General features: G+C 39.1%; 1 protein-coding gene across 1 annotated transcript; it reads left to right on the top strand.

The window, feature by feature from the left end:
• Window positions 1-20,651: 20,651 nt before the first annotated feature.
• On the top strand, window positions 20,652-29,043 carry TBX22 (T-box transcription factor 22). The gene is made up of 8 exons (XM_049871967.1): window positions 20,652-20,823; window positions 21,431-21,656; window positions 22,533-22,634; window positions 24,027-24,201; window positions 25,116-25,280; window positions 25,624-25,688; window positions 26,035-26,120; window positions 28,433-29,043. Exons 1-8 carry the CDS (start codon window positions 20,652-20,654, stop codon window positions 29,041-29,043), a joined length of 1,602 nt encoding a protein of 533 aa, XP_049727924.1.
• Window positions 29,044-72,089: the final 43,046 nt, after the last annotated feature.

The following is a 72,089-nucleotide window of genomic DNA, read 5'->3' as shown; positions in this document are numbered from 1 at the left end:
CAGCATACAAAACATTACTAACAATAAAAAAACTTTTTTTTTTTTATTGTTAGTAATGTTTTGTATGCTGTACAGAAGAAAAACTAGATAACTGGGATCTCCTAAAAATAAAACACCTATGCTCATCTAAAGACTTCACCAAAAGAGTAAAAACATTACCTACAGACTGGTAAAAACTTTTTAGCTATGACATTTCTGATCAGCGTCTGATCTCTAAAATTTACGTGACACTGCAAAAGCTCAACAACAAAAGGCAAATAACCCAATTAAAAAATGGGCAAAGTATATGAACAAACACTTCACTAAATAGGACATTCAGGTAGCTAACAGATACATGAGGAAATGCTCCCGATCATTAGCCATTAGAGAAATGCAAATCAAAGCTACGATGAGATTTCATCTTACTCCAACAAGGCTGGCATTAATCCAAAAATACACAAAATAATAAATGTTGGAGAGGCTGTGGAGAGATTGGAACACTTATACAGTGCTGGTGGGAATGTCAAATGGTACAACCACTTTGGAAATCGATATGGCACTTCCTTAAAAAGCTAGAAATAGATTACCATATGATCCAGCAATCCCACTCCTTGGAATATATCCTAGAGGAATAAGAGCCTTTACAAGAACAGATACACACATACCCATGTTCATTGCAGCACTGTTTACAATAGCAAAAAGATGGAAGCAACCAAGGTGCCCATTAACGAATGCATGGATAAATAAATTATGGCATATTCACACAATGGGATACTACGCATCGATAAAGGACAGTGAGGAATTTGTGAAACATTTCATAACATGGAGGAATCTGGAAGGCATTTTGTTGAGTGAAATTAGTCAGTTGCAAAAGGACAAATATTGTATAAGACCACTATTACAAGGACTCAAGAAATAGTTTAAAGAGAGAAGAAAATATTCTTTGATGGTTATGGGGGGGGACAGAGGGAGGGTGGGAGAGAGGTATTCACCAATTAAATAGTAAAAAAAAATAGTAGATAAGACCTATTCTAGGTGACAGGAAAGACAATACACAATACAGGCGAGGTCAGCACAACGAGACTAAACCAAAATCAAAGAAGTTTCCTGAATAAACTGAACGATTCCAAGGCTAGTGTAGCAGTGGCAGGAGTTTGGGGACCGTGGTTTCAGGGGACGTCTAAGACAATTGGCATAATAAAATCTATTAAGAAAACATTCTGCATCCCACTTTGGGGAGTGGAGTCTGGGGTCTTAAACAGTAGTAAGCTGCCATCTAAGATGCATCAATTGGTCTCAACACACCTGGTTTAAAGGAGAATGAAGAACACCAAGGACACAGGGTAATTACAAGCCCAAGAAACTGAAAGGTCCACACAAACCAGAGACTACATCAGTCTGAGACCAGAAGAACTAGATGGTGCCCGGCTACAACCGACGACTGCCCTGACAGGGAACAAAACAGAGAACCCTCAAGGGAGCAGGAGAGCAGTGGGATGCAGACCCCCAATTCTCATAAAAAGACCAGACTTAATGGTCTGACTGAGAGGAGAAGGACCCCGGTGGTCATGGCCCCCAGATCTTCTTTTGGCCCAGGACAGGAACCATTCCCAACATCAACTCTTCATACAGGGGTTGGACTGGACAGTGTGTTTGAGAGGGACGCTGGTGAGGAGTGAGCTTCTTGGATCAGGTGGACACTTGAGATTATGTTGAGATCTCCTGCCTGGACGGGAAAAGAGAGGGTGGAGGGGGTTAGAAGCTGGCAAAATGGGCAGGGAAAGAGAAAGTGGAGGGAGGGAGTGGGTTGTCTTATTAGGGGAAGAGCAAATGGGAGTATGTAGCAAGGTGTATATAAGTTTTTGTGTGAAAGACTGACTTGATTTGTAAACTTTAACTTAAAGCACAATAAAAATTATAAAAATAATACAAAACATTACCAAAAATGACGAAGAGAAACCAGATAACTGGGAGCTCCTAAAAATCAAACACCTATGCTCATCTAAAGACTTCACCAAAAGAGTAAAAAGACCACCTACAGACTGGGAAAGAATTTTCAGCTATGACATCTCAGACCAGTGCCTGATCTCTAAAATCTATATGATTCTGTCAAAATTCAACCACAAAAAGACAAACAACCCAATCAAGAAGTGGGCAAAGGATATGAACACACACTTCACTAAAGAAGACATTCAGGCAGCTAACAGATACATGAGAAAATGCTCTCGATCATTAGCCATTAGAGAAATGCAAATTAAAACTACGATGAGATTCCATCTCACTCCAACAAGGCTGGCATTAATCCAAAAAACACAAAATAATAAACGTTGGAGAGGCTGCGGAGAGATTGGAACTCTTATACACTGCTGGTGGGAATGTAAAATGGTACAACCACTTTGGAAATCTATCTGGCATTATCTTAAACAGTTAGAAATAGAACTACCATACAAACCAGAAATCCCACTCCTCGGAATATATCCTAGAGAAATAAGAGCCTTCACATGAACAGATATATGCACACCCATGTTTATTGCAGCTCTGTTTACAATAGCAAAAGGCTGGAAGCAACCAAGGTGTCCATCAACGGATGAATGGGTAAATAAATTGTGGTATATTCACACAATGGAATACTACGCATCGATAAAGAACAGTGACGAATCTGTGAAACATTTCATAACATGGAGGAACCTGGAAGGCATTATGCTGAGCAAAATTAGTCAGAGGCAAAAGGACAAATATTGTATAAGACCACTATTATAAAATCTTGAGAAATAGTATAAACTGAGAAGAACACATACTTTTGTGGTTACGAGGTGGGGAGGGAGGGAGGGTGGGAGAGGGTTTTTTACTGATTACTTAGTAGATAAGAACTACTTTAGGTGAAGGGAAGGACAATACTCAATACACAGAAGGTCAGATCAAATGGACTGGACCAAAAGCAAAGAAGTTTCCGGGATAAACTGAATGCTTCAAAGGTCACCGAAGCAAGGGCGGGGGTTTGGGGACTATGGCTTAAGGGGACTTCTAAGTCAATTGGCAAAATAATACTATTATGAAAACATTCTGCATCCTACTTTGAAATGTGGCATCTGGGGTCTTAAATGCTAACAAGCGGCCATCTAAGATGCATCAATTGGTCTCAACCCACCTGGATCAAAGGAGAATGAAGAATACCAAGGTCACATGATAACTATGAGCCCAAGAGACAGAAAGGGCCACATGAACCAGAGACTTACATCATCCTGAGACCAGAAGAACTAGATGGTGTCCAGCCTCAACTGATGACTGCCCTGACAGGGAGCACAACAGAGAACCCCTGAGGGAGCAGGAGATCAGTGGGATGCAGACCTCAAATTCTCATAAAAAGACCAGACTTAATGGTCTGACTGAGACTAGAGGAATCCCGATGGTCATGGTCCCCAAACCTTCTGTTGGTCCAGGACAGGAACCATTCCCGAAGACAACTCATTAGACATGGAAGGGACGGGACAATGGGTAGGAGAGAGATGTTGATGAAGAGTGAGCTACTTGTATCAGGTGGACACTTGAGACTGTGTTGGCATCTCCTGTCTGGAGGGAAGATAGGAGGGTAGAGAGGGTTAGAAACTGGCAAAATTGTTACGAAAGGAGAGACCGGAAGGGCTGACTCATTAGGGGGAGAGTAAGTGGGAGTATGGAGTAAGGTGTATATAAGCTTATATGTGACAGAATGACTTGATTTGTAAACGTTCACTTAAAGCTCAATAAAAATTATTAAAATAAATAAATAAATAAATTTGGACACCAACCACTAATGTCAAAATGAAGAAATTGAAGATTTTTAGGAACTGCTACAGTCTGAAGTTGATCAAACATGCAATCAAGACGCATTAATTGACCTAAAAGCGAGACACTTTTTTTGTTACTGTAAGAATGAAACAGTTAATAGAACTACAGAAATATCCAATCTCCTGCCTGCTGAGTTTAGGTGTGCTGTGGAGCCTCATTTGCAGCTAATCTTCTGAAAAAGTTATACATAATTAAAATATTATTTAAATTCGTAAGTAGGAAAATGAAATGTTTCCTTTAAAAATATAAATAACAGTTTCAAATAAAGTTTGGACAGTACTGTATATTTCTTCTGCTTTTGGACCAGAGCATAAGATTAATTTCTTATAACTCAGTAAGATTAAAAATACAATAATGATCTGAACCAACCTATAATGGATTAACTTTCCCCCAATTCAACAGAAAATGTAGTCCAACATATTATACAAAACTACATTCATTTAAGAAGTATTATTGATTATATGATCCCAGTTGTCTTTTTTTGTTGTGTTTATTTTTCATTGTAGGAAATTAAAATAATTTGGTTGGTCTCTCTCCAAGTTTCTAAAATGCATTGTTATAAAGAAATAAATGATTATTTGACATACTTTAAAATAATATATCATCTTAGAGAGAAGGATGTTTCAGCTGGGTTCTATCAGTATGCATAAGAAGGGAAAAAATTAATTCATAAACAAAATAGGTTGTTGTTGTTGTTAGGTGTCATCGAGTCAGTTCCAACTCATAGCAACCATATATACAGCAGAACAAAACACTGCCCGGTCCTGCACCATCCTCACAATCATTGTTATGCTTGAGCTCATTGTTGCAAAAACTGTGTCAACCCAACTCATTGAGGATTTTTCTCTTTTTTGCTGACCCTCTACTTTGCCAAGCATGATGTCCTTCTCCAGGGACTGGGCCCTCCTGATAATATGTCCAAACTATGTGAGACAAAATCTCACCATCCTTGCTTCTAAGGAGTATTCTGGCTGTACTTCTTTCAAGAAAGATTTGTCTGTTCTTCTGGAAGTCCACGGTATACTCATCATTCTTTGCCAAAAGCACAACTCAAAGGCATCAATTCTTCAGCCTTCCTTATTCATTGTCCAGCATTTCCACACTTATGAGGAGATTGAAAATGCCATGGCTTGGATCAGGATAATGTTAGTCCTCAAACTGACAGCTTTGCTTTTTAGCACTTCACAGTGGTCTTTTGTAGCAGAATTACCCAATGCAATATGTCGTTTGATTTCATGACTGCTGCTTCCATGGGAGTTGATTGTGGACCCAAGTAAAATGAAATCCTTGACAACTTCAAAGTTTTCTCTGTTTATCATGATGTTGAGGTGTAATCCATAACAAAGGCTGTGGTCTTTGATCTTCTTCAGTAAGTACTTCAAGTCCTCTTCACTTTCAGCAAGCAAGGTTGTATCATCTGCATAACATGGGTCTCCAATCCCAAGGCCCCGTTCTTCACATAGTCCAACTTGTAGGATCTTTTGCTCAGTATACAGATTAAATTAGTACAGTGAAAGGATACAACCATGACACACACCTTGACTGATTTTAAACCATGCAGTATCTCCTTGTTCTGTTTAAAGGACTGCCCCTTGATCTACCTACAGGTTCAGCATGAGCACAATTAAGTATTCTGGAATTCCCATTCTTCATAACGATATCCATAATTTGTTATGATCCACACAGTTGAATGCCTTTACATAGTCAATAAAACACAGGTAAACATCTTTCTGGTGTTCTCTGCTTTTCTTCTTAATATTAAATTTGGAATTATGTGCCACTATAATGACAGCCACATTTGCTATAATGACAGCCACATTTGCTATGTGTGTTTTAATTACACCTTTGGTGAGTTGGGGAATAATTAATTTAGTAACTGTAACTAAAGAACGACATTACGATTATGTAATAAAAAACATTCTTCACTAGCTTTATTTTCAGGCTGAACACAATTACAAAAAAAAGTAAATAATGACAAAGAGTTAAAGAAACTCATCAAATAACACCTCAACATAAAGAAAAAAAAATCTTCACAACTGGACCAATGAGCAACATCATGATAAACGGAGAAAATATTGAAGTTATCAAGGATTTCATTTTACTTGGGTCCAGAATCAACACCCATCGAAGAAGCAGTCAAGAAGTCAAACACCCATTGCATTTGGCAAATGTGCTGCAAAAAACCTCTGTAAAGTGCTGAAAATCAGATGTCACTTAGAGGACTTAGGTGCACCTAACCCAAGTGGTGGTATTTTCTATCACTTCATGTGCATGCTGAAGAAAAATTAAAGCCTCGAGTTGCAATACTGAAGGATTCTACAGGGAAAATATTAAGCAATGCAGGAAGCATCAAAAAAGATGGAAGGAATACACAGTCACCATACCAAAAAGAATTGGTCGACCATCAACCACCTCAGGAAGTAACATATGATCTGTAACTGATCGTACTGAAGGAAGAAGTCCAAGCTGCAATGAAGGCATTGGCAAAAAACAAGGTTCCAGAATTTGATGGAATACCAATTGAGATGTTTCAATAAATAGATGCAGCACTGGAAGTGCTCACATGTCTATGCCAAGAAATTTGGAAGACAGATACCTGGCCAGCCAACTGGAAGAGAGCCATATTTATGCCTATTCCCAAGAAAGGTGATCCAAGGGAATGCGGATATCATTAATATCACACACAAGCAAAATTTTGCTGAAGATCATTCAAAAGTGGCTGCAGCAGTACATCAACAGGGAACTCCCAGAAATTCAAGCCAGATTTAGAAGATGATGTGGAACGAGGTATATCACTGCTGATGTCAGATGTATCTTGGCTGAAAGCAGAAAATACCAGAAAGATGTTTACCTGTGTTTTAATGACTCAGTGGACCGTAATAAATTATGAACTATATTGTGGAGAATGGGAATTCCAGAACACTTAATTGTCCTCGTGAGGAATCTGTACATGGATCAAGAGGCAGTCTTTTGAACAGAACAAGGGGATAATACCTGGTTTAAAGTCAGGAAGGGTGTGCATCAGGTTTGTATCCTTTCACCATACCTATTCAATCTGTATGCTGAGCAAATAATCGGAGAAGCTGGACTATGTGAAGAAGAATGAGGCATCAGGATTGGAGGAAAACTCAATAACAACCTGGGCTATTCAGATGACACAACCTTGCTTGCTGAAAGTGAAGAGGGCTTGAAGCACTTAACTGATGAAGATCAAAGACCACAGCCTTTAGTATGGATTACACCTCAACATAAAGAAGACAAAAATCCTCACAACTGGACCAATAAGCATCATCGTGATGAACAGAGAAAATACTGAGGTTCTCAAGGATTTCATTTTACTTGGATCCACAGTCAACACCCATGGAAGCAGCAGTTCAAAAATCAAAAGATGCATTGCACTGGGCAAATTTGCTGCAAACGAACTCTTTAAAGTGTTAAAAAGCAAAGATGTCACCTTGAGGACTAAGGTGCACTGGACCCAAGCCATGGTGTTTTCAATTGCTTCATATGCATGTGAAAGCATTACAATGAATGAGAAAGACTGAAGAAGAATTGATGCCTTTGAATTGTGATGTTGGTGAAGAATACTGCATGTACCACGGACTTCCAAAAGAGCAAACAAATTTGTCTTGGAAGAAGTACAACCAGAATACTCCTTAGACGCAAGGGTGGCGAGACTACATCTCACATACTTTGGACGTGTAATCAGGAGGGATCAGTCACTCTGAAGGACATCATGCTTGGTAAAGTAGAGGGTTGGTGAAAGAGAGAAAGACCCTCAACTAGAAGGACACAGTGGCTTCAACAATGGGCACAAGCATAGCAACAATTGTGAGGATGGCGCAGAACAGCGCAGTGTTTCGTTCTGCTGTGCATAGGGTCGCTATGAGTCTGAATTGACTCAATGGCACCTAATAACAACGTATGCATGTGAAAGCTGGACAATGAATAAAGAAGATCGAATAAGAATTGATGCCTTTGATTATGGTGTTGGCAAAAAAATACTGAATATACCATGGACCGTCAGAAGAACGAACAGGTCTGTCTTGGAAGAAATGCAGCCAGTGTGCTCCTTGGAAGCAAGGGTGGCCAGACTTTGTCTCTTGCACTTTGGACATGTTATCAGGGGAGACCAGTCCCTGGAGAAGGACATCATGCTTGTTAAAGTAGAGACAGGGTCATTGAAAAAGAGGAAGACCCTCAAAGAGGTGGATTGACATAGTGGCTGCAATAATGGGCTCAAGCATAACAATGATTGTGAGGATGGCACAGGACCAGGCAGTATTACTTCTGTTGTACACAGGGTTGCTATGAATCAGAATCGACTAGATGGCACCTAACAACAACAACAACAAGTATTAGGGGGAAATCAGAAACAAAGGAAGTGTAAGGCAATATTATTTAGTAACATTATACTTAACATTATCATCAAGTACCTTCTAGTTTGACACTTTGACACAATGGCTGCAACAATGGGCTCGAGCATAGCAGTGAGTGTGAGGATGGTGCAGGACCTGGCAATGTTTCGCTCTGTTATATGTAAAGTCACTGTGACAAGGAATCGACTCCAAGGCACCTAACAACAGAAACAACACCTTCTGCTGTCTAAGAAAGTCCTTTATACTTCAACGAGTGATTGCTATATACACTATAATAAGTACTTTGAAGTGTGACTTGCTTTTGTAGACTTCAGTATATTTTCCATTTTAAAGTTTTTTTTTTCCATTTTAAAATTCCCATAACGCCTCCATTGGTGGCAACAAATGTTACTTCACTGCAGTAACAGAGTCAACTTTTGTTTGTTTGTTTCTTTTGGTAAGGTCATTCTGTGACAAGGAATCCTTTTGGCACAGTGGTTAAGTGCTTGGCTGCTAACCCAAAGGTTGGCAATTTGAACCCACCAGCTTCTCTATGGTAAAAAGATGTGGCAGTCTGATGGGGTAAAGATTACAGCTTTGGAAATCCTGTGGGGCAGTTCTACTCTGTCCTAAAGGGTCGCTATGAGTTGGAATCGCCTGAAGACAACAGGGTGGTTTCTCCTTGTGACCAAGCTCTTCTCAATCAATTGAATCTGTTGTTCAATATGCTTCTGTTGTTAGGATGACCATAAGGAGATTAGATCTATGTCTTTCATCAAGTAGACATGACTTTTAAACATAAAAATAAGTCCACTGATGTGAAATATACACTTATGTGATTGTGTTAACACTTCTCATTGGATATTTGAATCCAGGGCATGTGTTTTAAGATTTTTCAGAGGATAAAGCCTAATTTTTTTAAAGCATAAACATTGTATTCTACACAATAAGTGTCGAGAAATAAGTATGTTGAAAAAATTAGAATGTAAATTTTGAAAACTTTATTTCAAACAAGTTATATACTTCATGTACCATAAAATCTCAGAGATTAGAATGCTATATTTTCAACATCATATCATCTCAGTTAAACAGTTGGCCTTATTCAGGATCCTGAGTGGAAAAGTATATTGTGTTTCCTCAACGTGGTAGCTGATTAAGGTTTACTACAGTGAAAAAAAGTACTTGCTTTGTCACATTTGCTTCCAATTTCAAAGGAATTTTTAGCAAATGCCCAAAGATCTCTTTAATGATGCTTAAAAGGGAACAAATGTAATAAGATCATTTATTTAACCTAATTTTCAAAGAGAATTTGTGTTGTAAAAGGTTAATGCAATTAGCTGACCAAAAAGTTGAAGGTTTGAGTGCATCCTGAGATGCCTCAGAAGGGCCTGGTAATCTACTCTGACTCACTTTGGCCACTGGTTGGTTATTTTTGAAAATAGAGGCAAGTGGCAATCTGGGCACAATTGAGTAGTTGTGCTAGTGAGAGAGAATGCTGTCTGAAATTCTAGCCCATAATATTCCGTTCTTTTTCAGTTAATGTAAGAAATGAACTGAGAATGTCCAAAATAAACCGACTAAAGTCTCCCAATTTAAAAACATGACTGGCATTTTGTTACATACATTCTAGCAGGATGAACAAGGTCTGAAACATTCTTGGTTTCTCACAAAGTTAAATTCTTAATAAATCAATGGCACCATGGTTGATGATCATCCAAAGGTCTTGCTGTGCCAGGAAGATGGTTGAAAGCTGAACCATAAGTTATATGATGAGATTTGACTGGGTAATAGGGACTCAGAGGAGCAAACCAGAAAGTGCCTTTTCTGCTTTGATTTTCTAAAATGTTGTTTGTTTGTAAAGAGGCCTGTTTTTCCCAGAGAAGGCTTTTCCATTACAGGAAGGGGCTTTGGAAGGCCTTGATTAATGGCAGCAGCTTCTTCTCAAACTTTGGAGACCATCTTGGCTCACTGGACTACTACTTACAACCTGATTTACTGGGTCAAGATTCATGCTCTACTCCACTGGCTGCATACAGTGCCAGGCTGTGTGGATTTGCAGGGTCAGGGTGGGGTGAGCTTGGAGGTGGGGGAAGGGGACACAGGGAGGGCAGCACCAGGGAGGCTGAAGCCAAAGGATCATGAGCAACAAGATGGTACCTGTGGCCAAAAAATGCTGCAGCTGGTACTTGCCACCTCACCCCCAACAGCCCCTATGTCGGTGAATCATCTCCAGGAACTAGGGCAGGGGAGGGCTATGTAACGGTGGCAGAAGTTTTAGCAATTCATTACTTTGAGATTCCTTAGCAGTGGCCTTAGAGGGTCACATAGTGCTAGAGTTTGCCAAGTAGCTCTACTGTTCATGTACTCTCTTTGAGCTTTGATTACCTCATCTGGATAATAAAACCAAAACCCATTGCCCTCAAGTCAACTCCAACTCATAGTGACCCTATAGGACAGCGTAGAACTGCCCCATAGGGTTTCCAAGGAGTGGCTGATGGATTTGAACTGCTGGCCTCTTGGTTAGCAACCGAACTCTTAACTACTTCCCCACCAGGGCTCCAATCATCTGGATAATGGGGGAATGAAATTGTTTACTGCAAATTATAGGATTGCTTTGAGGGTTAAATAAAGTAAAGCAAAAAAAGCATTAACAAATAATAAGCTTAAAAAAATAAACAAAAGCAGTGGTTATTGTTAGAAGCTCTGCACCTTTGTCTGGCTTTTCTCCAGAAAGCTGCCAAGAGTGCCTGAACCGTGGGAAGCCAAGCCATAGTTCTTGTGTATCAGGCCACTTCCCCAGGTCAGTTTTGATAGGAACCAGGGAGTTGAGTGCACATGCTGAGGTCATGGGGTAAAAATGGGGACCTCTTTGGAATGTCAAAGGAGCTCTGGTGGAGCAGTGGCTAAAGTGATCAACTACTAACCAAAATGTTGGCGTTTTGAAACCACCAGCGGCTCCAAGGGAGAAAGCTGTGGCAGTCTGCTGCTGTAGAGATTTACAGCCTTGGAAACCCTATGGAGTTCTTATGAGTCGGAACCCACTGGCAGCCAGTGAGTTTGGAATGTCAAAATTGTGCCCCTTCCTGACAGCCTCTAGGGTGCCTAGAAAGGCAAGGATTCCTCCACCGGTGCACTGAAGCCACTTTCTGGGAGACACCTGTACCTTGGTTATCTGCCTGACTCTGTAGGTCTTTCTGAAGCCCTTACCCCAGGGGTAGAAGTGAAGGATCAGCTGGCTGTCCCTGGCCTGAAACTAAGCATAATTGAGTTCACCGTGGACCGTGGAGGAAGGGAGGAGGACAAAGTTTCCTGGTTTGCCCAGGGTGGGATTGTTGGTGGTATAGCCGCAAGCCTCTACTGCTCCAGGGGGCTCTTCAGGGTCTTGACCACACTTGCACTCCCCCAGCACACATACAAACACACACAGAGACACACAAGGGGACACCCAGCCTTAGTTCTTAGGAGAAGATGGGTTTGCCCTGGGAGCACTGGCCTGCCATGAGCTCCCCACTGAGCACTTCTGGTTGCCAAGTGTCCACACAGAAAATCTTTTTTCATTCATAAATAATTGCTCTGCTCATTACTGTGGAAGAAAAATAGTTACAAATTCCTTTGTTTTGGTTGGGAAGTGATCATATTTGGTTGGTAATTGCCTGCCTGATCAAGAGCTATTTCCTTCATGGTTAACCAAACATCCACTCAACTCAGTCAGGCCCCGTTTTAAATGTCACCAAAAGTGAATAGCCCAATTTCAACAGGAAACACATTTCCCGACATGAAATGAGGACCAGAAACAGATTTGTCAGTGTTTCAAAATTCAAGTGGTTCTCCAATGCTGGAGGAAACACACCTCACCACCTCCCGCCCAAAACACACACACACACACATTTTTTTTTTAGGTTGTAAAGAATGGACTGCTGAAAATCCCGTTTCTGAGTTCTCTTCAAAAATGGCCAGATTTTATCATTAAATTGACACTTTAGGATTAAAAATTGAAATAAAATGAAAAGGAAAGTCATAAACAAAAAATCAAACCTCTCTTTTACTCTCCTTGAGAGAAGAGAAAATATTCTCCAGAAAATGATTTTTAGAAAGAGTGTAGTCTTCTTTAAACAAGGATAACTTTCAGAGGAAATGATCAAGAAAAATGTAAGATTTATGCCTGCTTGACTATGAGTTGGAAACCTCAGGAATTCAGAAATGCTTTTATAGACTGTTGGCCCATTGCACCCTCACAATTTAGTGTCTAATTTTGATAAACAATGTGTGGCCCTCCTTGACCACTTGTTTCCCACACAGGATTTGTATGCATGTTAATTACCTGACTCAGGGGTTTCATTTGGAGGCCTCTGCTTCTTCTCTCTGCATGGCAGCAAAATGCCTAATGCCTAGAGTTTCCTGCATTCTTTGGAAGGTATGGTGCTCCCTGCAACAGCTGCTAGGGGCTTGGGGGAGTCCTTGAGCTTTCTTCCAATTAAAGCACACTGTTAAGGACTCTCTTCTCTGGGTCCCTCCACTAGAGGCTAAAATAAGCATTGATTGCCAAGTTCCTGTGGGTCAATTGGGGCTAGTAAAGTCTCATGGCTTGGCAGATTAGCCCTTTTCAATTCGTTCTGAGTTTGCCTGGGAACAAGTGAAAATAAAATGTGTTCTATTCTGCATCAGGAAAATCAGGCAACCAAGGCATCCCTGAGGTTCCCCATGAAAACCAAAAATTAATTCTTTCTTTTGGCAAGTGTAGAGTTTTAATGGGTTGTGCATGGTGAGCCCAGGAGGCATCATGGCTCCCCAGAGTCTCCTCACTGCCCAGAGCTTTGATCAGGCAGGACCATCTGAGTGGGCTCCCTGAAGCTGAATGGGCCACTTAAAACAGGCAACCAGGAGCAGAGCTGACCAAGCTGAATCCAGCCGGTGGAGCTGCTGCATTGCTGGTGAATGAGGACTGAAAAGGGATTTCCAACTGCAAGTGCTGTGGAGAGAGCTGGGCCAATTCAACTTGTAAGACCAACTCACCTGTTTCAGAGGCATTTTTCCTTGAGGAGTGTTCACCAACAAGTCAGAATAGGGCATGGATGGGCAAGGCTCCTGAGGGAGGCTGAGGAAGGACATGGGGCTCCTACGGCCTTGTAGCCCTGAGGGCCACAATCACAGACTATCATTGTGCCTTCACCACTGACCTTGATTCAAGGCAGGTCTTCTGCGTGGGAGAAGGTGCAGGCCAGGGTGATCCCAAGGAGTAGCAAGTGCTGCGTCAGCTGGGAGAGGCCAGAATGCTGTGTTCTTTTGTGACCTGGCTCCAGGCCACTCTTCACTGAGTTCTGGAGGGGAGCTGGTGAGAGCAGTTCAGGATCGACTTTAGGGTCACTGGGCTGGCCCGGCCTTTTGCCACAGCGACTCCACCACCTCTTGCCTTCCAGGTAAAGCTTCTATCCTACTGACCAGGCTATGGGTTTTCTTTGGGGCCTTGGCAGCAGAGGTTCTCCTAAGCATCCACCTTCTCTGTTTTCTATTACTAGGCAAGTCACTAAAGTTAGGGAGGTCCAGCCGCAGTCATCATTGTTGGTTTTATTTTCCTTCAGCTGGGGGCTTTGTGACAGGGATCTCGAAATCACCCTTCCTCTGGGGACCTTCAGTAGAATGTGAATACTGTTTACTGTGAATAAAGGCTAGACTTGGCCTGTTTGTTGCGGATATGCAGTGATACCCAAAGGTATCCCTGCTATGGCTCCTCTCCTGGGTAGAGATGCTGCTGGAAGTCTTCCAGGAGGAAGGCACTGTTGGCAGTGCCTCTAGTGCTCCTTTAGAAAGCCAGGGAGCAGCAAGGGAAAGAGTCATTTCTGCATCAGGGGAAGGTGAGTGTGTCCAGTGTGAGCGGACTGGGGGGAAGGGTACTGAGCTGGGTGGCAGGTCCCCAGCGTTTGCAGTGGCTCTGGCCAAGGGCTATGCCCCATGGTTTCTTTCTTCCCAGGCTGTTCCCCAAGGAGCCCCAGATCACTGAGCAAGAAAGCTTCTGAGTCCTTCTTGTGATCCCTTGGCTTCAGTCTCTCACCCTCAAAAGGAGAACTGAGGCCGAACAACACAACACCTCCCCCTTCCCCAGGAGAGGAATGAGGGAGCAGCAGGGTGTCCCAAACAACACCTTCTTATTTTACTTCTTCCTGCTTTTTCTCACCAGACCTCAGGTTCAGACACTGCAATTGTATTTTTTTTCTTCCCACACACACAAACATATACATTACACACACCTGTCTTCAAACTAGAGAAGGAGACTACACAAGGCACTGGACAGTTAAAGGTATGCCAAGGAGGTTGTTGTGGGGTGCTTTGGCTGCTTCTGTACAACTCCTTCCAACGCAAGAGGCCTTGGGGTGGGGGTTAATGGCAGCAGCAGCTGAAAAGTGGCCATGCAATGCCTATTTTGCCAATTACCCAGGTCACTATAGGGTAGGCCCACATCTGAGCACATTCGTTTTATTATTCCTTTTTCATTTGTTCATCTACTGTGCCCAAAATTATCCTCATAATTATTGTGAGCAAAACTCCTATATGTAAAATATTTTAAAAGCTTACCAGCTATAAGTTGTAAGTTGAGTATAAAATTAGGAAAAATAGTTGCATGCCTTTGATATACTTCAGTGAGAAATGAGAAATATAAAGAACCCAAGCCTAATGTTGTAATTATTATCATAGGAAGGCTTTCACCATTTGATAGCAGTGTGAACACATGATTAAATCCAAAAGAATGAATTTTCCTTCAGTTAATGTTTTGGCAATGGTAACCATTTAGCTTTTCAAGCCTCCTCATGAGAAGAACACAATGAGCATAGATAAGAATTTGTCTCCCTACTGGCTCTTCCCCCATCGAACACAGGAACAAGGATGACAAAGTTTGGCATGCATAACTGAATTGCTAGATTCAAAAAGGCACAGACTTCTCGAAAGATTGTATTGAATTACACTAACCAGAAGCTGAGGTATTCAGTGTGAAAATTACTTTTAATATTAATTAGGCCAGTTCCCTCAATTTCCTGGAGTGAGAAGAGTTCTATGTGCTAGGGGCCTGTCTTCGGTAAATTTTACGTGCTTATTGTAGAGGAAGAATATACACTTACATTGCATTGGTTAGGTATCAAAATTATCTTTCCAAAGATCATCTTGATAAAATCAGAGTATGTATTCTATCAGACATGTTTCCCATGGACTTCTTTTTTTTTTAATTGTTCTAAAAATACAAATAACATGACACTTGCCAATTGAATATTTTTTCACACGTATAATTCAGTAAAACCAATAGCATCAATCATGTTGTGCAACCATCACCCATGTCTACTTCCAAATTTTCTATCCTCATAAACAAAATTTTCATGCTACTTTTGAAACTTAGATGAAATCTTTTGGTTCAGTTCTCTAATTATATTTATAAAATAGCTCTCACATTGGTTTAAGAAAAGTGATATCCCAGAAGTCTTCTTACCTTTTGAATCTGCTTTAGAATTTAACCAAAAGTTGAGGGTGCCAATGTTGGCAAACATTTTTTCCCTTATAGTGTCTGTTCACAAAGGATTTACAGCTGTATATTCAAAACAAAGATTAGCACATTCTTCAAAACAACCACCATCATCTCTTTAATGATAAAAATGGCTGTGAGTGCTTACTATGTTCCAGGTATTGTGCTAAGCGGTCTGTATAAACTATTTTACAAACCCATCAGATGCACACACACACACACACACACTCACAGAAACATGCACTATGATGAAGATATTAAATTTTTTTTTTTTAGTAGATGTAAAATCTTAGAAGCTGAAAATAAACTGAATATCAGAAAGACTTGTGTAAATTCCGCTAGATAGAAAGTAGCAGAGTCAGAGTTTGAATCAGGTCAATTTGAATCCAAAGCCTGCCTTCCTACATGCTGTACTGCTTGAACCATATTCCTTTTATTATCATAGTCTTAAGAATTCATGTAGAAAGTCAAATTTGCTTTTAGAGTTTATGATTCTGGGATAGTCTATAGCGTATAATCTTCCTATTCACAGACTCAGTAGTACTGAAGAAGACCGAGGAGCAGAAGGATAGGAAGAACTAGAATAAGATGAACTCGAAGATGGTGATCTTCCAAATTTTTATCAAGATGAGTGTGTTCGTCAAGATTCTACTGGTTCAAGTAACAGAAACTTAGCCGAAACTCACTTAAGCAAAAAAAAAAAAAAAAAACCAAAAAAAGATAACTCATGGTTCATATAACTTAGTTCTGGCAAAACTGAATTGAATTCAGGTATTCAAATGAAGTATGCTTTTCCTGACTACTTTCCTCTGTGTGGGCTTCTTTCTAGGAAGACCTTTCCCAAGTGATGACAAAACTGGTCACCAGCAGCAGATTTTAGACTTGGAACTAGGCCAAAATATCTTAACCATGGGGTGGGGGTGGTGAGGAATGAGGATCAAAGGAGAGAAAGAAAAATGACAATTGAAGGGAAAAATGTCTCTATCATGAAGTTGCTTGTGCTTCTCTGACAAAAACAGGCACTATGCATTCAACAAGTCTCAAGACATTTTATTTTATTTTGTATATTTTGCCTCTACCTATATATACGTATACACATATATATATATACACATATATATATGTGTAGGGAAACCCTGGTGGTGTAGTGGTTAAGTGCTACGGCTGCTAAACAAAGGGTCGGCAGTTTGAATCCGCCCGGCACTCCTTGGAAACGCTATGGGGCAGTTCTACTCTGCCCTATAAGGTCGCTATGAGTTGGAATCGACTCAACGGCACTGGGTTTGTTTTTTTTTTAATATATGTGTATTTCATATATATGTATATTTACATACATATATACATATATATTTGAAATGCTTACTGATTTATTTAATTTCGTTTGTTTCATTCTTTTCCACACAAATTAAAAGTAGGAACTGGAATCAGTTTGAAATTATCCCCTTATTTAGTAAGTACTGCAGAATACAAAGGATTTTTTTCCTCCAGTCAGACTTACTCATTTTAATTAAACATAAAACTTTCTTCAAATAACCTATACTGCCTATATAGAAAGCTAGGAAGACCCTGAGTCTTTACTCCTTACATAAATCATACATTTCTGATAAAAGTAACATTTCCAAACATGTTAACTTAATTCTGAACATCTATTTCCATGCTCACACACATCACCAGAAGCAGCATTTTCAGGGCCTACTTTGTTTAGTGCATGTATTAGTATACATGCCTATTTCTAGCCATTAACAAAATATTGGGATTTTTATTAGAGATACAAATTGCTTTCTCTGTCCTTAAAGTAGGTTCAGGTTTCGATTCCACGAGAGCTCTAATAAACAATATATCACTTAAGGTGCTTCCATCTCTTCTGTATCCTCATAGATACTGAATAGGTTTGATTTGCGTTAATCACAAAATTATTTTTCCTTTCAGTTGTGAATCCTCACTGTGTCCCAGTTGTAACTTTTTTCGGGGAAGTTCAAAGCCAACACCTGATTCTAAGGATTTTCCAACTGTCAAACTTAAAAAAAAAATCCTTCTAATTTGGGTAACTGTGGGTCCCAGAAGCTCTCTCTGCACGTTCCACTGTCCCTCCATGCATTGAAGAGTCTCTTATAAGGGTTTCTAGGTGTCCTTGGCTGAAACAAACAGACAAAAATGTTGAAAAGACACATCTAACTGTAGAGAATTAATTGCTAGTATTTTTATGAGTGTATGTCCCTCAGGCCCCCAGTACCCGATAGCCCAGTGCTTCAGCAGTTGAACAAATTGCAAAGTTGGTCCTGAGGCATGTGATAAATTTTCTCTCAAATACAAGTTAACAGGAATTAACTACACCTCAGTCTAGCATAAGGGAGGGCTGAGCTACATTTCTCCCAATGATGACATCAGATAGATATTGAAACAGAAATGGAAGTTTAGATTACAAAAAAAAAAAAAAATCCTGGATGTCTAAATTACGTGCGTGTAATGAATATTGAGTATTGAGGAAGAAGTTTCTTCTAAGAAAAGAACTTTCATCCCAAGAACTACTATATCCTTGATTTAAAAAAAAAAATCATATAGAACATAGTTGGAAATACTAGAACAAATATTGCACCAACCATATTTTGTCTTATTTTTGCAGAAATCTGGCAAAAACTAAATCAAATAAAAAACCTACCAAGCAAAGCCCCCCCCTTGTTATCAAAGGTACCTGTCTTTTAGCAGTAAAGTGAGCCAGGGTTTAAATACAAGAAAATGCCTATATTAAGAGACACTAATGAAAGTGCTACATGGTGACTAACGTTCTAAAATTAACTTGTAAAATCTTGACTTCTCTGTTTCTGGGCTGTACCTTTAAGCTAAGAACATGCAATGGATATATGTATATATATATATATATATAGAACATATATATGTAGATTTTTTATATGTAGATTATATATTCTATATATATTCTGAGTAAGAGGAGATGGACAAATGCATTAATATTTTCATTTTTTTAATGGCTTCAGAAGGAAACAAATGCCCATGAAGATGTGGCCAAGATTATATCCAGATCTAGTTGTTATCCAGCCCACATGCCTTGTACACTGGAGTTGGCCTTGCCCTGTGAGCTTTGCTCTGCCCCTCTAGGGTAGGGATGGTGCCTTTCCCAGCTCTGCATGGTGAGCAGTGGATAATTGGTTATTGAATCAAACCCTTCAACAACGTTCAGGTCATAACTAACACTTCCCCATGATATGTGAGATCATCAAAGTTCTGGGGTTCTTAAAGCCATGCCCAGTTGCCTGAAGAGCTCCTTGCAAGGCACCAGCTGAATGTTGACCTCCTCCCTCACCACTACCACCTTCATCACACAGAAAATACAGGCAGGGCACCCTTGTACCTAAGTAACTGAAATTAAAAGGCCACACAAATCTCAAACTCCAATATAGAGATAAAACCAAACCCAGTGCAGTCGAGTCGATTCCGACTCATAGCGACCCTATAGGACAGAGTAGAACTGCCCCATAGAGTTTCCAAGGAGCGCCGGGCAGATTTGAACTGCCGACCCTTTGGTTAGCAGCCATAGCACTTAACCACTACGCCACTGCCAATTAATTCAAGTCCCATCCTATTTCACACGAAGTTGAATTGGCTTTAAATGCCCTCAATGTGCCAGATAAGAACAGGAGAATCTTTCTGGAAAAGTGCACAGGTCATTACTGAAAATGCAGTCTACAAAACGCCCTGAGGCATCTGATTTCTTATTTCTGACGAAAAGGGGTGAGCAAATCCCATGCACACAGGCAAATATCTCATGTCTGAACTCACGGAAATGCTTTTGGAAGTGGTAGACAAGTCTCTATCTGATAGGAAGAACTTGCCTTCATCTAATTTAAGGAAAAGTAAGACCCAGCCCAAAAAGATATTCCAGGAGACACTGGAATCAATCATTTGAGCCCAACATTTTGAAGTTGTCAGAGGCCCTGTTGGTGCCTTGCTAGTGGCCCTGGAGTCCTTATATTGTATTTGCTGATTAGTCATGTAAGTATGAGAAGTCTGTGTATATGAATATTGGGGTCCAGCAGGAACAGACCTGGAAGGCCCAGGTACTCTCTGATCTTTGACAGTGACCACCTGGGGGGGGGGTCCCGTCTGCCCTCCCTGAGCCTCTGCATCCAAAGAGGACAAACTGGCACTACCTCACATCCAGCTTGAAACCCCTATTGCAGAGCAAACCTGCCCAGAAAACTGCTCTACCTTTCCCTGGTGACTTTACTGGAGAGCAAAAGGCCCAGATACACTTCTCTGGTTCTGCTTAAATAATGTTTGCACTTTTGTTAGAAAAGTGGCCCCTAGGGGGCAATTATGTCTCATGTCTTTGAGTTTTACAATTTAATGTAAAACAGTAACCTTGTATTATAGTCAGTGCTGTCTCCCTCTCCTCCTTTCTCCTCCCTTTCCACAGCCCCGCTCCTCAGTCAGACTCTGAAGTGTCACTCAGGGTGTTTTTTATGCTTCCAATAGTTTCCAAAACAAACAATGGAGGCTGCAACCAGCCTGTATTCACTCAGTTGGGTGCAACATTATCTCCCAATCCCAGTGGCCTGGGCCGCTATTGGCGGCAGGTCTGCTCCCTAAAAGGCCCTAGATTGCTGATCACTGTGAGCTCTGCCAGGTCCTGGAAGCAGCGATTTGAGGACTGATGGTCCACATATGTCCACTGGGAGGGAAGAGACCGCAAAAGGAAAGGAGACTCTGGAGAAGTTAGGTTCCAGTTTGATCTTTCTCTCCTTTCATTCTGTATATTCAAAGAAAGAAAGAAAAAAAATATGTATATATATATGTACATCTCCATACCCAGAATCATTTTTTGTTTTGTTTTGTTTTTTTAATTTGGGGATTTTTCAGTTTTCCTTTCCTCGCCTATCTCCCGCACCCTCCCTTTCTCCCTCTTCCTCCCTCCCTCAGAGGTTCAAACTTCGCTGTGCACTTTCCCTTTGCTTTCTATAGGAATGGCTTTGAGCTCCCGGGCGCATGCCTTCTCAGTGGAAGCCTTGGTAGGGAGACCAAGCAAAAGAAAACTGCAAGACCCAAGAGAAGAATTTCAGCCTAATTTTCAGGAAAAAGAGGGTGGAAAGGAGGAGAGGAGGTGCTGCGCGGCAGGCAAGAGGAGTGAACAGTCTGGTAAGTACCCCACACAGCCCCACTGCCTTTAGTTCACCGGCTGCGCGTGCTGGATTCAGGGCACTCTCCGCCGGACCCACAGCGCTGCGGGTGGACAGCTTGCTCTGCACCAGGATGTCCTGGCCTAGCAGGGCTTCCACATTAGGGGCCAGGGGACACCTAGACCACCTGGCTCCAGAGGAGATTTCTATGCCTCTAAAGTCTGGAGTTCTGAGGTTCATTTGCGGTGAGGTAGAGGGTTCCGACATGCTTACGGAGAAGTGAGGCTCCCTGACTTCCAAGAAGCCCAGACAGCTAGAGGGGTGGCTGCCCCTTGGGGTAGGAATGAATGCAAGTCCTCAGATCCCTGGAGGATCCAGTCTCCGAGACAGAAATTCTCCAGGAGAATGAGGATGGGCAAATCTGAAGAAGAGCTGCGTCTTTCTCAGGGTGCGATGTTACCCCTTTCTCTCCATTACCGGGGCTCCAGTGGATGCTGGAGGAAGGTTGGGTATCTATGGCTAGGATTTCTGAGGGAGGGACAAGCCAGACTGCCTCCATACAGGCGCCAGCAAGGAGGTGTGCAAACTGCAAAGCTCTCTCAAACCCTTGGCGTCTCTGTGTCCAGCACAAAAGCGACCCAAGGCAGAACCCTCAGCAACTGCATTCTCTGGCTGTGGTGGTGGCGGCGGCGGCGGCAGCAGCAGCAGCGGCAACGGTAGCGGCAACAGCAGCGGCAACAGCAGCGAAAGTGTGGAAGAGAGAGATGCTATCCAAGTGGAGCTTCAAGGATCCGAGCTGTGGAAGAGGTTCCATGACATTGGGACTGAGATGATCATTACCAAGGCTGGCAGGTTCGGCTCTACCGAGGCTGTTCAAGGGCTGTGGGGCAAGCCATGCACACAGTAGGTGCTTAATGTACCACCTCCCCACCTACCCCGTGATAAGCAGTGCCTCCAGTTTTACACTTTAGTACCCTACATCACCACTCCCCACCGCCTGGGCAGGCATTAGAAACCCACTGCCCCTCAAGCAGTCAGACTAGGGCTTGCCTGGCTTAAGTAAGCGGCTCAGCCTTCCTTTCCAAGCACTGGGTATCTCTTATTCTGTCTGTGCAGTATATGACTAAAATTAGATCTGTACAGGCACTTGACAGATGCCAACCCCACATCTTAGGCAGTGGTCAGGCCTCTCTTTAAAGCCTTACAGTTACCAGTGGATAATATCCTATCTCACAGGCCCCTAGGCCTCCATCTGGGGTTGGAGGTGGGCCTTTCTCCCAGCCACCCTTTCATGTGGCAGCTGGGTGATTTGTGTGTATGTGTGTGTGTGTGTGTCTTCCTAATTTCAGCCTTTTCCAAATCTGCCTCACAGAAAGTACTTCAGAACAGTGGGGGAGGGGAGAAGGAGATGCAGCACACTGTTTCCTCTCCTAGTTTCTCTTCTTTAACTTTTTACTATAGTAGGATGAGGGGTGGCTGGACAAAGCCTTTACCTGGGTTTCTTTTTATAGTAAGGATATTCTACTACACTCAGAAATCTTGCACTTGTTCAATGAAACATACAAACCAACAATTTTTCCTCTTATAGCGATTGCAATTCCCTAAACGTGCCCTGGGATAGGAAGATATCCCTTCACTTTTCATTGGAGTCAGCATTTCTCTCTGATCCCGCCCCCCTCCAAAAGTCTCTAAAAGCATCCTGGTCAGTCCCTCTGTTCTCTTCCACAGGCGGATGTTTCCCTCTGTTCGGGTCAAGGTAAAAGGGTTGGACCCAGGGAAGCAATATTATGTGGCCATCGACGTGGTGCCGGTGGATTCCAAACGCTATAGGTAACCGGGCCATAGGAAGGTACCCAAGACCAGGCAGGGGAGGGGGATTGGGGCTCACAATCAGAGAGAGCTATTTTGAAAATCCTAGCAAGGGGGGAGGGAGCTGCTTTCCCATGAGCTTTGGGAGTTGAATAATCTTGCTCAAATCTGGGTTTTGGACTGAGGGAAGAGTAGGCTTGTTCCTCTTTCTCCCCCATTCCTGTAACACCGGCCACCGAATTGGAGCTTCAGTGTACCCCAGGTCTCTAGCCTGCTGACTACTTCCCTTTGCAGTCCCAACTGCGGGGGTGGGGGGATGGGCTCAGGCGGCCTTGAGGAAAGCGGTTTGGAGGAGTTTGGGAAGAAATGCCCCAAGCTCCTTGTGGGCCCGGGCTTCTGAGGCACCCTGGCCCCAGCGGGTGCCAGGAGCAATGCCCTAATTTGCCATTCAAGGCTAGAGCAGTCCAGCAGTTATCGCACATGGGCGGGTCATTTCTTTCTTCCCCAGCCTCTCCACCTGAATTGGCCGCCGGGCCCCAGAGGGTGGGAGTACTCTTTCCTCTAGATTTAAGCGCTTGGTTTAGAGCAAACGAAAAGTGGTTGAATTGCCCTGAATCCAAGAGGCCCGTTTGGGCAGGCAGCGCAAAGGCACTGGTCTGTGGGACTCCTTTGACTCTGGGGCTCCAATTGTGTGGGAGTCGCCAGCATTGTGGCTGTGAGTGCTAGACCAATAGATCAGTGCCAGGCCCTCCAGTGAGACAGTCTGCCTGGAATCAATGCTGGGTGTGAGGGCAATGGAGAAGGCTCAGCTCAAGAGCCTGCTGGGACCGCGGCCGGAAAACAGCAGAACAAGCTGTTTGCTTCTCACGTTGCAGCTGCAAGACGGCTCTTGGGAATGCTGCACTCAGCGGCGCGGGGTTGAGATTGGAAACATTCTGAAATGAGCCCTGCCTCAGAACCAAGCGAGGTTCCTGGGGGTATTCTGGTGTTGAAGCCTTGTTGGTTAAAGTGCTTTGATGAGGACTGAAGGCTCTGGGCTGAACAGACAGACATCCACCTTACCTCTCGCTTCTTGCAGGACGCATGTGGATTTTTTCCCGGCTTTTCTGTGCTGTAAAACGGGTAAAATCAATTTCTGCTGCGGTTTCTGTGATGAAATACAAACCAGACTCCAAAATCCCATGACATTTCACTCGCACTTGCACTTTATTGCATTTTGATGACATATACTTATTTACAGTTTGTTTTCTGCCCCTGAGCGGCTCTTTGGAAATCAAGTTGTGCCTCTGCTTTTGAGATGAGCGGGCTAACCTTGGCTGAGTACAGTCCTTTTAGACCTGAACTCTGCATCCTTTCTCCCACGCTTCTGGCTTTGGCCAGCTGTGCCTAATGTCACTCCCCACGTCTTTTCAGGTATGTCTACCACAGCTCACAGTGGATGGTAGCTGGGAATACGGACCACAGGTGCATCGCCCCTAGGCTCTATGTTCACCCGGACTCTCCCTGCTCAGGAGAGACCTGGATGCGGCAGATCATCAGTTTCGACCGGGTGAAGCTCACCAACAACGAGATGGATGACAAAGGCCACGTACGTGAGCATGAGCACGATCTGTGCTTCTTCCAGACGCCCATGCTGGGCTACTAGGAAATGTCCAAGCTCTGGACATGTGAGCAAAGCAGCCAGCCCACAGGTCTCAAGTGGGCTTTGTTTGGTGTGAGAGTGCCAGGAGGTACGGGTGGTGATGGTTGGGAGTTTGGGGATGAAAAGAAACCTGTTTAAGCCAGGATGCCTGGTCTGGGAGAGTAGGAGAGAATGCTTTCCAGGCTCTCTACCTAGGCCACCTGTGTAATCCCTCTGATTGCCTCCCCTTAGCCCAGGCTGTCAAATGGGCACCTTTGGTGTGGTGTGGGGTATGGTGGGGTGGGGTGGGGTGGTGGGAGGAGGATGCAAGGGGGAACCCTGGAACACAGCCTGGAACCCCCCCCACACACCCGTACACCACAGTCCCTGGTGGCATTGACCTTTAGCCTTATTCTCAGGTGCCACCCACCCCCTATCTTGCCCAGGCTGGCCCTGTGCCAGCCAGCAAAGGACAGAGTGGAAGGTCTCAGGAATCAGGTGGGTGGGGAATGTCAGAATGTTGCTCCTCACTTCCAGAGCCATCAGTAACCACCCAGGGAGCTTATGGCAGGCAATCAGATCCCAGGGACACTTCTACACCACATGATCACCCATATTTGGAAGCAGGAAAGGGCCCCATCTGGAAATGGAATCACTGCTCCCTTGCTCAAGACAGGGCCTCTCTCCAGAAACCCCTACCCCTAAGGGCCTCTGGTGGGGGCCAAATGGCAAAGAAAAGGCCTTTCTGTGTGGCGAACTTAGAGTCTCTGGTTTAGCCTCACCTTTGTGTGTGCTCATGTCAGGGGAGTGATGATGAGAGTGGGACAGTGTTTGGAGGGGAAGCCAGTTTCGCGGGCAGCATTTGACCATTTCACCTCCAGATCATCCTGCAGTCCATGCACAAGTACAAACCCCGCGTGCACGTGATGGAGCAGGACGGCGGGGGTGACCTGTCCCAGATTCAGTCCCTGCCCGCTGGAGGTGTTAAAACATTTTCCTTTAAAGAAACGGAATTTACCACGGTGACTGCCTACCAAAACCAGCAGGTAAGGAAGGGAAAGTGGGGATGGCCCCAGAGGGAGTGGGATGGCCCCAGAGGGAGTGGGATGCACTTTATGGATCGTTCTTTCCACGAGTGAAAACATTCATAGTTTTGTTGCATTTTCATCAAGGCAAATTTGATTATGAACCATGTGACTCTTGTTAGAAAGGAGAGCAGAGCAAAGGTGGCCAAGGGATAATCATTCCAAATTTGACTTAGGAATATGATTGCATTTACATAAAGTTTGATACTACAAGTTACAAAGTGTTTTGTAGTTGTAACCATTATATGCAATAGTGACAGCGTTATTACTGAGAGCACTGACTTTATCTCTTTTTGATTCATAGATTACAAAACTGAAAATAGACAGGAATCCTTTTGCCAAAGGATTTAGAGATCCTGGAAGGAACAGGTAAACAAAATAATAAAAATCATTCCCGATATTTACAAAGCACTTTTCACAAGTGTTAAACTGAGCCTCAGAGGCCTTGTTATGTATCTAGTAGGTGGTAAGAATGGAGCTCAGATGTTATATCTCCAAAACCTTGCCTCCTCCCACTCCTTCCCCCAGCTACATTTAAGATATTGCTTACTCTAGATTCCTGAGTTTGACTGAATTTTATTCAGAAGTCTAGCTTTAGCTAAATAATATTTCAGACCATCACCCCTAAACACTATAACAAAATCTAAAGTTTATATAAATCATTACTTTCAGGAATTGAATTCTGGCATTGCTGAAAGTTGCATCTCTTTTTTAGGGGCATATTGGATGGTCTTTTAGAGACCTACCCATGGAGGCCTTCTCTCACTCTGGATTTTAAAACCTTTGGTGCAGACACACAAAGTAAGCAAATTTCTAACCTTAAGTTTTATTTTTATGTGTTAATGAAATATCACCAACCAGGCCCCTTGTACCAGATATTGTGGTTGCTAGATGCCGTAGAGTCGATTTTGTAGTGACCCCATGTGACAGAGTAAAAATTGTCCCATAAGGTTTTCTAGGCTGTAATCCTTAGGAGAGCAGATCACCAGGTCTTTCTCCAGAAGATTCTCAGGTCTTTCTCCAGCAAATGGCTGCATGGATTCCAACAACCAACCTTTCTGTTAGTAGCCAAGAGCTTAACCATTGTACCACCACAAGGGGATAAGCACATGACAGAAAATGTATGTTTATGAGCAAGTGGGTACACATATTTACCATGACTGGGAAGTCAGAGGCAAAAGGGAGGGTGGCTGGTATGAAGGAAGAGAGCAGAGCTGTGGACTTAACTGACTTCTGTCTTCTTGAGTTTACTTACACCCTGAGAGCTCCAGGGCTCACCTGAATTCATCAGCATCTCGCTGCCTTATGTTCTTTAGGACCTGCCTGCTGTGCGTGTGTGGCCTTATTTGCAAGTATGTTAGATATTGAAATGAATATTTTATATTTTGTGAGAAGCTCTCAGCACATGTTAAAATGGTTTTCATTAAATTGCACCATCGCTTACCTATGATTTTCCTTTTGTTGTGAGTGGGGAAAATAATGAAAATAATACTAAGCTATTAATTTAACTGTCACAAGCATTTAAAAATATTTGTGAGGCATTTGTTCTCAGGTAGTGTATCACATGACTAAAAAATAATTAGGCAGGGCAAGGTTTCTGGTGGAGGAATGTAACAGCAAATATGAGTCTTTATTTGCAAGCAACATGGCATTATTCACCTCTTTTGTCCTTACTCCATTAAAGTTGCTTGTCTTTGAACATTAATTTGAGGTAAAAATTATGAACTAAATTATTAACATTGTAGGTAGGTTTATTTTTACAGGATTCCATAACAACCTGTTGAAATGTGAAAAGGGCAAGCCTAATTCTGTGAAATATTTCACTGAATTGACTACATTGATGTGATTTAGGGAGTTGCATAGAAAAATATGAATATATTCGACAGTATCATTTTAACTAAAAGCATCTAGGCAGCAAGTTTTTAAATGGCCAAGTCACCCCAAAGTGTAGTAACAATGAAAAAGCTATACCCCAGAAAAAGCTATAAAAAAAAAAAATAGATGAACTTAATTTAAACTTTTTTAAATATACATTTTCTTAATTATTTAAGGTGTCCACAGTACCCTCAATTTTCAAAGAAAAGGGTCTCAATTTTGAAAACAACTTTTGAATATTTTATTATAGAGATAATTGTTTCCCTGTTGATAAAGGATTAGGTTATATCTACATACACAAAATAGCTAAGAAAAACTAACAGCAACATCAGAAAAAAAAATTTTGATCAAATCCAGTCAAAAACCACCTGTTTGATTGAATTCGAACAGAAAAATAAGGTTTAGAGGCTAGATTTTCCTAGCCCTTATAATTTTTCCTAAGGCAACTATAAAAGGAGCCTTGGAGGTGCAATGGTTAAGCACTCAGCTGCCAAGCAAAAGGTCAGCAGTTGGAATCCACTCCATGGGAGAAAGATGTGGCAGTCTGCTTCCATAAAGACTACAGCATTGGAAACCCTGTGGGGCAGTTCTGCTCTGTCCAATAGGGTTGCTATGAGAAGGAATGAACTCAAGGGCAATGGGCAGGCAACCATAAAAGATCACCTGACAACATTGACATTCTCACCCTGCAAAATTATCTTCAGTTCTTCTTCATATAGTGTACCATGGAAGTGTCTCCCTTCTTTATCTTCATATAAGAAAAAAAGTTAATGCTTTTAAATATGCCATTTTCACTTATACAATATCATGTCCACTGATTTTTATCAGACTGAAAAAAAACCAAAATAACCAATTTGTTCAATTAATCAATTACTTGTATTAGTAAACATTTTTTTAAAAGTTTAAAAAAATGAAAAGCTAGTTTTACTTGTAAGATATAATTGAATCCGGGTGGCATTATAACCAGGATTCTTTTGTAATTCATTGGATAAATGTGTTTCAAGTGTCTAGCAGAGTCCTTGAGTATAATGAATGCTCAATACGGGATACATAGTAGTAGTTCAAATATTAATAGTTTATTAGTAGATATACTAATTCAACTTTGGTCAGGGGAATAATCATGTCCTTTCCCAAAGAAACTAAAAGAACTGTGAACTTGTGGGGATTGCCATAAATACAATTACTAATTCAACAGGAATATGAAATTGATTATCCATTACCTAAATTGTCATCCACAGGTGGAAGCAGTGGCTCATCTCCAGTGACCTCTAGTGGAGGGGCTCCCTCTCCTTTGAACCCCTTGCTTTCTTCACCTTGCTCCCCACCTATGTTTCACTTACCTACAAGCTGCCTTGGAATGCCCTGTCCGGAGGCGTACCCGCACAATATCAACCTGCCCCTTTGCTACAAAATCTGCCCAACTAATTTTTGGCAACAGCAGCCTCTTGTCTTGCCTGTTCCTGAAAGGCTATCAAGCATCAACAGTTCCCAGTCTTTAACACCACTCATGTTGGAAATACCCATATTGTCTTCCCTGGGATCCACCAATTCAAAAAATGGTACATCTGAAGACTTCAGTGGACAGTGTCTACAGGCACCTAATTCTGCCAGTCAAATGTTGTATGGATTACAGGCACCTGGAAGCATTTTTCCCCCAAACTCTATTGCCCAGAAAGCACTTGCTTGCCCTTTCTATCCTTCCTGTGGATTTTATAGGTACAACTTCGCTACGCCATCTAGACCATACGCAGCAGACCATATCAAAATGAATGACCAAGGTCAAGTTTCTCTTAGAGAAAGCAAATGGAATCATGCTCATTGGCATCCAACAATTAACCATTGCCTTTAATGGTACATTCATATTCCTAAGACAATTACATGTAATCACATATTTTCTTTCTTTGTAGGCAAAGAAAGATCAATGGCTATTGAGTTTAAAAAGCTTCATCCCCGGAGAGTATTGCTCTGTTATGCATTTAAAGTGCCTTATCAAATGTTCATAAGAAAAAGTTGTTTATAATAACAAATGTGTACTATAAGAATCTTTGATTACAGTGGCATTGGGTCTCAAAGATACTCAGTAAATATTATTTGATGTAATAGCCTACCAGTGAAAACTGATAGTAGGTGACTGGGTCTCCAATTATAATGAAGCCAGTTTACCATACCAGCTGCCTCTTATATATTGACTATGACCAAAAGAAGATAGATTTAATTCCTGTGGGAACAGTGAAAAAATTTTGATTGTATTCATGAAAACTGGCTTCATCATAATTGTCTATCTAGCAGCTATTGAAGCAGCTGCAGATCTCAATTTTAAGGTACAAATAAGGATAAAAACTTTCAAATATTATTTTCATTAAACTTTATAGCCTAAAGACTATTTAATCCTGAAGGAACACAAGATCAAATGAAAAGTAAAACATTCTAAATAAATTTAATCTTTTATTACCTTTTATCTTTTGGATCATTCCTAGGTGAAGCTTGTTTACGTGTTTCTTTGACAAACCTGGTATTTTATACAGAGTTTACAAAAACAAATTATTTTAACTCTCCAAGAAGACTAAGAAATTAATATTTGAAGGAAGAGAATGTATTTGAGTCTATACATATGAAAATAGCATTAAATTGATACAGTTTAATTTCACTTCTGTATTAATATTTTTTATGGTAAATTAGACTAGAAAAAAGTAGCATAAATAAGACTTTAGTTTATGAAGATGAACATTTTCCTCTAACCAGGCTCTAAATTATCTGAAAATAATTGTGAATTATAACCTAGATATAACCTATAGATCTTTAAGATTAATCATATTTTAATTTTTATGCCATTAGCTTTAGCGGTTTTGTTAAGCCAAGGCCCTTCGTACCACAATAGCATGACTTGACATTTGACAAACTAACCAAGCTGCTTTTTTTTTTTTAATTTTTCAACACCAATTAGGAAGAGCACATTATTATTTATTTTTCTCAAAATAATTATATCCTCCTAAGTGTGCCTTATCAATGTACTTTCCTATATATGCATTGAAAATGTTATGCCCCTTTACTCCTGTGGGTAGGGATAGAACAGCATGTGGCTGCATTTAAACTGAGTACTCTAGTCAATATAAAATATTATTTGTGGCCTAGACTAATTACGTACTTGTCATAAAAGGCTTTGAGGGATTAAAATGCAGCAAATACACTTCATTTCCGTGTAGTCCAAAAGAGGAAAGTTGTAGGCTAACTTTAACTGCTAAAGTAAGTTATGATTTCTTTTTTTCAACAGCAGGTACCATATCAGATTATAATAAAATTTGTTCTGAGGGCTTATGTGGGAAAAGCTCAGTAATTGACAAGAGAAAGCATTTAACTGAAAAATCCAGAAAATTTTGGGGTTACTTTTTAATAACTATTTAAGAGAAGGCCTTAATTTTGCAGGTGCTCCAGAGTATGTAGATTCCATGCTTTATGTTTCAGGTAATTTTGCTATATATTATCCATTTAAACTGATAATACTGAACTACATTAATAATGGTGATTAATACAATGGGGAAAAAGTTTAAATGCTAGAAGCTACAAATTTACTGTAAACTATTTTTTTTTATTTTATATAATGTTTATAATCTGTCATTTCATATTTTTAATTAAAGAAGTAACCAAGAAAAAGCCTTCATGGAAACTTAGACCTGAAAGAGACCTCAAAGAGATCCAGCAAGCAGGCCCCTACTTCTGAGCAAATTACTCATCTGCAGAAAGATGCTAACAGAGCTAAAGCAAAATGAATACTTAGTGTCCTTACCATTGTACATTGAAGAATTTTTTTTTTTACTCCTTAATGGGAGAGCACAAAACTAGAGTAACTTGGTAAATTGATGCTGTGGTTATGGAATAAAACATGAAATGATATGAGATTCGATTAACCCTTAACCAGTTGCTGTGGAGTCAACTCCAACTCAAATACCGCATGTTTGTCGGAGTAGAATTGTGCTTCGTAGTGTTTTTAACGGCTGTGGTTTTGGAGGTAGATTGCCAGACCTTTCTTCCAAGACACCTCTGGGTAGACTCTAACCTCCCAATCTTTTGGTTAGCAGCCTAGTACCTTAATCATTTGCACCACTTAGGGACTCCAACCAATTAAGAGCCTTGTTTTAAAAATATACAAAAGTCAAAAGCCACCCTGCTTAGATAAGTTATGAAATAGTTGACAAATGAACATGTCCAAATGATACTGACTGGACCCCAGGTCTAATAATGAAAACCGCTATTTCCATACGTTTTGACCGTAAAATCCATGCCTTCCTTTCCCCCTCCTTTTTAAAGGGAAGCAGCTTACTTAATTTAGCTGACTAAATTTAAAAATCTGATACATATCCTCACCTGATTATTTGACTTACCCCTAATAAACCTAGAGCAAATAAACTTCTCATCAACTCTGTAAAATTTACGCACTGAGTCAGAATATAAATGAATGTTACTTCATCCTTGCACAATGGTAGCCAAGCTCAGATCTGAAGTTAGATTCCCTTGTCAGGAAGGTATTATTTTATGATCAGCTAGCCAGGCTGAAATCAAGGACTTAAAGTTTGAGCCTGAGCCTGCTTGCAGAACACATGTCTAAGTAGATAAATCCTATATTCATTACATTTTAATGACCAACGTATAACTTTAGATAACCAAACTTAGACCATCAAACTCTTTAATGAAACTAGTTCTTTTCACTGCACAGAGGGGCTAAACCCTCTAGGCATTACATTTATAAAGCCTATTACATATATATATCTACATATACATACATATGTATATAAAACTTAAGGAGCCCTGGTGGCACAGTGGTGACTAAGCCCTTGGCTGCTAACCAAAAGGTCGGCAGTTCAAACCCCCCAGCTGTTCCATGAGAGAAAGATGTGGCAGTCTGCTTCTCTAAAGATTACAGCCTTGGAAATCCTATGGGGCAGTAGCACTCCGTCCTCTAGGGTCGCTATCAGTCGGAATCCACTCAATGGCACACAACAACAAAACAACAATATATAACATCAGGTTATATAATTTTAGAGCCTTCAAACTCATTAATGTCATTTCTCCTATTTACTGTACTACAAAAATGAAGAGATTTATTTCCTTCGAAATATGAAGGTAGATGTTCATGATGTCTCACTGTTATTAGGCATGGGTTGTACATGTGGTCTGGGAATGAACATGATTTCATTATTCTTTTGTGGGGCTGAAGGGGGTCTGTGACACTGCGAAGAAATGAATGATTAGAATCAGCAATTGATTAGTTTTTGAATGATCAGAGTCTTATGTGTTGACAACTTGACAAGGTGCCAACAAGAAATAAAGACAAACATCTGCATTGGACATCATGGAAGATTTCCCTTTTATTCTCTCAACCATGTATAGTGTGAATCTTGGGGAAAATCATGTGCACATAAAGCAAGTAACGTGTATCTTTTAAGTGTTAATAGTGTAGTACCGAGTCAGAACATGACTGAAATAAATGTTTGTCTAAATATTCAACATACATTTTACAAAAGTTTACAAACGTTCCTATGAAAAATTTAGATGCCTTTAAACAATAGTTGTTTGTTCATGTCTACGTGAATACGTAATAGGCAGTTGTTATCTCCTTACTAAATCTCACTAACAAGTTATTTCCTTACGTGAATACAGTCGTTCTACATTCCACAGCGGATCGAAAATATCCGAGGGAAAAAAAGTTCCAAAAACAAAACTTGAATTTGCCATGTGCCAAGCACTGCACTAAATCCACCTGAATAAAGTGATGTGTAGGCATACCCTGCCGTAGCCTCCCACCATTTTATAGACCCTCAGTCTCTCTCCAGCACCCCTTGTTTGAGCATTGTTCTCTTCACCTCTCTTCAGTTCCCTATCTGTGTTGTGCGCATCCTTTGTTTCTGTGAAAAAGATAAGGCTCCTAAAAAGCAATTCAGTAGTCAAAGCAATCCCTCAAAGGCTAAGTGCGAGAGGGTTGAGGAGACAGAGAGGAAGGAGTTCAAAGCTAGTAAGGGATGGCTGGCTAGCTATGTAAAATGCTACAGCCTCAAAAACTTAAAGATCACAGAAGAATCGCATTGGCTGATGCTGAGGCAGCATCAGAGTTCTCAGAAGAGCTCTAGAAACTCATAGGAGAGAAAGGCTACCTTCCAGAGCAAGTCTTCAATTGCAATGAAACAACTATTTACATAGCATTTATGTTGTATTAGGTATTGTAAGTAATCTAGAGATGATTTGAAGTATACAGGAGGATAGGCCTAGGCTATGTGCAAATACTACACCATTTTATATAAAGACCTTGAATATTGGCAGCGGTCCTGGAACCAATAACCTACAGATTTCAAGGAACAACTGTATACAGCTTAATAAATTCCAGATGTCACACTGTAATACATGTAACCAGTAGACTTTTAGTTTAGTTTTTAGAGAACTTATAGTATGTCGCTTTTTCTCTCTCCCCTTCCTAAAAATGATGCTACAAAGAATACCTATTCATTCCACACTTACATTATTAATTATACATACTTATATGGAACATACTTACCAAAAAAAAATAAATAAAAAACAAACCCACTGCTGTTGAGTCGGTTCCAACTCATTGCAACCCTATAGAACATACTTAGAAATGTCTAATTGCTTGTACTGTACTTTGTGAATTGAGTTGACAGGGTGGAGGTGCAATGTTTTAGCTACAATTTAGAGGTATGTTGCCTTTGTGCTGAAAAATCCTCAATTAGCCAAAATAACAATAATATCCTGGTATACAGCTACAGTTTACCAATTGGTTTCATTGTAACTCAGCATGTTTATTGGAGCACTTTAAAACAAACCAAATGAATAGCTTAGGCATTAGTGGCAGTTGCTTTGATACAAATGCCTTGGTACACATTCAATCTTCTTAGGTTTGGTCTGCAATTAAATAATAATTTGTATTAAAACCGTGCAAATAAACATGGTTTGGATGACAACATAAAACAGAACAAATAGATACACAGAACATTTGAAACGTATCCAGTATTACAACTATTTACATGTGTGGGGCTGTACAACTTTTGACATGCTGTTTCAATAATATTTTAGAGGGAAAAGACTAGTATCATTTCCTTTCAAAGTTTCTTATGTTACTGTTTACAAATTTGTACTGCACATTAATATGTAAACATACATTATAGTGAGCAGATGTACAGAAAATAGTTACAGGACCATTCTACTTAGTTGAAATGCATACTGGTTTTATTTTTTAAAGTTCATAAAAGAGTTACAATATTTAAAATTAAATATAATAAAAATCCTTGAAATTATACTACAGTAAGTTATGTCATTAAACTTTTCTATAAATTACCATATTTTTATTATTGTTAACAGAATTTTGATTTTGGATTTAAGATTATAGACTTGTGCAAATGATGAAGTATAACCTAATATTTTATCTGTAGAAAATGGTATAAATAATTCAAAGTTTTACTAAAACAAAAAAAGAATACATTGGTTTGTAATAGATAAAAGTTGGTGTGTTTAAATTAATGATTTTAATTAAATACATAATTCAGTCTTCCATTTTTCATAGTCATTTCTTTGAAAATGTTGATGTTTTAGTATTTTACGTTCATTTAAATTTTGCCTGGCATTGAGTTTTCATGTTTCTTTTGCTACATAAAGATTTTGTGGCATTACCAATTATACCAATGTTTAATCATAATAGTTTTCTACTTCACAGAATGTTGTAAATTTTAGAAAAAATTGTTTTGTAGAAACACCAACAACAAAAACAAAATTATCTTCTGAAAAGACATGGTTTCTCAGTAAGACCCAAGTTGAAGCAGCAAGGTTATTCAGTGTTGTACCTACACAGACATTGTATTTGGCTTTCTTTAATAAAATTCATGTAAAAGCTGAACACTTAGTATTTAACTCCAACACAAATAGCTATGTTTTGCAAAACCTAGGTTGAATCCTTTTAAAAACCATGATGCTAGGCAGGAAAAGAATTGTTTGTCAAAAATATCATCTCTTTGTAACCTGTTACCATGATTCTTTTCTGTAGTTGTAACATTCCTGAGATGGGGGTGGGGATGGAGTGTCACATTTCAAAAAGGCTCTGTGAGCTATATAGCACTGCACATAGGAGATCTGAATAAACAAATCCAGTCTTGGCACTCAAATGTTGTAGCCAAATTCAGCAGTCCCTTAGGTGTGATGAAGAATCAGGGTATTTGCCCTGAGTCCTTGGCTAGTCAAGATATAGGGCCTCCCAGTCGGCAGTGGGATGACTTCCCCGGCTGAAGCTAAAACAGGCCTGATGATAACACACATTCAGCCTGATTTCTCCTGCATTATTAAGGCAAAGTAGTATCACTTTCTCCTTATTCAAAATCTCTCAATTGACAGTTTCTTCCTTTTTTTTTTTGCAACAAAATACTTCAGACACAAAAATGTAGAAAGTAAAATAATCAATACCCATGTGTTCACTACCAAGCTAAATAAGCAAAACATTTCAAATACTACTGACTGACACCCTCCTTGTACTCCTTACAACTCCATTCTTATCAGCTACCCCAGAGGGAAGGAGCCCTGGTGACACAGTGGTTAAAGTGCTCAGCTGCTAACCAAATGGTTAGCAGTTCAAACTCATCAGCCTTTCTGCAGGAGAAAGATGTGGCAGTCTGCTTCTTTAAAGATTACAGCCTTGGAAACTCTATGGGGCAGTTCTGTTCTACCTTATCCTATAGGGTCCTTATGAGTCAGAATTGACTGGACAGCAATAGGTTTTTTTGGTTTACCCCAGAGGGAACTATTATCCTGAATTTGGTATTTATTGCTCCCCTACATTTTCTTATCAGTTGAATATATAGGTATGCATTTATACATAATATATATGGTAATCTTCTTTTGCCATTACAGAATCATTCTACTTAGTTGAAATGTATACTGGTTTTATTTTTTAAGGTTCCTAAAAGAGTTACAGAATTTAAAATCGAATATAATAAAAACCCTTGACATTATACTACAGTAAGTTGTGAGGGTGAGAATGGTTTTACACAACTCAAGGAATGTAATCAATGTCACTGAACTGTATTATAGAAATTGTTGAATTGGTGTATGTTCTGCTCTGTACATTCTCAACAGCAAAAATAAAAAAGTTCTTTATACATTTTCTAGATAATAGTCATTTGTTGGATTTGTAGTTTGAAAATATTTTTTTCTTAGTGTACAGCTTGTCATTTCATGTTCTCCATAGAGGATTTCCAGAGGAAACTTTAAATTTATGAGGTTAAATTATAATTTTTTTCTTTTATGAATTGTGTTTTTGCTATCTAGTCTAAGAAATCTTTGCTTAGTCCTAGATCTCAAAGAATTTTTCCTATTTTTTTCTAAAAGCTTTATACTTTTACATTTTGCATTTATATTTGTGATCCAATTTGCATTAATTTTGGAGTAGAGTATGAGGTTTAGATTGAGATTCTTTTTTTTTTTTGAGAAAGGGGAACTGTGGATGTTCAAATGTCAAACCCTTAAATGTTTTAGCACAATTTGTTGAATTCATTTCTCCACTGCTCTATTGAATATTGAACATTGAATTGTTTTGCACCTTTGTAAAAAATCAGTTGAGCCCATTTGCTTGGGTCTATTCTGGATTCTCTATTTGTTCCCTTTAACTATGTTTCTATCACTCCATCAATAACACCTCTATTTGTTCCCTTTAACTATGTTTCTATCACTCCATCAATAACACCCTGTCTTGGTTATGGCAGCTATATATTAATTCATAACATCAGGTAGAGTGATTTCTCCCACTTTATAGTTTTTCAAAATGGTTTTAGCTATTTCTTTGCCTTTCTATATAAATTTTAGAATGAGTTTTACTATGGTATCTGAAAAAAATTGCTGAGATTAGGTAGAAATTGCATTCAACCTATAGACCAAAGTGGAGATTTGACATTTTTAATATGCTGAGTCCTACAATCTATGAACATGGTATATCTATCCATTTATTTAGGTCTTTTTATATTTCTTTCATCAGTATTTTGTAATTTCAGCATACAAATCCTGTATATGTCTTGTTAGATTGTACCAAAATATTTTATTTTCTTTGAAGCAATTGAAAATGATACTGTGTTTTTTATAGCGGTTTCTATACGTTCCTTGTTAGTACAGTGAAATGTGATTGATTTTTACGTGTTGATGTTGTATCCTGCAAATTTGCTGAGCTCACTTATTGGTTTAAGGAGGGTTTTTGCTGTGGTTTAATTTTTTTTTTTTTTTTGGTAGATTCTACATAGACTACCATGTCATCTGTAAATAGAGTTTTATTTCTTCCTTTCCAATATCTATTCCTTTTATTTTATTTTCTTGCCTCATTGCACTGGCTAGGACTTCCAGTACTATATTGAATAAGAACGGTGAGCATAAATGCCTTTGCCTTGTTCCTGATCTTAGAGTTTTTCACCAATAAGTGTGATATTGTCTGTAGGGTTTTTATAGGTGCTCTTTATCAAGTTTTTTGGCGCCCTGGTGGCACATTGGTTAAGAACACGGCTGCTAACCAAAAGTTTGGCAGTTCAAATCCACCAGCCACTCCTCAAAAACTCTATGGGGCAGTTCTATTCTGTCCTATAGGGTCACTATGAGATGGAATCAACTCAACAGCAATGGGTTTGGGTTTGTTTTGTTTTTGTTTTCTTTATCAAGTTGAGAGGTTCCCCTCTATTCCTATTTTTCTGAGAATTTTTTTTTTAATTGAGAGTAAGTGTTGGGTTTTGGGAAATAATTTTTCTGCATCAATTGATAGAATCGTGTGATTTTTCTTCACTCTCAGTCCCTCCCCCCCATCCAAACATGTGACAAACACTACTCTACATTCTGTATCTATGAATTTGCATATTCTGGATATTTCAATAAATGGAGTCATATAATATGTTGTTTTTGTAATTGCCTTCTTTCAATAAGCATAATGTTTTCAATGTTCATTTATATTGTAGGAAGTGTCAATCCTTCATTTTTTTAATGGATGAATAATATTGCATCATATGGCTATACCACATTTATTTATCCATTCATATCTTGGCAGACATTTAAGTTTTTTTCCACTTTTTGGCTATTATTAACAATGCTGCTGTGAACATTCATGTACATACATGATGGGTTGTTTTTTGTTTTTTTCAAGGTTACCTATGAGCAGGGAGAAAAGGGTGGGGATAACATAAAGTAAAAAGTCCCAAACCTCACTGTTCCTCCTGTTCTGATTGTTGAAAATTTTGGGCCATTTTCCAGAATTAGGCAAAATTAATTTTGAGAATTCTTTGCCAGTTGTCTTGTTGCTTTTACGAAAGATTGGATTTTGGGTGGTCTTACTCCACCATTTGTTTTTTACTCCACCATTATAGAGTTGCTTCTCATTATTAATCTTTCCAATTTCAAATCCAATTTCTATATGGTTATATGATTATTCAGGCTATCCATTTAATCTTGGTTAAGTTTTTCATTTCTTTTTTTTTGTATTTTGTCATTTTTGGAGGAATTGGTTCATATCTTCTAAGTTGTTGAATTTGAGTGCGAAATCATTTGTAGTATCCATTGTTATCTTTTTAATGGCTGCAGGATCTGTACTGATATCCCTAATACTAGTGATTTGTCTTCTCTCTTTTTATCTATGCCAGTCTTCCTAGAGGTTTATCTATCTTTCTTGATATTTTTCAAAGAACCAAAACTTGCTTTTATTGTTTTTCTCTAAAGTTTTTCTACTGTGTTTCATTAATTTTTGCTTTTGCCTTTATTATTTTCCTCCTTTTGCTTGCTTTGAATTTATTTTGCTCTTCTTTTCTAGTTTCTTGATATTGGAGCTTAGATGATTAGTCCGAAGTGTTTCTTCATTTCTAATGTTAGCATTTAGTGCTATAAATTTCCCTCTTAGCACTGGTTTAGCTGCATCCCACATATTTTAGTATACTGAATTTTTACTTTCATTCAGTTCTATGTATTTTTTTTCTTTCCTTTGAGATTTCCTCTATGACTCATGGATTGAACAGACATAGATATATTTCACTTCTCTAGGTGATCCAACAAATCCATTTCCAAAAGTCTTTTCCAGAAGATATTTATATACATATATTTATACATCCATTGCTGATGAGTTGATTCCAACTCATAGTGGCCCTACACGACAGAGTAGAACTGCCCCTTAGGGTTTCCAAGGAGCAGTTGGTGGATTTGAACTACCAACCTTTTGGTTAGCAGCCTAGCTCTTAACAACTGTGCCACCAGAGCTCCAAAAATATATATATGCATGTTTGTGTGTGTATATATATATACACACACACATATATATATACATACGTGTGTATGTATAATATACATACATATATGTGTGTATATATGTACATACATATGCATGTGTGTGTATATATATGTTGCGACATGTCATTTTCAAGAAGTGTGATTTTCTAACTCAAGTTTATCATAGCCATAGGGAAAGTTGAGAGCAATATTTTCATATTACATGCACTCACAGTTTACAGTTGCTGTCCCATCAATTTTGACTCATGGCAACCCCATATGTGTCAGAGTAGAACCTATCTTCTATAGGGTTTTCAATGGATAATTTTTTTTTGGAAGTAGATCACCAGACCTTTTCTGAGGCACCTCTGGGTGGAGTCAAACCTTCAAACTTTTGGTTAGCAAGAAAATGTGTTAACTGTTTGTATTACCCAGGGAGGGACTCCATTTATTTATTTGTTTACGCACTTACTTATTATATACAGGTCTTCCATAAAAGTCCAGTAAATCTTCCCAAAGCGTGATGTGCACTTAATTTTGGTAGAATATGATACATTATTCTACCATTTCTCTCTTCCAATATTGAGGTCTGGTAGAACAAAGACCAGCCGCCAGATGGCTGATGGCTACTAACTGCTTCATCCACGGTTGTCAGGGGCTCTTCTTACCATCCTCCTACTAAAGACTTTGTCCATCATTGTTGAGATAGATTGGTGTCTCATCCAGCTGGGACACAATGTTCACCCCAGTTCCCCAGATCTATGCAATTTGGTGGGAATAGTTCCATTCCACCTACCTCTCAACCAGCTAGAATGGGACTAGACTGAGAGGGCCAGTGGGGTCTGCCATCAGAAAGGGTCACTGTTGTCTTGGGTTCTGGGCAAGGCAGGTGAATGATAGAAATGAAGGGAAGCAAAGCCTCCATATAACAGGGTGTCTGGCCTGCTTCAGGGACCCCCAGCTTACCAGTGGGCCTGGGGCCAGTAGGTCTCTGGGTTGTTGCCTGTGCTTTTCTCATCAATATCTGTCAGAATTCAATGTCGTCATTTTTTTCTGTACCCAGCACAGAACCTATCACATGGTGCTCAATCAATGCTTGTTAAATACATTAATAAATGAGTGAATGAAAAACAAAGTGAAAGACACACAGTATGATTCATACTGGATCCAGTCTCTGCTAGGAACAGACCTTGGTAGAAAGCTATCCAAGATTCAGGGACAATATTTTTTCATTCTTTTTTTTATTGTTTTAAAAATATATGTAACACAACATACATATAATTCAACATTTTTCAGGTGCACAATTTAGTGATATTAATTACATTAATCATGTTCTGCAACCATCACCCATAATCGTTGCCAAATTTCCCATCAAAACAAACAGGAACTCACTGCTTGCTAAATAATGGTACCCCCTTCCCACCTCCCTCCTGCTGCTGGTAACCACTAATAAACTTTGGTCCCTATATATTTGTCTATTCTTTTTATTTCATATAAGTTAGATCATACAATATTTGCCTTTTTGTGATTGACTTATTTCACTCAATATAATATTTTCAAGGTTCATTCATGTTGTAGCATGTATTAGCACTTCATTTCTCTTTAAGGCTGAACAGTATTTCATTGTACATATATACCACATTTTGTTTATTCATTCATTTTTTGGTGGGCATTGAAGTTGTTTCCACATTGTGGCTATCGTTAATAGTGCTGAAATGAACATTGGTGTACATGTGTTAGTTTATGTCACTGCTTTCAAGACTCTTGAGTATATACCCAGGAGTGGTATGGCTGGATCATATGATAATTCAGTGTGTAACATTTTCAGGAACCCCCAACTGTATTCCACGTTGACTGTTCCATTTTGTATCATTACGAGCAATGAATAAGTGCTCCAATTTCCCCACGTTCTCAGGAACATTTATTATTTTCAATTTTATCTTAGCTAATTTTTTTTTTATCCTAGTGAAGTGGTATCTCATTGTGGTTTTGATTTGTATCCTTCTAATGACTAATGACATTGAGCACACTTTTATGTGCTTGTTGGCCATTCGAATATTCTCCTTGGTGAAATATCAGCTGAACTTTTTTGCCCGGTTTTTGATTGGATTGTCTTTTTTTGTTAATTTGTGGAAGCATTTTTTTTATTGTGCTTTAAGCGAAAGTTTACAACTCAAGTCAGTTTCTTACACAAAAACTTATACACACCCTAGTTGCTCTCCCTGTAATGTGACAGCTCACTTCTACTCTCCACCCTGTATTTCCACTGTCCTTTTAACCAGCTCCTACCCCCCGTGCCTTCTCATCTTGCCTCTGGACAGCAGCTGCCCACTTAGTCACATGTATCTACTTCATACTTTTCACCAGTACCATTTTATGTCTTATAGTCCGGTCTAATCTTTGCCTGAAGAGTTGGTTTCAGGAATGGTTTTAGTTTTGGGTGAACAGAGAGTCCAGGGGCCATGACCTCTGGGGTCCCTCCAGTCTCAGTCTGGTCTTTTTATGAGAATTTGAGGTCTGCTCCCACTTTTCTCCTTCTGCATCAGGGATTCTCTGTTGTGTTCCTGTCAGGGTGATCATTAGTGGTAACCAGGCACCATCTAGTTCTGATGGAGTCTCTGGTTTATGTGACCCTTTCTGTTTGTTGGGCTTATATTTTTCTTGTGTCTTTGGTGTTCTTCATTCTCCTTTGCTCCAGGTTGATTGGGACAAATTGATGCATCTTAGATGGCCACTTGCTAGATTTTAAGACCCAAGACACTGCTCACCAAAGTGGGATGCAGAATATTTTCCTAATAAACGTTGTTATGCCAGTTGACCTCAATGTCCCCAAAATCATGGTCCCCAGACCCCTGCCCCTGATACTCTGTCCCTCAAAATGTTTTGTTGTATTCAGGAAACTTCTTATCTTTTGGTTTAGTCCAGGTGTGCTGACATTCCCTGTACTGTGTTTTGCCCTTCCCTTCACCTAAAATAATTCTTGTCTACTATCTAGTTAGTGAATACCCCCTCCCTCCCCACCCTTGTAACCATCAAAGAATGTTTTCTTGAGTTCTTTTTTTTTTTAATTTTTTACTGGGCTTTAAGTGAAAGTCTATAAATCAAGTCGGACTCTCATACAAAAATTTATAAACACCTTGCTAAAAAAAAAAAATTGCTCTCCCCCTAATAAGACAGCACAATCCTTCCCTCCACTCTCTCTTTCTGTGTCCATTCGGCCAGCTTCTGACCCCTCTACCTTCTCATCTCCCCTTCAGACAGGAGATGCCAACATAGTCTCATGTGCCTACTTGATCCAAGAAGCTCATTCTTCACCAGTATCATTGTCTAGCCCATAGTCCATTCCAATCCCTGTCTGAAGAGTTGGCTTTGGGAATGGTTCCTGTCTTGGGCTAACAGAAGACCTGGGAACCATGACCTCTGGGGTCACTTTAGTCTCAGTCAGACCATTAAGTCTGATCTTTTTGTGAGGATTTGGACTCTGCATCCCACTGTCCTCAGTCTCCCTCAGGGGTTCGCTGTTGTGTTCCCTGTCAGGGAAGTCATCAGTTGTAGCCAGGTAACATCTAGTTCTTCTGGTTTCAGGCTAAAGTAGTCTCTGCTTTATGTGGCCCTTTCTGCCTCTTGGGCTCATAATTACCTTGTGTCTTTGGTGTTCTTCATTCTCCTTTGCTCCAGGTAGGTTGAGACCAATTAATGAATCTTACCTGGCATCTTGCCAGCGTTTAAGATCCCAGACACCACTCTCCAAAGTGGGACGCAGACTCTTTCTTAATAGATTTTATTATGCCCATTGACTTACATGTCCCCTGAAACCATGGTCCCCAAAACCCTGCCCCTGCTGCGCTGGCCTTCAAAGCATTCAGTTTATTCAGGAAACTTCTTTGGTTTTGGTTCAGTCTGGTTGTGCCGACCTCACCTGTATTGTGTGTTGTCTTTCCCCTCACCTAAAATAGTTCTTATCTACTACCTAACTGGTGAAAACCCCTCTCCCTCCTTTCTTCCCTCCCTTCCGCCTCCCTCTCCTAAGCGTCAAATAATAATCTCTTCTCTGTTTAAACTATTTCTCGAGTTCTTAAAATAGTGGTCATATACAATATTTGTCCTTTTGCAACTGACTGATTTCACTCAGCATAATACCTTCCAGATTCATCAGTGTTCTTTATCGGTGTGTAATATTCCATTGTGTGAGTATACCATAATTTATTTATCCATTCATCTGTTGATGGGCACCTTGGTTGCTTCCATCATTTTTCTATTGTAAACAGTGCTGCAACGAACATAGGTGTACATGTATCTGTTCATGTAAAGGCTCTTATTCTCTAGGCTGTATTCAAAGGAGTGGGATTACTGGATTGTATAGTAGTTCTATTTCTAGTTTTTTAAGGAGGCGCCAAATCAGTTGCCAAAGTGGTTGTACCCTTTTACATTCCCATCAGGAGTGTATAAATGTTCCAGTCTCTCCACAGCCTCTCCAACATTTATTATTTTGTGTTTTTCTGGATTAATGCCAGCCTTGTTGGAGTGAGATGGAATCTCATTGTAGTTTTGATTTGCATTTCCCTAATGGCTAATGATTGTGAGCATTTCCTCATCTATCTGTTAGCTACCTGAAAGTCTTCTTTAGTGAAGTGTCTGTTCACATACTTTGCCCATTTTTTAATTGGGTCATTTGGCTCTTTGTAGTTGAGTTTTTGCAGTATCAAGTAGACTTTAGAGATCAAAAGCTGATTGGAAATGTCGTAGCTAAAAACTTTTACTTTTTCCCAGTCTGTAGGTAGTCTTTACTCTTTTTGTGAAGTCTTTGGATGAGCATAGGTGTTTGATTTTTAGGAGCTTCCAGTTATCTGGTTTCTCTTCTGTATTGTTAGTAATGTTTAGTGTACTGTTTATGCCATGTATTAGGGCTCCTAGCATTGTCTCTATTTTTCTTCCATGACCTTTATCATTTTAGATTTTATGTTTAAATCTTTGATCCATTTTGAGTTAGTTTTTGTGCATGGTGTGAAGTATGGGTCTTGTTTCATTTTTTTTTTTTTTTTTTTTGCAGATGGATATTCAGTTATTCCATCACCATTTGTTAAAGAGACTGTCTTTACCCCATTTAACTGACTTGGGACCTTTGTCAAATATCAACTGCTCATATGTGGATGCATTTATGTCTGGATTCTCAGTTCTGTTCCATTGGTCTCTGTATCTGTTGTTGTACCAGTACCAGGCTGTTTTGACCACTGTTGCTCTGTAATAGGTTCTAAAATCAGGTAGTGTAAGGCCTCCCACTTTTTTCTTCTTTTTCAGTAATGCTTTACTTATCCGAGGCTTCTTTCCCTTCCATATGAAGTTAGTGATTTGCTTCTCCTTCTCATTAAAAAATGTCGTTAGAATTTGGATCGCAATTGCATTGTATCTAAAGATCGCTTTTGGTAGAATAGACATTTTTACAATGGTAAGTCATTCTATCCATGAGCAAGATATGTTTTTTTAACTCATGTAGGTCTGTTTTGGTTTCTTGCAGTAATGCCTTGTAACTTTCTATGTATACGTCTTTTACATCTCTGGTAAGATTTATTCTTAAGTATTTTCTCCTCTTGGGGGCTACTGTAAATACTATTGTTTTGGTGATTTACTCTTTGATGTTCTTTTTGTTGGTGTAGAGGAATCTAAATGATTTTCGTATGTTTATCTCGTATCCTGATATTCTGCTGAACTCTTCTATTAGTTTCAGTAGTTTTCTTGAAGATTCTTTAGGGTTTTCTGTGTATAAGATCATGTCATCTGCAAATACAAATACTTTTACTCCTTCCTTACCAATCTGGATGCTCTTTATTTCTTTATCTAGCCTAATTGCTCTGGCTAGGACCTCCAGCACAATTTTGAATAAGGGCGGTGATAAAGGGCATCCTTGTCTGGTTCCTGATCTCAATAGGAATGCTTTCAGGCTATCTCCATTTAGGGTGATGTTGGCTATTGGCTTTGTATAAATGCCCTTTATTATGTTGAGGAATTTTCCTTCTATTCCTATTTTGCTGAGAGTTTTTATCATGAATGGGTGTTGAACTTTGTAAAATGCCTTTTCTGCATCAATTGATAAAGTCATGTGGTTCTTGTCTTTTGTTTTATTTATATGATGGATTACATTAATTGTATTTCTAATGCTGAACCATCCTGCATAGCTGGCATAAACCACCCTTGGTGATGGTGAATTATTTTTTTGACATGTTGTTGAATTCTCTTGGTTAGAATCTTGTTGAGGAGTTTTGCATCTAAGTTCATGAGGGATATAGGTCTGCAATTTTCTTTTTCTGTGGTGTCTTTACCTGGTTTTGGTATTAGGGATATGGTGACTTCATAGAATGAGTTTGGTAGTATTCCATCCTTTTCTATGTTCTGAAATACCTTGAGTAGTAGTGGTGTTAACTCTTCTCTGTAAGTTTAGTAGAGCTCTGCAGTGAAGCCATTGGGCCAGGGTTTTTTGTTGTTGTTGTTGTTGGAAGTTTTTGATTACCTTTTCAATCTCTTCTTTTGTTATGAGTCTGTTTAGTCGTACCTCTGTTTGTGTTAGTTTAGGTAGGTAGTGTGTTTCTAGGAATTCATCCATTTCTTCTAGGTTTTCGCAAATTTGTTAGAGCACAATTTTTCATAGTAATCTGATATGATTCTTTTAATTTCAGTTGGGTTTGTTCTAATATCGCCCATCTCATTTCTTATTTGGGTTATTTGCTTCCTCTCCTGTTTTTCTTTTGTCAGTTTGGACAGTGGTTTATCAATTTTGTTGATTTTTTCAAAAAACAAGCTTTTGGTCTTCTTAACTCTTTCAATTGTTTTTCTGTTTTCTATTTCATTTAGTTCTGCTTTAATTTTTATTATTTCCTTCCTTCTAGTGCCTAAGATTTTCTTTCGTTGCTCTCTGCCTCTTTGTTCAAGTTGTAGGGGTAATTCTTTGATTCTGTCCCTTTCTTCTTTTTGTATGTGTGCATTTATTGATATAAATTGGACTCTGTGCACTGCTTTCGCTGTGTCCCAAAGGTTCTGATAGGAAGTGTTTTCATTCTCATTGGATTCTATGAATTTCTTTATTCCATACTTAATGTCTTGTATAACCCAGTCTTTTTTCAGCAGGGTACTGTTCTGTTTCCAAGTGTTAGATTTCTTTTCCCTGCTTATTCTGTTATTGTTTTCTACTCTATTGGCCTTATGGTCAGAGAAGATTCTTTGTAATATTTCGATGTTTTGGATTCTGCTAAGGCTTGCTTTATGACCTAATATGTGGTCTATTCTAGTGAATGATCCATGTGCACTAGAAAAGAAAGTATACTTGGCTGCTGTTGGGTGGAGTGTTCTGTATATGTCAATAAGTTAGAGTTGGTTGAGTGTGGCATTTATATCTTCCCTGTCTTTATTGGGCTTCTTGCTGGATGTCCTGTCCTTCACTGAAAGTGGTATGTTGAAATCTCCTACTATACTTGTGGAGCTGTCTATCTCATTTTCAATGCTGCTAGAGTTTGTTTTATGTGCCCTGCAGCCCTGTCACTGGGATCATAAATATTTAATATGGTTATATCTTTCTGAAAAGTTGCCCCTTTAATTATTTTATAGTGTCCTTCCTTATCCTTTGTGGTGGATTTAACTTTAAAGTCTATTTTGTCAGAAATTAATATTGCCACTCCTGCTCTTTTTTGATCGCTGTTTGCTTAATATATTTTTTCCATCCTTTGAATTTTAGTTTGATTGTGTCTCTAAGTCTAAGGTGTGTCTCTTGTAGGCAACATATAGACGGATCCTGTTTTTTAATCCACTCTGCCACTCTGTCTTTTTATTGGAGCATTTAGGCCATTTATATTCAGCGTTATTATGGATAGGTATGAATTTAGTGCTATCATTTTGACGTCTTTTTTTGTGTGTTGTTGACAGTTTCTTTCTCCCACTTAATTTTTTGTGCTGAGTAGTTTATCTTTATATATTGACTTTTCCTCTTATTCATTGCTGTTGATTTTGTTTCTGCTGAGTCCCTGCTTTTTTTTCTTGTATTTTATTTTGATGAGTAGGATAGTTATTCTCCTTTGTGGTTACCTTAATATTTACCCGCATTTTTCTAAGTTTAAACTTAACTTTTATTTCTTTATATCATCTTGTGTTTCTCTCTATAAGAAAGATCTATGGCTACATTTCTTAGTCCCTCTTTATTATTTTAATGTCTTCTTTTACATAATGACATCGCTGTTTCCCTGTTTTGAGCATTTTTTTATCTTGATTTTTTTATTTTTATAATTTTTATTGTGCTTTAAGTGAAAGTTTACAAAACAAGTCAGTCTCTCACACAAAAACTTATATACACCTTGCTACTCCCAATTACTCTCCTCATAATGAAACAGCCTGATCTCTCCCTCCACTCTCTCTTTTCCTGTCCATTTCGCCAACTTCTAACCCCCTGTACCCTCTCATCTCCCCTCCAGGCAGGAGGTACCAACACAGTCTCGTGTCCACCTGATCCAAGAAGCTCGCTCCTCACCAGCATTCCTCTCCAACCCATTGTCCAGTCCCATCCATGTCTGAAGAGTTGGCTTCAGGAATGATTCCTGTCCTGGGCTGACAGAAGATCTGGGGGCCTTCCAGTCTCCGTCAGACCATTAAATCTGGTCTTTTTATGAGAATTTGTGGTCTGCATCCCACTGCTGTCCTGCTCCCTCAGGGGCTCTCTGTTGTGTTCCCTATCAGGGTAGTCATCAGTTGTAGCCGTGCCTCATCTAGTTCTTCTGGTCTCAGGATGATGTAGTCTCTGTTTCATGTGGCCCTTTCTCTCTCTTGCCTAGTAATTACCTTGTGTCCTTGGTGTTCTTCATTCTCCTTTAATCCAGGTGGGCTGAGACCAATTGATGCATCTTAGATGGCTGCTTGCTAGCAGTTAAGACCCCACACGCCACTCATCAAAGTGGGATGCAGAATGTTTTCTTAATAGATTTTATTATGCCAATTGACTTAGATGCCCCCTAAAACCATGGTCCCCAGACCCCTGCTCCTGCTACACTGGCCTTCGAAGCATTCAGTTTATTCAGGAAACTTCTTTGCTTTTGGTTTAGTCCAATTGTGCTGACCTCCCTGTATTGTGTGTTGTCTTTCCCTTCACCTAAAGTAGTTCTTATGTACTGTCTAATTAGTCAATACCCCTCTTTTACCTTCCCTCCCTCCCCCTTCTCATAACCACAAGAGAATGTGCTCTTCTCAGTTTAAACTGTTTCTCAAGATCTTATAATAGTGGTCTTATACAATATTTATCTTTGTGCAACTGACTAATTTCACTCAGCATAATGCCTTCCAGGATTTAACTTTATCATGGATTTAACTTTAAAGTCTATTTTGTCAGAAATTAATATTGCCACTCTTGCTCTTTTTTGATTGTCGTTTGCTTGATATATTTTTTTTCATCCTTTGAGTTTTAGTTTGTTTGTGTCTCTAAGTCTAAGGTGTGTCTCTTATAGACAGCATATAGACGGATCTTGTTTTTTAACCCATTCTGCCACTCTCTGTCTCTTTATTGGTGCATTTAGTACATTTACATTCAGGGATATTATGGATAGGTATGAATTTAGTGCTATCATTTTGATGTCTTTTTTGTGTGTTGACAGTTTCTTTTTCCCACTTAATTTTATGTGCTGAGTAGATAATCTTTATATATTGTCCTTTCCTCATATTCATTGCTGTTGATTTTGTTTCTGCCGATTATCTATTTTTTATTGTATTTTTTCCTTGTTTAAGAGGCAAACCAATGCCAAACATCAAACACCCACCTCTCCACTGTACAGCTGAAATGGTTGGAGTCTGCCAGCAAGGGCCTATTCTCCCAAAATAGGCCCACACAGGTCCACAGAGAGGGGAAAGGTGCTCAGTGTTCATGGATGGTGTATGCCTGGACAGGTGCCACTTGTATCCTGAGCTCCCCTGGTTAGTGGAGCTACGAAATTACCTTTTTCCCCAATTGCAAATTTTTTCCTTCTCCAAGGCTGGGAGGACAGCTCTAGGTACTCGATGGGACCTATCTCAGGCCCAGGGAATTCAGAAGCTGAAGCCAGCTTGAGGGTGGGGGGTGGGGCACGGTAAAATATACGCAAGCACTTAGCTTTTGCCAAGAGCACCGTTCTTCTCAGGTTCCAGACGTATGAGTAGGCTGTGTGGCTGGCTGTTTCTCCCTGAGGAAACTGTGGCCGAATGCTAGTACCAGCCCGCCGCCGCCACTCCAGGAATGGTGCCTGAGGGCTCCTGGTGATTTAGGTCTGGTAACTCCTCTCCAATTCTGAACCATCTCTTCCTCCTCTTGCTCCTCAGTTCATTTTCTAAGCTTGTCTTTGAACCTCAGGGCTCCCAGCTTGTCACAAATATACTCGTTTCTCTTGTTTTTTTGGTTCTTTTTTGTAAAGAGGGCTCACTGGAAGTATCTGTCTATTCCGCCATCTTGGTTCTGCCTCCTTATCTTGATTTATTTTTAGGATTTCCCTGTCTGGGTTAACACCTGGTTCCTCTGTCCAGTGTCCTAGCCTTGGGTCGATACCTGATATTATTGATTTTCTAACCAAAGAATTCACTTTAGTATTTCTTGTAGTTTTGGTTTGGTTTTTACAAATTCCCTAAACTTCTGTTTATCTGGAAATGTCCTAATTTTACCTTCGTATTTGAGTGACAGTTTTGCTGGATATATTATTCTTGGCTGGCAAATTTTTTTCCTTCAATGCTTTATATAAGTCATCACATTGCTTTCTTGCCTGCATGGTTTCTGCCGAGTAGTCCGAGCTTATTCTTATTGACTGTCCTTTGTAGGTGACTTTTCATTTATCTGTAGCTGCTCTTGAAATTCTCTCTTTATCTTTGGTTTTGGCAAGTTAGATTATAGTATGTCTTGGTGACTTTCTTTTAAAGTCTACCTTATGTGGAGTTCAATGAATATCTTGGACTGATACCTTCTCATCTTTTATGATCTCAGGGAAGTGTTCTGCAAAAAAAATCTTCAACAATTCTCTTTGTATTTCCTGTTATCCTTCCCTGTTCTGGTACTCCAATCGCTCGTAGGTTATTTCTTTTGATAGAGTCCCACATAATTCTTAAGGTTTCTTCATTTTTTAAAAATTCTTTTATCTGATTTTTCTTCAGGTATACTGGTGATAAGTGCTTTATCTTCAAGGTCACCAATTCTGCCTTCTGCTTGCTCAATTCTGAACCTCTGACTTTCTATTGAGTTGTCTAACTCTGTAATTTTATTGTTAATCTTCTGAATTTCTGATTGCTGTCTCTCTATGGATTCTTGAAGCTTATTAAATTTTTCATTATGTTCTTGAATAACTTTTTTAATTTCTTCAACCATTTTATCTGTGTGTTCCTTGGCCTCTTCTGCATATTGCCTGATCTTCCTGATATCTTGATGATTTCTGTGTATTAATCTTTTGTATTCTGGATCCAGTAATTCCAAGAAGTCACCTTCATCCAGAAGATCCTTTGATTCTCTGTTTTTAGAGCTTGTTGAAGCCATCATGTTCTGTTTCTTTATGTGGTTTGATATTGACTGTTGTCTCTGAGTCATCTATAAGTTATTGTATTAGTTTATTTTATGTTTGCTTACTGTATCCTAGTTTTGTGCTTTGTTTTGTTTTGATATGCCCAAATGGGTTGCTTGAATGAGCTAGCTTGATTATTTTTGCCTTTGGAGTTCTGACGTCCTGTCACCAGATGGCTAGAGTTGTTATCAGGTATACGAGCTTATGAGTCCATTCACTTTTCTTGTGTGGTTTCAGCTCAGGTGTCCAAGTAGCTTGCCACTGAGTTGTAGTAGAGGCTCTGTCCCACAGTCTTAGAGGGGCAGGGGTGTTTGGTGTAGGTGCCAGTATCTGGTTGCAGCAGGGAGTCACACTCTGAACAAGACAGGGGGCTGAAAACTGTCCCCCGAGTGTCTCTGAGGAAAGCGCGCCCCTGTTCCCTAGAGTGTACGGGTGGATGGGTTCTGCAGACAGACCTTGGGCACCCAATGTTTTTGGTTGTAAGGACTGGGAGGTATTAGTTATCCTTGGACCCCTGTTGTGGGTGGCTGGGTGACCTGAGTGGAGCCACCAGTCCTTAGGCCCCTGATGTGGATAGGTGAGGATCCTGTTTAATAGGCAAAGCAGTGTCAAATATCAAACACCTCCTCTCCACTGCACAGCTTCAACTGTTGCAGTCTGCCAACAAGGGCCTATTCTCCTGAAATAGGCCCACACAGGTCCATGCAGTGGGGAAAGGTATTCAAAGTCCATGGACCATTTATGCCTGGACAGGAGCTGTTTCTGTCCTGAGCTCCCCCGTTAATGCAGCTGGCAAATTATCTTTCCCCCCTGTTGTGAATTTATTCCTCCTTCAAGGCCAGGAGCATGGCTCAGGGTGCTCAACAGAGCCTATCTCAGGCCTAGGGAAATCAACAACCACTGAAGCTGGCTTGGGGGCTGGGGGTGTGGTAAAATATACACAAATACTTAGCTTTCCTGAGAGTGCCGTTCTTCTCTTGTTCCAGAAGTGCGAGCAGGCTGTGCATGCTGGCTGCTTCTCCCTGAGGAAACAGCAGCCAAACTCTACCACCAGCCTGCCACAGCTGCTCCTGGAATGGCGCCTGAGGGATCCCAGTGATTCAGGTCTGGCAACTCCTCTCTGCTTCTGAACTCTTTTGAACCATCTCTCTCTCCCCCTGCTGCTCAGTCCATTTTCTAACTTTGCCTTTGATGTTCAGGGCTCCTATCTTTTCATAAACATAATCATTTTACTTGATTTTTTGGATCTTTGTTGTAAGAGGGATAGCCGGAAGCATCTGGCTCTTCTGCCATCTTGGCCCCGCCTCTTGAGTTCTTATAATAGTGGTCTCATACAATGTTTGTCCTTTTGAGACTGACTAATTTCACTCAGCATAATGCCTTCCAGATTCATCCAAGTTATGAGACGTTTTGCAAATTCATCGTTGTTCTTTATCATTGTGTAGTATTCCATCGTGAATATACAATATTTCATTTATCCATTCATTCATTGATGGGCACCTAGGTTGTTTCCATCTTTTTCTATTGTAAACAGTGCTGCTATGAACATGGGTGTGCATATATCTATTCTTGTGAGGGCTCTTATCTCTCTAGGATATATTCCAAGGAGTGGAATTGCTGGATTGTATGGTAGTTCTATTTCTAGCTTTTTAAGGAAGTGCCAAATCTATTTCCAAAGTGGTTTTACCGTTTTGCATTCCCACCAGTGGTGTATAAGTGTTCCAGTCTCCGTGGACACTTTATATATATATTTCATACTAGACCCTTATCAGATATATGGTTCCTGAAAAATTTATCTGTAAATTGTCTTTTCACTTTTTTTTATAAATGTTTTTTAACAAAAGTAATTGTATAAGGTCACATTTATCTGATTTATCTTTTGCCTCTTGTGCTTTTGTTATCATATCTTTCAAAATCATGTGATTCAGGAATTACTGCACTAAGGAAATCAACAAAATGCAAACTGCACCCAGCTTTACATATTTATCACATTTCTTCCTTGTTCGGTACTGAAAAGAACAGATTGAGACATTTCATATTATAAAAGCAGCAGAGCTTCCCAACTGGTGTGTGTGTTCTTAATGGATTACAGATGTGTTGAGATTTGTATCATCTCAGTCCTCAGAGTGATAGGCCAAAGCTTGAAGTGACCAGAGCCCTGGGGCCAGTCAACTCTGGATAGAGCCCTATCTGCTTAGCTCATGTAATCATTATCATCGTCTATATGTGCCATGATGTGAAGAGGTCGGTAAGCCCTGGACAACTCCATAATTTTGAGTATTTCTTATGAATCTTTTAATATTTCTAACTGCATTAAGGGTTTCATGTATACTTAGGAAACATCTTAGTGAAATTTTCTGGAAATTTTATCTTTATTGTTTCATGTGTAATTTTCATTCAATAGAGCATCAAGGTGTCTTACAGTTTTGGTGCAACCATGAAAACGTAATAGTTACTCCTATCAGGAACTATTTTTACTTGGTTAAAATAGAATCAATGTGCTCTAAATAAGGATGAGGACCTGTATTTAGAATATAAACTCACCCCCTTTCAAAGCAAAAGCATAACAGCCCACCATTTACTTCTGATACACTTCAAAGTAAGAAAAAAAAAATTTTTTTTTTACTAAATTCTTCTTTCTTATAATTAAAATATTTGGTTATAGTGAAACCTGTGAACTATGCTACCAGTGGTAACCAGTTATTGATGCTTTCATTTTAAAATATTCCTTGAGCATTTACTCTGCACAATGATATGTTCAGAGGGAGAACAAAAATTATAAGACCTGGTTCTTGTTGTCAAGGAGCTTATAGTCTATTTCCAGAAGTAAGACTTTAATAAATTTTGAAAAGTTTCAAATAATGCTAAAACAACATGAAATATCTCCCACAGTGGCTTAAAATTAAACATCAAAGGAGTCATAATGATTATAATTGATAGGAGTTCAAAGGAGCACAAGAATATTATGCACTGAGGGATCCACATGGCTTCCTGGAGAAGATGAGTGCTAAACCAGGCCTTGTAGGGGGAGAAAGAAAAATAATAATAGCAAACACTTATATAACAGCAACTTTGTTCCAAGCAACTTACTTATGTTAACTCATTTAATACTCAAGAACACCTTAGAAAGCACAAAGAGTTTTTGTAAATTTCCCCAGGTAATACAGCTGGTAAGTGGCAGAATAATACAGAAACAGTAGCAGAAAAAGAAAACAATGGACAGTGGCATAAAAAAACAGGCAATCTGTATTTCAACCACTATACTGTACTACCCCTTGGTAGATATTCCAAGACTGCAGAATCAAATGAACAAAGGTACAGGAGAGTGCACCAAGAGCAATGAGTAGACTAAAAACAGGGCTCATTTTGTAAGAAAAGTGACGTGTTCCAAGTAACTCTGTTTCTGCCCCTTTTAAGTCTTACTACGGCTTCAAAGGGTCAGCGGTTCAAATCCAACAGGCGCTCCTTGGAAACTCTATGGGGCAGTTCTACTCTGTCCTATAGGGTCGCTATGAGTCAGAATCGACTCGACAGCACTGGTTTTTTTTTACAGCTTATTAACCCTATTTGTCAGTTATCTGTTTTCTCTTTGATTTCTCAGTTTTGGAAACTGTTTAGATATATAGTGCTTTACTTTTCCTATAGTGTGTCAGCAACCTTGGCTTTACAATTTAAATGCCTAAAACTATGGGTCATGACAAATTCCTCAGGCTGGGCCAAGACATTCTAGGTTCCAATATATAGTATTAGGTATATAGTATGAAGGATGGAGAGAGGAAAATAATAATAGCAAACACTTATATAGCAGCTACTTTGTTCCAAGCAACTTACATATGTTAGCTCATTTAATACTCATGAACACCTTAGGAAGCACGAAAAGATTTTGTAACTTACCCAAGGGAACACAGCTAATAAGTGGCATTAGGTGGGTTAAGTTTGGATCTTTGAGGGCCTGGCCTATGGAATCAAGCCTTGGGGCTCTAACATGGCTAACAACAGGGAGCCATTGGAAGTGTTTGAGTAGAACACTGCTGATAGTGGTAGTCTATCTGTCAACGGTGTACAAGGTGGCTTAGATGATAAACAGCCACTTTCCAGGGGTGAGCAACTCCACAAATTTCATTTTGCTAAGTTTATTTCTGTTTAATGCAATGAAACTGTATGATCAGAAAAATAATTCCAAGGTTATAAGCATTTTTCTACTTTTCAACTTACCCATCCACAGGCTTTATGAAGCTGTTAAGCTGAGGATGTTTTCCAAGCTATCTGCCACACTCAGAATTCTGTATAGAATATGCAAGATTTCAACTTCAGATGGGATGTTTCAAATTTCAGGTTGCCACTAAAATTAAGAGAGAAAATATTAGTAATTTCACAGGGAATTGTATATTTCATTAAGTTTACTTTAAGATTGTTGAATTGCTTCCCACTGTAAACTAGTTTTAAAGATAAGAAGCAGTTCAACCTCTCCTGCTGTATTTGTTAATTTGAGAAGTCTTAGTTTGTGTTTTTGTATTTCATTTTTTTTTAATTTTACTTTGCAAATCCAGGAAACATAATTCTGATAGCAACTCTATTGTCCTTTATGATGTTTGCTCCACATCTTCTCTGGTAAGGGAGGCCTGATTTTATATAATTTCCTCAAAGTCAAACCTAACAGCTGTAAGCACTTAACAGCTAATCAGCTCAATTCAGCTCACCTGTGTGAGTGATCCTTGACAGTTCCATCTGCTTTGAGTCAAGCTTTTGTTTTCCTTTTTTTCAAGACGTAAGGTTAAAGGGAAAAGAACTAACGAACTTGCAAGATTGCTTTCAGCTATTTTCAGTGTGGTTCAATGTAAAAAATATACTAAAAGATACACTTACTTAAATACATATTTCTAATCACAAATGGCTACCACTTTATTGGTAATAAAAGCTATTGACAATGAATAAGCACGATCAATCAAAAAACTAGATATATATTCCAAAAGAGAAACTGAGAAAATGTTAGCTAAATATAAAAATAAAAATCTGAGTCTAAACTTTTCATGAAAAATACAGAACATTTGTTAAAACCGGATAATATGACGGCACTTATTGTATTGGCTTAAGTAAATGCTATGTCTATTGGAGGAAGGGGCAGGTCTTTAACATCAAAAATGAGCTGGTCATTAGGCATGGATATGGACATGGAGGAGATTTCAGAGGAACAAAATAGTGTCCTTATCATTACTGTTTTAAAATGGTGTGTGACTTTTTAAGGCACAGGCAGCTATTGAGGCGAGGTGTAAAAAGTACGATCTGCTTCTACTCTCACTTGAATCCTTTGATCCACACTTCTTCCATGTGGAAGCTGGCACCTGACAAAAATATATCAAAAACCCCACCCAATCAATAGAAGCCTTATTTCCCCAGAAGAACAATGCAAGGCTATTGACTATGAAATACATTTTGCATACAGCCACATCTAGCCATCTGTATTAAGAATCCACTATTTTTAAAACACTGTTGAACATCTTCAGCCTCTTCCTAGCCATTCATTCATTCTCCTTTATAACAGTCCCATATAAGTGAGCCCAATTGTTTGCTCACTAACATCAAAGAACAAAGCCTGGGTTGCCTAGAGTTAGTAAGAATGAGTCAGGGGTAGACTGCCTCGCTGCTTAAGCGAGCTAAGGAACAGTTAAAAAACCAAAAACTGATTGCCGTCAAGTCGATTGTGACTCAGTTGCTCCCCATTAAATTGCAGGGCCTGAACTGACACAAGGTTAACAGCACCTCTACCTACACTAAAGAGAGTCCTGTCTGTCTTCTGAGTTTTCAAATTGATTAAACCCATTGCTGTCGAGTGGATTCTGACTCATAGCGACCCTATTTAAAAAAAAAAAAAAAAGATGGAGTAAAACTGCCTCATAGGGTTTCTAAGAAGTAGTTGGTGGATTCAGACCTTTTGGATAGCAGTGGAGCTGTTAACCACTGCACCAATGGGGCACCTCAGATTAAATTAAGATGTGCATAAAAACCAGGTATTTTTATACTCAAAGAAAGTACTTTTTTAATACTTGACTTTTGAAGAAATATAGGATGTCAGAGATGTAAGGGCCTTTAAATATTATTAATGAAGTCCAGTCTATGTTGTACAGATGGAAAAACTGAGGTTGAGTGGTGGAAAGACTGGCCCAAGATTTCCTGTAGCTATTTTTTGCTAAATGCTACTGGAGATTTTCTAGGAAAGTGGCTTCCCATAGACATATAACACAGTGTCTTGCCTTGTGAATTCCTTGAAAAAATGTAAGACATTGCTCTTATCATTTGACTGCTGAAATGGTTTGATGATTCTGTAAAAAGTATTTTCTTTCTCAGGAAAAGACTCATCAAACAAATGTTATGTTCAGATATACTAAACTTTGGCAACAACTCAGCACCTGTTTAACTTTTGTGTTTGTTCAAAGCATTTAATTTTCAAAAGCACAAATGGTAAAAGGTTCCTATTTCCCTAGCAACCATATTGACCAAACTGACCATTGCTCCTTCCTTGACCTGATTTCCCAAATCATTCCAATAGCAACTTAAATAGCAGAACAAATATAACCACTTTATGATACTTTCCAGAAGGCAGAGTTTTTTAGATTTGCTATTTATGAAAATGTTGCATGGCATAATGTTTTCAGGACTTTTTACCAAAGAGTTGGAAATATAATTGCTACCAATAGACAGAAGTAAAGGGCTTTCACAACAAAGTGTCATGGCTAAAGCTTTGGAATTATAGTCAGAAGACCTGGGTTCAATTTTGGCCCTGCTACTTACTATGTGAAATCAAACAAGTCACTTAACCACTAATTTTCCAGTTTCCTCAACTATAAAATGGGACATTTACTACTTCAGAGGGAGTTCAATAGGATTAGATGATATAACGTATATCAGTGTTCTCAGTAAACTATGTAAGACTATAGAGATGTAAGATATTAATACTACTCAGCATTCTTATTTACCAGTTTTATGCAAATAATGTGCACCTTCTATGTTTGTTTGCCAACCATGCCCTCCCCCTCCTAGGTATTTTCATAAGTGCCACTATGCTAGTTTTTTTTTTTTTTAACATGTTGCTATTGGTATTTTATGGGTAATATTAGGAGATAAAGGAATATGACTAGATATTTTTGCTTTGGGGATAATAACAGTCCAATTGACTGAATTCTCTTTCAGCAGATAGACTTTGACCCATTACATTGCTTAACAATGACTTGTGTTAATTGGCTTGCTTAGAGTCTAGATGGTCTTCTTAAGCAGAAATCTAAATATAAATGACTGTGTTTCCGTTTCTAGAAACAAAAATAATTTCATTTTGGGAAAGAAAGCAGGTTTTTGTGGCTCAGTTGGGAAAGTTATATTTACATATTTTATATGTCCCATTGATGCTCTTATAGTCATTCTCAGCTCTGTAACAGAATATACAAAACTTTCTTGATAAATCACTTTTTCAGTAGACAAGAAGTATCCTGATGCATGTGTGTGACACTAACCAGAGATAATGGTGTCCCCAAACTTCAGTGACAGAATCCATCCTATCACTCACACAGTGTTGGAATATTTTCTTATCTTGGAACATTTTTTCCTATAAATCATTTATTGGATTATGATTTTCACAGGATTGTTGGGAACACTCAATAAGAGTATATGTGAAAGTGAGTTGTATATTCTCTAGGACTTTACAGGTGGAAAACGAGATTAAGATAAGGATGATAAAACAGGCTGGGAAGGTTCCAAGCAAAGTGCTTTGAAATATTTGGGCTGGGTAGGACATTTGAGGCTAGTTAGGTCAAGTTCTTACCCAACTCACTGGAATGTCATACCTGAAACTGATTTTAGTACATTCACTGCTATCCTTACCCTTGCCAAAAACCAAAACCCAGTGCCATCGAGTTGATTCCGACTCATAGCAATCCTATAGGACAGAGTAGAACTGCCCCATAGAATTTCCAAGGAGCGTTTGGTGGATTTGAACTGCTGACCTTTTGGTTTGCAGCCATAGCACTTAACCACTATGCCACCAGGGTTTCCATCCTTACCCTTACCCCATCAAAATGTTCTTGGCAAATGCTTCATACATCTAGGTAGTTTGTTTTTTATTTGTTTATCTATCTTACTGATTTGGTTGACCATAGTGTTTTTTTTAGCCACTACCCTAAACCAAAGCAGTGGGAATTTCAAGCAAGAAAGTAGGCCAGTGCTGGAAGTTAAAGTGGGAGGAAGGTAGCAGTCATGTCCTTGGGTAGATGCAGTGGCATACTGGCATTGTGATACCCTCTCCTACTATACCAGTATGTGGCCAATCACTTTGCCTACATAGGAAACTAGGCAGTTACTCCACCACTGACCACACTGCTTAGCTCAGTGGAAAATTAAACACCATGTAGGTCTCAGGAATGTTTGACTAACAAGATGTATTTTTTTTAATTCTTGATTTTTTTTTTAACCACTCTGTGAGAGTACTCCAAGGGAAAGCTTGGCTGTTTGCCTCATGACCTGTGGGGGAAATTTCTTTCTTGGCACTTTTACTTGAACCTAAATCCTTAGAATCTTTACCTTGTCATCTGGCATCAGGACTTATCTTTTGCAGAACTAAGAGGGTGGTGACCATTAACTTGAACACCTCTATGTGCTTATTTGTTCATTCATTCATTCAACAAATATCTACTGAGCACCTGCTCTATGGAAATCACTGATCTAGGAACTGGGGTATAGAAATGAACAAAAAAATAAAGTCATCTTTCTCAATATAGTCCTGCTTGCCCCCAACAAATAAAACCTGTTCATTGGCAAAAGACTACTAAACTCTGAGCTCTTACAGGGCTAGGTCTGTATTTATTTTTATTTTTATACTCTGAATGCATATACAATGCCCAGTGCCAAATAGATGCTCAGTAAATATCTAGAGAAGTAAGGAAAGAATGAAGAAAGTAATTGAAACTAACAAACTGAGATGTTAGCAACTGATAAATAAACCCAAAAATAAACCAGTTGCCATCGAGTCGATTCTGACTCATTGCGACCCTATACCACAAAGTAGAACTACCCCATAGAGTTTCTGAAGAGTGCCTGGTGGATTCAAAACTTCTGACCTTTTTTGGTTAACAGCTGTAGCTCTTAAACACTATGCCACCAGGGTGTCCATGCCTACTAGGGACATTTGTAAATTAAAGAGAAAAGAGCAAAGAAGTCTAATTATAATTTTGGAGCAACAAACTTCACTAGCTTGGAGAGGAAGATATTAGTGGCAGTAGGGCATAGTGTTTAAGAGTATGGCCTGTAAAGGTGACTTCAAATTACTAGCTCTTCCATTACCTGTCTGTGTGACCCTGAGCAAGTTACATAACTCTCTATGCCTTAGTGTCCTCATCTGTAAAATAGGGCTAGTAATACCAGTTTCACAGGTTGTTAGAAGGGTTTTAATGAGATGAAGTATATACAGTGCTTGGCACAGTGCCTGGCTCATAGCAAGCACTTAATGTTTATTATTGGCATTAAATATATTTCTTAATTGTGCTTAAAAGGAACCTGTACATAGACCAAGAGGCAATCTTTTGAACAGAATGAGGGGATACTGCTTAATTTAAAGTCAGGAGAGGCATGCATCAAGGTTGTATCCTTTTGCCATACTTATTCGATCTGTATGCTGAGCAAATCTGAGAAACTGGACTATGTGAAGAAGAATGCAGCATCAGGATTGGAGGAAGGCTCATGAACAACCTGTAATATGCAGATGACACAACCTTGCTTGCAGAAAGTGAAAAGGACTTGCAGCACTTGCTGATGAAAATCAAAGACCATAGCCTTCAGTATGGATTACACCTCAACATAAAGAAAACAAAAATCCTCACAACTGGACCAATAAGCAACATCATGAGAAATGTAGAAAATATTGAAGTTGATAAAGGTTTCGTTTTACTTCAATATACAATTGACACCCATGAAAGCAGCAGTCAAGAAATCAAATGATGCATTGCACTGGGCAAATCTGCTGCAATAGTCCTCTTTCAAGTGTTAAAAAACAGAGATGTCACTTTGAGAACTAAGGTGTGCCTGACCCAAGCCATGGTATTTTCAGTTGTCTCATATGTGTGTGAAACCCGGACAACAAATAAGGAAGACAGAAGAAGAATTGACATCTTTGAATTATGGTGTTGGCTAAGAATATTGAATATACATGGACTTTCAGAAGAACTAATCTTTCTTGGAAGAAATACAGCCAGAATGCTCCCTAAAAGCAAGGATGATGAAACTTTGTCTCATATACTTTGGACATGTTATCAGGAGGGACCAGTCCCTGGAGAATGACATCATGCTTGGTAAAATAGAGGGTCAGTGAGAAAGAGGAAGACCTCAATGAGATGGATTGACACAGTGGCTGCAACAATGGGCTCACGCATAACAATTGCGATGATGGTGCAGGACTGGACAGTGTTCCATTCTGTTGTACATGAGGTTGCTATGAGTTGAAACTGACTCGATGGCACCTAACAGCAAAAACAACATATTTCTTAAAGTCATATCTCAGGCAGCTTCTCTACCCACTTCCAGGGATGGAGCCTATTGGACTTTCAGGATGGAACTGGACCTCACCTGCCCAGAGGAACCTCAACCTCTGAAGCCTGATAGTTATTTTCTCTGGAAGTTCTTTGAAGCTGTCTTTATTTATTTATCTATTTATGATGTGGCAGTGGTAGAGGGCCTCTGACTTTCTAGAAATCTGGTACTTGTAGCTGTATAGAATAAATCCTGGAACAAAGCTGTTCTTGGGTATATTTTCCTACTAATTGGCTTTAACAGGTAGACAAAACCATTCATTTCTAACCACAGGAAGAAATTTAGATGCTCACCTCCAGGTTTAAAATAAAACTTCATCTCAACAAATGAAAATGATTAGACGTGATGAGAATGTGGGAAGATTGGAACCCATATCCACTGCTGGTGGGAATGTAAAATGGTACAACCATTGTGGAAAATATTTTGGCAATTCCTCAAAAATTATGAATACAGCTACGATATGATCCAGCAATTCCACCCATAGGTATATATCCTGAAGACGTAAAACTAGTGACATGAACAGACGTATGTACATCAATGTTCATTACAGGACTTTTCACAATAGCCCAGACCATTTTGATTATTATAGCTGTGGCCAGGTATGTAAAGGATTTATACGATGAAAATTATAAAACACTGCTGCAAGAGACTAAAATAGACCTAAACAAAGGGAAGGACATTCCGTGTTCAAAGATTGGAAGAATTAGTATTCTGAAAATGTCAATATTACTCAAAGGAATCTGTAGATTCAACACAATCCTGATGAAAATTCTAACACCTCTCTTTATAGAAATGGAAAATTAATCCTTAACTTTATATGGAAAGGAAAGAGGCCCCTAAAAGCCAAAGCAATTTTGAAGAAAAATAAAATAGGAGGTCTCACACTTCCTGACTTCAAAACATAATACACGCCTACAGTAATCAAAACAGCCTGGCCCTGGTTTAATTATAGACACATAGATCACGGGAATAGAATTGAAAATCTAGAAATAAATCCAAATACCTATGGTCAATTGATTCAGTAAGGAAGGAACAGTCCTTCAACAAATGGTGCTGGCAAATTGGATTTCTGCATGCAGAAAAATGAAGCAGGACCGATACCTCACAGCATACACAAAAACTAATTTAAAATGGATCAAAAACCTAAATGTTAAAGCTCGAACAATAGTTTTTGGAAGAAAACAGGAGCTAAACTACGTGACCTGTTTTTTGTTTTGTTTTGTTTTAGTGAGAGATTATCAAATAGAACAAATTATGACCCAAGATCCAGATACAATATAAAGTAAATGCATTGCAAAATACACATAAGTAATGTTAAAGGACACATAAAAAATAAGAAAAAAACCTTTAAAAACCCCTTTATGATTGTATAAAATTAGAAGACCCTACCCACTATCTCTCTACAAAATAAATGAGGAAATAGGAGACTGTCATTTAAAAGGAAATATCAGGCGGGGAGGCAGAGCCAAGGTGGTGGAATACACAGATGCTTCTGACAGCCCTCTTTACAACAAAGACCAGAAAAAACAAGTGAAACGAGTATATTTGTGACAAGCTGGGAGCCCTGAGCATCAAAGGCAAGGTTAGACAATGAACTGAGGGGCAGGGGAAGGAAGAGACCGTTCAGAAGTGGAGAGGAGTTACCGGACCTGAATCGCGGGGAGCCCTCAGGCACCATTCCATGAGCGGCGGGCTGGTACAAGCGTTCGGCCGCAGTTTCCTCAGGGAGAAGCAGCCAGCACACAGACCGCTCACACCTCCAGAAGCTGGGGAGAAGGATGCTCTCGGCAAAAGCAAAGTACTTGGGTATATTTTACCGACCCTCCCCCACCCCCAAGCCGGTTTCAGCAGCTGAATTACTGGGCCTGAGATAGACGCCGGTGAGCACCTGGAGCCATTCTCCCAGCCTTGGGGAAGGAAAAAATTTGCAACTGGGGGGAAAAGATAATTTGCTAGCTCCATTAACTGGGGGAGCTCAGGACAGAAGCAGCTCCTGTCCAGGCATAAACCATCCGTAGACCTTGAGCACCTTTCCCTTCTGCATGGACCTGTGTGGGCCTATTTTGGGAGAATAGGTCCTTGTTGGCAAACTCCAACCATTTCAGCAGTGCGGTGGAGAGGTGGGTGTTTGACGTTTGACATTGCTTTGCATATTAAACAAGGTCCTCACCTACACACAACAGGGACCTAAGGACGGGTGGCTTTACTTGGGTCTCCCAGCCACCCACGACAGGGGTCCAGGGATAACTGGTACCTCCCAGTCCTTACGGCAAAAACTTTGGGTGCCCACGGTCCCTCTGCAGAGCCCACCCACCAGCATGCTTTAGGGAACAGAGACGCGTTTTCTTCAGAGACACGTGGGGGTCGGTTCTCAGGACCTTGCCTTGTTCAGAGAGTGACCCCCTGCTGCAATCAGATACGGGTGTATACGCCAATCACCCCTGTCCCTCTAAGACTGGTAGGACAGAGCCTATACCACACACTTGATATCAGCTACCTGGAAACCTGAGCTGAGTTCATACAAGAAAACTGAATGGACTCCTTGACTGATATACCTGATAATAGCTCTAGCCAGCTTGGGACAAGACACCAGAGCTCCAAAGGCAAAAATAATTAACTCAATAGAAAGTCAGAGGAGCAGAATTGAGCAAGTAGAAGCTAGAATTTCTGAACTCGAAGATAAATCACTTGGGACTAATATATTTGAAGAAAAATCAGACAAAAGAATTGAAAAAAATGAAGAAACCTTAAGAATCATGTGGGACTCTATCAAGGGAAATAACCTACGAGTGGTTGGAGTACCAGAACAGGGAGGGATAATAGAAACTACAGAGAAAATTGTTGAGGATTTGTTGACAGAAGACTTCCCTGATATTGTGAAAGATGAGAAGATATCTATCCAAGATACTCATCGAACTCCACATAAGGTGGATCTTAAAAGAAAGTCACCAAGACATATTATAATCAAGCTTGCCAAAACCAAAGATAAAGAGACAATTATAAGAGCAGCGAGGGATAAAAGAAAAGTCACCTACAAGGGAGAGCCAATAAGAATAAGCTTGGAATACTCAGCAGAAGCCATGCAGGCAAGAAGGCAATGGGATGAAATATTTAAAAAATTGAAGGAAAAAATTGCTTGCCAAGAATCATATACCCATCAAAACTGTCTCTTAAATATGAAGGTGGGATTAAGACATTTCCAAATAAACACAAGTTGAGGGAATTTGTAAAAACCAAACTAAAAGTATAAGAAATACTAAAGGGAGTTCTTTGGTTAGAAAATCAATAATATCAGGTATCAACCCAAGACTAGAACATGGGCAGAGCAACCAGAAGTCAAGCCAGACGGGGAAATGCAAAAAAAAAAAAAAAAAGCCCAACACAGAGTAACAGGAATGTTATTACACAAAAGAAGATAACATTAAAATAATAAAGAGCCACTAAGAAATGTAATCATACACCTTCCGTATGGAGGGGAAGATATGGCAATACAAAGAAATAAAAGTTAGGTTTAAATTTAGAAAAATAGGGGTAAATAATAAGGTAACCAGAAATGAGACAAACTATCCTACCTATCAAAATAAAATACAAGGGAAAAATACAGACTCAGCACAAACAAAATCAACAACAACAAATATGAGGAAAGGACAATATATAAAGAAAATCTACTCAGCACATAAAATCAAGTGGGAAAAAGAAACTGTCAACACACAAAAAGAGACATCAAAATGATAGCACTAAATTCGTATCTATCCATTACTACCCTGAATGTAAATGGACTAAATGCACCAATAAAGAGACAGAGAGAGGCAGAATGGATTAAAAAAACAAGATCCGTTTTATGCTGTCTACAAAACACTCACCTTAGACTTAGAGACACAAAAAAACTAAAACTAAAAGGATGGAAAAAAATATATCAAGCAAACAAAAATCAAAAAACAGCAGGAGTGGCAATATTAATTTCTGACAAAACAGACTTTAAAGTTAAATCCATCAGAAAGGATAAGGAAGAACACTATATAATGATTAAAGGGACAATACGCCAAGAAGATATAACCATATTAAATATTTATGCACCCAATGACAGGGCTGCAATATATATACAACAAACTCTATCAGCATTGAAAAGTGAGATAGAAAGCTCCACACACCACTTTTGGTGATGGACAGGACATCCAGAAAGAAGCTCAATAAAGACACAGAAGATCTAAATGCCACAGTCAAACAACTTGACCTCATAGACATATACAGAACTCTCCACCCAACGGCAAACAAGTATACTTTCTTTTCTAGTGCACATGGAACATTCTGTAGAACAGACCACTTATTAGGTCATAAAGCAAGCTTTAGCAGAATCCAAAACATCGAAATATTACAAAGAATCTTCTCTGACCATAAGGCCATAAAACTGGAAATCAATAACAGGAAAAGCAGGGAAAAGAAATCAAACACTTGGAAAGTGAACAATACCCTGCTCAAAAAAGACTGGATTATAGAAGACATTAAGGATAGAATAAAGAAATTCATAGAATCTAATGAGAACGAAAACACTTCCTATCAGAACCTTTGGGACACAGCAAAAGCGGTGCTCAGTGGGCAATTGATATCAATAAATGCACACATCCAAAAAGAAGAAAGGGCCAAAATCAAAGAACTATCCCTACAACTTGAACAAATAGAAAGAGAGCAACAAAATAAACCCACAGGCACCAGAAGAAAACAAATAATAAAAATTAGAGCTGAACTAAATGAAATAGAAATCAGAAAAACAATTGAAAGAATTAACAAGACCAAAAGCTGTTTTTTTGAAAAAATCAACAAAATTGATAAACCACTGTCCAAAGTGACAAAAGAAAAACAGGAGAGGAAGCAAATAACCCAAATAAGAAATGAGATGGGCAATATTGCAACAGACTCAACTGAAGTTAAAAGAATCATACCAGTTTACTATGAAAAACTATACTCAAACAAATTTGAAAACCTAGAAGAAATGGATGAAGTCCCAGGAACACACTACCTACCTAAACTAACACAAACAGAGGTAGAACAACTAAATAGACCCATAACAAAGAAGAGATTGAAAAGGGAATCAAAAAACTCCCAACAAAAAAACAGCCCTGGTCCAGACGGCTTCACTGCAGAGTTCTACCAAACTTTCAGAGAAGAGTTAACAAGGTATTTCAGAGCATAGAAAAGGATGGAATACTACCAAACCCATTCTATGAAGCCACCATATCCCTGATACTAAAACCAGGTAAAGACACCACAAAAAAAAAAAAAAAAATTCAGACCTATATCCCTCATGAACGTAGACACAAAAATCCTCAACAAAAATCTAGCTAATAGAATTCAACAACATATCAAAAAAAGAATTCACCATGACCAAGAGGGATTCATACCAGGTACGCAGGGATGGGGTTCAACATTAGAAAAACAATTAATGTAATCCACCACATAAACAAAACACAAGACAAGAATCACATGATTTTATCAATTGATGCAGAAAAGGCATTTGACAAAGTTCAACACCCATTTGTGATATAAACTCTTAGCAAAATAGGAATAGAAGGAAATTTTCTCAACTTAATAAAGGGCAATTATACAAAGCCAACGGCCAGCATCACCCTAAACAGAGAGAGCCTGAAAACATTCCCATTGAGACTGGGAACCAGACAAGGATACCCTTTATCACCACTCTTATTCAACACTGTGCTGGAAGTCCTAGCCAGAGTAATTAGGCTAGATAAAGAAATAAAGGGCATACAGATTGGCAAGGAAGAAGTAAAAGTATCTCTATTTGCAGATGACATGATCTTATACAGAGAAAACCCTAAGGAATCCTCCAGAAAAATACTGAAACTAATAGAAGAGTTCAGCAGAGTATTGGCATACAAGATAAACATAGAAAAATCAGTTGGATTCCTCTACACCAAGAAAAAGAACATACAAGAAGAAATCACCAAATCAATGACATTTACAGTAGCCCCCAAGAAGATAAAATACTTAGGAATAAATCTTACGAGAGGTGTAAAAGACTTATACAAAGAAAACTACAGTACACTTCTGCAAGAAACCAAAAGAGACTTACATAAGTGGAAGAACATACCTTGCTCATGGATAGGAACACTTAACATTATAAAAATGTCTATTCTACCAAAAACGATCTATACATTTAATGCAATTCCAATCGAAATCCCAATGACATTCTTTAATGAGATGGAGAAACAAATCACTAATTTCATATGGAAGGGAAAGAGGCTCCGGATAAATAAGGCATTATTGAAAAAGAAGAACAATGTTGGAGGCCTTACATTACCTGATTTTAGAACCTATTATACCTCCACAGTAGTCAAAACAGCCTGCTACTGGTACAACAACAGATACACGGACCAATGGAAGAGAATTGAGAATCCAGACATAAATCCATCCACATATGAGCAGTTGACATTTGACAAAGGTCACAAAACAGTTAAATGGGGAAAAGACAGTCTTTTTAACAAATGCTGCCGGCATAACTGGATATCCATCTGCAAAAAAAAAAAAACGAAACAAGACCCATACCTCACTCCACGCACAAAAACGAGCTCAAAATGGATCAAAGACCTAAATATAAAATCTAAAATGATAAAGATCATGGAAGAAAAATTAGGGACAATGTTAGGAGCCCTAATACATGGCATAAACAGTATAGAAAACATTAGAAAGAACATAAAAGAAAAACTAGATAACTGGGAGCTCTTAAAATAAAACACCTATGCTCATCCAAAGACTTCACCAAAAGAGTAAAAAGACGACCTACAAACTGGGAAAAAGTTTTTAGCTATGACATTTCTGATCAGCGCCTCATCTCTAAAATCTACATGATACTGCAAAAACTCAACTGCAAAAAGACAAATAACCCAATTAAAAAATGGACAAAAGATATGAATAGACATTTCATAAAGAAGACATTCAGGTAGCTAACAGATATATGAGGAAATGCTCACGATCATTGGCCATTAGAGAAATGCAGATCAAAACTACAATGAGATTTCATCTCACTCCAACAACAAAAAAAATTTTTTTTCTAGCATTAATTCAAAAAACACAAAAGAATAAATGTTGGAGAGGCTGTGGAGAGATTGGAACACTTATACACTGCTGGTGGGAATGTCAAATGGTACAACTACTTTGGAAATCGGTTTGGCGCTTCCTTAAAAAGTTAGAAATAGAACTACCATACGATCCAGCAATCCCACTCCTTGGAATATATCCCAGAGAAATAAGAGCCTTTACACGAACAGATATATGCACACCCATGTTTATTGCAGCACTGTTTACAATAGCAAAGAGATGTAAGTAACCAAGGTGCCCAACAATGGATGAATGGATAAAGAAATTATGGTACATTCACACAATGGAATACTAGGCATCGATAAAGAACAGTGAAGGATCTGTGAAACGTTTCATAACATGGAGGAACCTGGAAGGCATTATGCTGAGGGAAATAAGTCAGTTGCAAATACAGGGGAGGTCAGCACAATTGGACTAAACCAAAAGCAAAGAAGTTTCCTGAATAAACTGAATGCTTCGAAGGCTAGCATAGCAGGGGCAGGGGTCTGGGGACCATGGTTTCAGAGGACATCTAAGTCAATTGGCATAATAAAATCTATTAACAAAACATTCTGCATCCCACTTTGAAGAGTGGAGTCTGGGGTCTTAAACGCTAACAAGCAGCCATCTAAGATACATCAATTGGTCTCAACCCACCTGGATCAAAGGAGAATGAAGAACACCAAGGACACAAGGTGATTACAAGCCCAAGAGACAGAAAGGGCCACATGAACCAGAGACTAAGTATAAAATAAAAGTGGAAATGACATTTATCCCTGAAATTGAGATAATGATAATCATACTGAATAACCATCCAGGGATAACTACAGAATTCTAGAAATAAAACAGCTACTTCAACCACTAATCATTAGCCTTTAGTCACTTTTGATAAAACAGAGGGGGTCTAACTCACAAGGTGCAGTCCAATTATTGCTTTTATCTTCACAGCTATGTTCTCAAAATACAATACACCTACACTGCAATTTATGAAAGTTATTCTCAATTTGGAGTGCACTACAATGATATATTTGGCATTAGTTTGTGTTGTTGCTGCTGTTAATTTGATTTACTCTAGTGATTCTATAATACTATGATTTGTTGCCTGGGATTCATTAAAATATATCTTTTGAAAATATTCTGCATTCCACTTTGGAGAGTGGCGTCTGGGGTCTTAAACTCTAGCACGAAGCCATCTAAGATGCATCAATTGGTCTCAACCCACCTGAACTAAAGGAGAATGAAGAACACCAAAGGTACAAGGTAATCATGAGCCCAAGATACAGAAAGGGCCACATAATCCAGAGATTACATCAGCCTGAGACCAGAAGAACTAGATGGTGCCTGGCTACAACTGATGACTGCCCTGACAAGGAACACAACAGAGAACCCCTGGAGAACAGGAGAGTGTAGGATGCAGACCTTAAATTCTCAGAGAAAGACCAGACTTAATGGTCCGACTGAGACTAGAAAGACCCCAGAGGTCATGGTCCACAGACCTTCTGTTAGCCCAAGACAATAACCCTTCCCAAAGCCAACTCTTCAAACAGGGATTGGACTCGACTGTGGTATAGAAAACAATACTGGTGAGGAGTGAGCTTCTTGGATCAAGCAGACACATGAGACTATGTGGGCAGCTCCTGTCTGGATGGGAGATGAGAGGGCGGAGGGGATCAGAAGCTGGCCAAATGGACACGAAAATAGAGAGTAGAAAGAAGGAGTGTGCTGTCTCATTAGGTGGAGAGCAACTAGGAGTATATAAAAAAAATTTTTTTATATATAGCAAGGTATATATAAATTTTTGTGTGAGAGAATGACTTGATTTGTAAACTTCCACTTAAAGCACAATGAAAAATTTAAAAAAATATGCCCTTTGATCGGCGTAATAAATTTAAACAGTTGTTTGTTGTTAGACAGCTCTTCAAGCACAAGAGATTAGGGTAGTGGTTTTATGTGTGTTCTCATGTACATAAATGTATATCTGTGTGTGTGTGTTGGTTTAGCCAGGATATGTGGAATTTGTGATTTCTTCCTTACTAAAAAGTGTGAAAGTATTCAGAATGCCATTGGTATAAGAACATTAATCACTTCCCAGTCATAGTGGAAGTGCAGCCTTGTAATGAGGTGATAATCTGAGAAACTGCCTGTCACAAGGACCATTTCTATAAAAATGCCGCCTATTGAATTCCACTTGTTCCAGGAAAAACCTGACCACATAAAACCCTCTGCCCCTAACATTAGACAAGTCTCTTTTTTTTAAACATACCCAAGTTTCTTATGTGCCCCCTTGCAGCCAACCAAAGAAGTCAAATGTATCTGAAGATCAATTAGAAAGTCTCTCCTACTTAAGAAAATTCCACCTAGGTAGAATGTTTGTCAATCAGACATGATCTTACTATTTCCTCTCTTTTATTCTATAAAATTTACCTCCTTTTAAATATCCTTGAACTCCTACTGAAACAAAATGAAGGCAAATGGGTTCCCTTGCCTCAAGTTTATGAATAATCAGAGTTTGTTAATTTTGTCCTGAACTTGATTTGTCTTTGACACTCATTTTCAGTGTGTTCCAAATGTACTAAGCAAACCATACTTGCATAAATTCTTAAGACAATCTAAGGTTACTAGGTTATCACTTTCTACTTCAGTTCAAGATTGCCTTCTCAGTTCATGCTAGCCTGCCTGCTGGTAACAAGAAAAATACACATGTTCTAGATATAAGTGTAATATCTCTTTGTTATTTGCTAAGTCTACCCAGATGCCAGAATGTCTGATACAGTAAAATAATCTGCCATTGTCATACCTGGCAATAAACATTTTGGATTTCTGTTTCCAAATGTAGTGATACTTTCCATAAAGCACCTCACCACTGAACAATAGACTAAAACAAAAGTAAATATACTTTAGCAATTTCACCATAGAGAATATTTTAGAGAAACACCCTCCTTTTATTCATTCCCAAACCTCCTTATATTCAAATTATAATTACCCTATTGTTCAAAATGAATATATACAAAATGGATATGTTCAAAGTGAAAATGTGAATTTTTAAAAAATAAATGTTAAATTTCACAAAGCTATTATTACTGAGGAAAGAAACAACTTCATTTCTTTTCCTGAAAAAAAAAAAATCAATGTTAAGATAATCGAACAAAGAGATAGAATAAATGAACTAGAAGACAAGGTAACTGAAATTATCAAATTTCAAGAGAAAATAACAGAAAAACAAACAAAGCCAAATGGTATTGTGGGATTCAATTAAGAAATCCAACATTAGCATTTTTGGAATTCCAAAATAACAGGACAGTAAAAAAGACATAGAAAGAATTTTCCAAGAGATAATCACGGAGAATTTCCTAGACCTGAATAGGGAATCAAGTCTGCAAATCCAAGAAGCTGGACGAACCCCGAGAGAAAGAATATAAAG

This window comes from Elephas maximus, chromosome X, assembly GCF_024166365.1.
Source record: "Elephas maximus indicus isolate mEleMax1 chromosome X, mEleMax1 primary haplotype, whole genome shotgun sequence".
NCBI lineage: Eukaryota > Metazoa > Chordata > Mammalia > Proboscidea > Elephantidae > Elephas > Elephas maximus.
Note: the sequence above shows the minus strand (reverse complement) of the source record. Positions and strands in the feature narration are given on the sequence as shown.

Coding starts and splice junctions, on each gene's coding strand:
- TBX22 (XM_049871967.1), top strand. CDS start 20,652: ATGGCTTTGAGCTCCCGGGCGCATGCCTTCTCAGTGGAAGCCTTGGTA. Junction 20,824..21,430: donor CAAGAGGAGTGAACAGTCTG/GTAAGTACCCCA, acceptor CTCTGTGTCCAG/CACAAAAGCGACCCAAGGCA. Junction 21,657..22,532: donor ATCATTACCAAGGCTGGCAG/GTTCGGCTCTAC, acceptor TCTCTTCCACAG/GCGGATGTTTCCCTCTGTTC.